This window comes from Mytilus edulis, chromosome 6 (assembly GCF_963676685.1).
Source record: "Mytilus edulis chromosome 6, xbMytEdul2.2, whole genome shotgun sequence".
NCBI classification, from domain to species: Eukaryota; Metazoa; Mollusca; class Bivalvia; order Mytilida; family Mytilidae; genus Mytilus; species Mytilus edulis.
In genome coordinates, this window is record NC_092349.1 from 34,816,017 (window position 1) to 34,888,105 (window position 72,089).

General features: G+C 32.1%; 2 protein-coding genes across 2 annotated transcripts; both read left to right on the forward strand.

Annotated features, from left to right (window-relative positions):
- The first annotated feature begins 5,982 nt into the window (after positions 1-5,982).
- On the forward strand, positions 5,983-15,683 carry LOC139526367 (E3 ubiquitin-protein ligase TRIM34-like). The gene is made up of 2 exons (XM_071321504.1): positions 5,983-6,064; positions 14,153-15,683. Exon 2 carries the CDS (start codon positions 14,178-14,180, stop codon positions 15,681-15,683), a length of 1,506 nt encoding a protein of 501 aa, XP_071177605.1. The 5' UTR covers positions 5,983-6,064; positions 14,153-14,177.
- Positions 15,684-52,951: 37,268 nt separating this feature from the next.
- Positions 52,952-57,485, forward strand: LOC139527568 (uncharacterized). The gene is made up of 2 exons (XM_071323077.1): positions 52,952-53,054; positions 55,440-57,485. The coding sequence occupies exon 2, from the start codon at positions 55,451-55,453 to the stop codon at positions 57,149-57,151; it is 1,701 nt and encodes a 566-aa protein (XP_071179178.1). The 5' UTR covers positions 52,952-53,054; positions 55,440-55,450; the 3' UTR covers positions 57,152-57,485.
- Positions 57,486-72,089: the final 14,604 nt, after the last annotated feature.

The following is a 72,089-nucleotide window of genomic DNA, read 5'->3' on the forward strand; positions in this document are numbered from 1 at the left end:
GTAGTAACTATGGGTAATACAATATATCTATACTCATACCTTATCTCCATATGTCTTAATTTATTGACTATGGAAAATTCATCGAAGCAATTTATTACAGTTATTAAAAATGAAAAATATGTCATGAATTTACCTTATAACACGGTTGGATAAGTTTATGTGTTTACGTAAAGATACAACCTTGCATACACTTTATTCACAGTGTGGGAACGGAACTGTACGGTTTTCTAATAATTTGGTCATTCGGGAGACTGTCAAGCGGTGCTCCGACATTTGCAAAATAACAAGTTGCTTGATGGAAACTTTGACGAACTCTTATGTTCCTATATAACGTTTCTGCTTCAAGTTTTGATAGCTAAAACATTCTTTATGTAAATATGAACCAATAAAATAATAAGAAAGATATATGCATCCAAACGTTTTCCTTAGAATGGTGGAGCTCCGTGTAAAACGATCAAAAATGTCAAATAAACATCGAAAAATCAAAGTTTGCTACCTGAATTTTCACATGTACCTTTTCTGATATATAGTCTTATCTGTCTGAAAGTTTCAAAGTCATTGTCCCCGTAGAAATCTAAATATATTGATTTTCTCCATGTCGGCTATTTTTATTGACTGTACAATCGCTTGCAAGTTTACTGTAATATCACTCAGAGCCTTCCTGTACAATCGCTTGGAGCTTTCCTGTAGAATTGCTTGGCCAAATTTATTAAATACATTGTATATGCATTGCATTGGTTGTTTCTTGCTGTCCTATTAAATTCATCTATGGTATTTGAAGTGAAAATAAGCATAAAACCGGTCATTTTGACTATTAAGATTCTATCAAGGAACCCTTTAAAGGTGACTATATCAGAGACAAAAACAAAATGTGTACAATAGATATACAAATGAAAGTGTGGTATGATTGCCAAAGAGACAACTCTCCACAAGAGACCAAAATGACACAGAAATTACCAACTATAAGTCACCGTACGGTCGTCAACAATGAACAAAGCCCATACCGCATAGTCAGCTATAAAATGCCCCGAAACAACAATGTAAAACGAGAAAACTAACGGCTTATTTATGTACAAAAAATTAACGAAAACAAATATGTAACACATTAACACAAAACCACTGGATAAATATACAGAGCAAAACGAAAAGGACAGTACAAAATATGTTAAGAATCCAATCTAAAAAAAAATGAAAATAATCCTGTTACAAAATAAATATTTATATATACCGAAAAGGTGACTAGATTCTCCTGAAGGGTAATTAGCATATTTTGAATTTTATTTAATATATTATTTACCAGCAATTTAAAAAATAATAATAAATACATATTTAAACAATACAACAAAATATCTTTTATCACAGGATCGGGATATTGTAACTTGATATGTACCATAGTTTGTCTGATTTTCCATTGAAAAAGTGTTAGGGTATCGACACATAAACCACAGTTCCATATCGACCCTCTAATTGGTTTACCAGAAGATTGAAAATGGTCATGTGGTGTATGTTAGATACCTCACACTTTTAGCCAGAAACTACAATGTAACACATTTTCTTTCCTGTGATATCAGTTGTTAACTTTGACACATGTAATTTACCAAATAAAAAAGTGATTGGCTATGTGTAGATACACCATAGGATGAACTAATTTTCACGAGAAAGCTTTGTTAAACTTTTTACTTGTTTGGCTTAATAAATATTTTGATATGAGCGTCACTGATGAGTCTTATGTAGACGAAACGCGCGTCTGACGTACTAAATTATAATCCTGGTACCTTTGATAACTATGGTGTATCTACACATACCCAACACTTTTTAATTTGGTAACTATAACAAGGAATTCGAATGTGGAATGGTGGTAGCTAACCACTTTTCCAAGAAAAGACACGTATATGTCAATAAACATGATATTAAAATAAGAAGATGTGGTATAATTTTTATCAAGGATGGGAGAGAACTTGTTATCTGAAAGACAGAGAAAACACAAAATCCTTCAACATGATTTTTTTTTATCAATGTCACGATTCAGCAACTTTTCAATATTCCCCACTATAGCATCCGACAAACGAACGAAACAGTTGTTTTTTTGTTTTTTTTGTAAGAACAACATTTCTACCAAACCACATTTATATCTTCAATATAAAAATAAGGAGATGTGATATGATTGTTAAAGTTCAAAAAATAAATAGATTTAAGCAATTATTATAGTCGGCTATAAAAGGTCCCGACATGAAAAATAAGAATCAATGCCTTTCGAATTTAACTGACGGCCTAATTCATAATAAAACAGTTTACGAAAAGTAATTATATATGACAGACATCAACCAACAACAACCACTGAACTACGTGCTCTTGACTTGAAACAGGTACATAAAGAATTTGGCAGGGTTAAAAATGTCTGTGTGCGCTCATTTCTCCCCAAAACTAGCACAGCACAAGACCAAACTATAAAAAATCAGATGAATGATCGGATCATCATACTATTATTGACGATATCAGACCTGGTGCGGATCCTGCCTTTCTGCAAAAGGGGATCCAAACCACGGAACACACTGAAACGTCCACAAAATAAAAAAATAATCGAAAAAAAAATGGGGTTTCAACCACCAAAACTCCCTCTCCCCGCATACCGGATCCGCTAATGCAGGCTGCATCCATTCAAATAAAAGCTACAAACATCATTAACACTTTTAAGTGTGAAATTTAGTTTTTAAAAAAAAGAAAAAAACAACACCAAATAAGTAACTGTTAAATCGTAACAGAAAAAGGAGAGAAAAATCATGCCAGACATATATTGTATTGGATTGCAGTAGTTTTAATAAATATTTATATGACAAAAGTATCATGGAAAACATAAACTGATCATGAATGTGTCAGAAGAGATAGTAGTAAGCATTATCTACTTCAGAGTTATAATTAGTCATATGCCACTAGAAACTATTACAGCAAAATGCAATGAGTGTGTAGGGAAAAGTAATACCTTTGACTAGCTTCCTTGCTAGCTGGACCGTGAAGTCATAACAAGGAAAAGTAGGTTACCCTCCTTTCGGAGTAGTCTAGTTGGCCAAACGACGAAACGAAAAGCTCCAAGCGATTGTACAGGAAGGCTCCGAGTGATATTACAGTAAACTTGCAAGCGATTGTACAGTCAATGAAAATATCCGACATGAAGAAAATTAATATATTTAGATTTCTACCGGGACAATGGCTTTGAAACTTTCAGATAGGTAAGACTATATATCAGAAAAGGTACATGTGAAAATTCAGGTGGCAAACATTGATTTTTTTATGTTTATTTGACATTTTTGATCGCTGTTGTGTGACAATTTTGATCATTTTACACAGAGCTCCACCATTCTAAGGAAAACGCTTGAATGCATATATCTTTCTTATTATTTTATTGGTTCATATTTACATAAAGAATGTTTTAGCTATCAAAACATGAAGCAGAAATGTTATATAGCAACATAAAAGTTCATAAAAGTTTCCATCAAGCAACTTGTTATTTTGCAAATGTCGGAGCACCGCTTGACAGTCTCCCGAATGACCAAATTAGTAGATAACCGTACAGTTCCGTTCCCACACTGTGTTATTTGTGTTTTGTGTTCAGCTGTTGAGAGACTGACATGCAGGTAAATATATACGAAATAAGGAGATGTGGTTCCGTTATTTACAGTTACGTTATCAAGTTAAAAATAATAAAAATAGAGCAATTTAAAAGGTATATGTACTTTAAACTTTCTTCAAGTGACTGCGATTATTCGTATTGTTATCAATTACTATTGTGTGGGTCGTTAATTACATAATAGTCCTTGAATTACTGGTCATTATCGCGATATATGGACTGACCACAGGACAGTGGTATTAACTAAGATAGTGATAATGACTGAGCCGAAGGCGAAGTCATTATCGCTGTCATAGTCAATACCACTGTCCTACGGGCAGTCCATATATCACGATAATGACCAGTTATTCAAGAACTATTATGTTTATTTCATTGAGGAACCACGTTTTTGAAAATTCTCATAAATTCAAAATGTCCAAAGCAAACTCGAGTAGTTGCACGATTTCTATATTAAACAAAGAGTGAACGCCAGTCGTAGTAATACTGCCATTCATTTTATTTCAATTTTTCAGTATATGAATACTAAATCAAGTTCTCTATAATTTTATAATATACCAAAACATATGGTAAACATGTCTCTGTTTAATGCAAACTTTTGAGTATACAAATTTCGGAGGTGTTAATCCTTTAATTAGTTTACGTGATTGCCAATTATCAAACAAAATTACAATTATTAACGTAAACAGTGGCGGATCCAGAAATTTTCATAAGTGGGGGCCCACTGATTGACCTAAGAGGGGGCCCGCTCCAGTCACGCTTCAGTGATTCCCTATATAAGCAACCAAAATTTTTCCCAAAAAGGGGGGGCCCGGGCCCCCTGCATGGGTCCCCCCCCCTAAATCCGCCTCTGGTAAAGATGTATGCTGTATGGTTTATATGTTTGTTACATATTTTTGTTTATTTGTATGACTGGATAAATAAATAAAATATATTAAACAAAACCTTTTCATGTTTCTTATACTATATTGGTATGATTGTCCATAAGCTTCAGACATTCCATAATATATGTTTCCATCAACAAATTCACAAATATGGGAACATTTAAATTGTCAACAAACAGTATTCAACCGTGACAATGAACAAAGCAATGAGAACATTCCTAAATGATGATTTGTCATGTTATCAGGGTGAAAATTTGATTCGTGAGATACATTTGTAAGGGGTTAGTTTGTTTTGGTGTCCTTGTTATGGAAAATTCTACAGTAGTCTCTGTCTTGGAAAGATGTTCTGCAAAAGGAATGACTCTAAACTATAAGAAAGAAGAAAAATACAGAATTATTAAACTATATAATTATATGATGATCATGACTAATATAACTCGAATTGCCTTCCGTAGAACCTTTACCATGTTTAACATGTTTAATACAGTGAGTACTGTTTTAAATTTCACCAAGACTGATTTTCTCTACAAATCTTTTGACTCGTAGAAGTAGACTATAAAATCATAAAAGATTTGTTTAGAACAAGGATTTGTATACTATACAAATCCTTGTTTAGAATAATATATTTTTTACAGATATAATGAAAAGATCAGTAACATATATATGTGCTAGTAATTTGTATTTATATATCATGTTAATCGTCATTGACAGCGACAGTCAACATTCCTATAGTTTCAACTTCATATAAAATAATTAAGATGCCTTAAATTTATATCACATTACGATAAAAATAATTCTTCAGAAATAGTTTATAACTGATAATGAAGAAATAATCAGTGGCGCACACACTTAAGTTTTACCAGAGACATATATACGTATATATGTCACAGGCACTTGTTTCAATCCATAGCAAGGTCGACTATCCATATGGATAGTCGACCTTGCTATGGATAGAAACAAGTGCCTGTGATATATGTCTCTGGTTCTACTCAGCAATTATATTTTAATTCATTTCCAGTATTGTCACGTACGGATACAGACAAAGATACACGTATATTGTTTTGTTGTTTTTTGTTTATATCTGTTTTGAAAGAAAGTTTTTTAATAGTAAAATTTACAGGGTAATGATCTGATTCTCCCGGACAATACGCAAGGCCATTAAATCTGTAATTTCCCCCGGGCAATTTCATCAAGATTTGTAGAATACATACAAATCCAACCATAAATGCCTTCAAAATATTTTTTAAAACAAAAGCGTTTTTAGAATATATAGAAAAAAATGCAGGTGACAAATACTTTTGGCCACTGTAGGCCCCTACTTATAATAAAAAAAATATTGGATAATTCAACTGGAATTTGAATAAAAATTGAGTGCGAACGTATAGGGTGCGAACAGACCTAGGGGGCGAACGTGTATTGGGCACAAACATGACAAACGTGTTGGAGACCACTCCCTTCAAGGTGCAAAACATATAATTGTGTTGTAAGGATAAGACGAAAAAGTAATTAGACACACAAACAACCAAATGAGGGACAATTTAAACCACGGCTTGTGCAGGTAGGTCGAATCCCCATGATCCATCATCCTGATCATCCAGATGCGGATTTTTGGATTTTTAAAAAGGGGGAGGGGAATCTAGAACGAAGAACCAGTCTATGCATGCTATAGGCAACATTAGGCAGGAGGGATCCATCCATTTTTTTTACAGGGGGTTAACTATATGTCCCCAATAAAATGTATGATCGTCCAAACCATGGACACTCCTCCCCATGGTTCTTCATTGCACAGTTAGGGGACTTACTGAAATAAGTGATTTTTAAATCACTTATTTGAGTAGCAAATTCGAAGTTTTGTCACAAATTGTGATTTTGTAGTTTTACCAAAATTTTAAACACATAGGTTTAAAAAATATCTTTTCATTAGTAAAATTGAAAAAAATGAATTGTTTGATTCTTTTAAGTATCAAGGTTTATGCCTTTGATGCTATCATTCCTGCAAATTCTATTTTAGTTGAAAAAATGCTATAATAATGGCTTTACATAATGAACTGATACTTTCGTAACAGATTTTTCCCAACAGTGGGAGTATTTTTCCTGTAAAGTTCAAGGTTTTATCTTTCAGATTATATAATAAAATTCTACTGTTCGCGATAAAAATTTCACTGCTCGGGGGTGTTGAAATTAGTGGGGGTTATTAAAATAATGATACTTAAAGAAGTGATTTTTGGGAAGGAAATTGAGGTATGATACTTAAACAAGTGATTTTTATGTCATTATCCTAGGCCAGAATTTTTTAATTTGTTGGTTTACGGATCCGCCGACCCGATTTTGCCGATTTCCAGAATAAAAATAAAATTGACCTTCATGATTTTTTATTCCCGCCGACCTTAACAAATGCATTATCCCTGGAAAATAATTAAACAATCTGGTTTTTTTTTATGAAATGAAATGCATTATATAACCTTGTTCTTGATTCAGGATATTCCCCTGAAACATGGCAATATTCTCTATTAGTGCCAATATTTAAGTCGGGAGATTCCAAAGACCCAAATAACTACAGAGGAATATCTCTTATAAATGGTATTGCCAAAATATTTAGCTAAATTTTAAATAACAGAATAATTAAATATATGGAAAACAAATTTAGCCAGGAACAATTTGGATTTCTTCCTAGATTAAGAACTACAGATAGTCTATTTGTATTTAAAACTTTGATTAATAAATATTTAAATTTAAAAAAGAAACCATTATATATTTGTTTTGTTGACTTACGTAAAGCATTTGACTCCATTTGGAGAACAGCTTTATTATATAAAATTTTGTCCCAGGGTATCGGCAGTAAAATGTATCAAGTAATAAAAAATATGTATTCAACCACTAAATCTTCAATAAAGATTAATAATAAAATCACTAACTGGTTTGAAGTAACTAGAGGGGTAAAACAAGGGGATTCTTTAAGTCCAACCCTATTCAATATTTTCATAAATGATCTACCTCAAATTTTTAAACAGGATGACTGTGATCCCCTGAAAATAGAACAGACAAATATTGGAAGCCTCCTATTTGCTGATGATATTTTGATAATGTCTGAAACTAAAGAGGGTCTTCAGTCAAGTTTAAACCATTTGTCTCAATACTGTGATAAATGGCAGTTAACTGTAAATTGTAAAAAAAACTAAAACTATGATTTTAAGCACAAGTAACAATAGGAAAAATCTTAACCATTCTTTTAATTATAATGGTGATAAATTAGAGCAAATGGAAAAGTTTAAATTTCTTGGTAATATCATTAGTCAGAATGGAAATCTTATTCATTCAGCACAAGAATTAGCCAAAAAATCTATGAAAGTAATGTATTCTATAAAAACATATTGTAATTCGATTCATCAGACTCCTGTAAATTTGTCAAACCATTTATTTAACTCACTCGTCAGACCAATATTAACTTATAACAGTGAAATATGGTATATGGATGCATACTCATCCTTTTATAAAGCTTCAATGAAAGGAGATAAAAATAACAAAAAAGTAGATACTCTTAATTTCATTGACAAAAGTCCACCTGATAAAGTACTAAATAAATTTAATAAGTTAACTTTAGGAGTAAAAAAATGCTTTTGCAATATAGCTGCTCGATCTGAATTAGGCAGCTACCCTATTGATTGCTTTATAAAAAGACAAACTCTTCTTTTTCATGATAGACTATTAAGGGAAGAAACTAGTCCCTTACTAAAAGAGACACTAAATTTGGCAAAAACTTTACATAGTGCAGGTATTTATTCTTGGTACTCCTATGTAAATCATGTCAGAAGTCAAAATGATTTAGAAATTGTTAACCAAAATAAAGATAAAAATAATAGGCTAATATACAAACAAAATCTAGAAAACTCCTATGAAAATTTATATAATGATAAAATATTAAATTTACAAGAGAATAGCAAACTCCAACTTTTAAAAAAAATAAAGAAAAGCTATAACTTTGAACCATACCTATTTTCTCAAAACTTTGAATATAGACAACTAATTTCTAAATTTCGAATAAGTGACCACTGCTTATTAATAGAAACTGGCAGATACAGGAATATTCCCAGAGATTTAAGACTATGTACACATTGTGATGTACTAGATGATGAGTTTCATTTCTTTTTTAAATGTAAAATAAATGAACAATTAAGAAAAGAATTTTTAAATGAAAATAAATATAATAACTTAAATGATATAGATAAATTAAAACATATCCTCAATCCTGAAACAAAACAGGACACTTGCAAATTAGGCTCCTTTTTAAAAAAAGGCACTAAGACTGAGGGCAGGGAGTCCTTGATATAATTTGAATCTCTTATATATTGATTTAAAAAAAAAAGACAAATTATAGTTCAAAGTGTCTCCATTGTTTATTTTCATTGTTTTATGTAAACTGTATATTATGTATAATGTTTTAAGCCATTGGTCCATATGGGCGTAAAGTGCTTTTCAATAAAGAATTTAATCACTAACAAAATTGATAACACTTTCTGTAGTGAAAAAATAAAACTTCCAGTTTACGTTTCTAAAAATTGACAAATCAATTATAAATGACCTTGAAATGTCGTTTGCGCAAATAATTTTGCGAAACGAAACCTGTGTTTAAAACCAACTACACAATGAGTTCGTTTCCCGTATTTGTAATCAGTCCGTAAGATGCATCATCTGATAGAAATAGACTTGTCCAAATGTACACAGGTGGAAGACATCAAGTTAAAGTACTGAATATTAAATAATCATTTTGAATTTTCTTGTTTTATAGATAATAAAAAAATATCGTCCATTTGGATAAAAAAAACGGGAATGCATGACAACAGATTAACCCGATATTCTCGTTTTTCCAGTGGACGAGTCTATTTCGTTTTTGACACGTGTGTTGAAACTTATTTTCGTACGACGTTTTTACATTTTTTTTCTTTATCAGTTTTCGTGCTTGAAGATCATACTTCAACAAGTTTTCTGGAGTTGATAAAGAGCTACGCGAATCTGTTTTTCTTGTTTGTGAAATGACGATTTAATTTCGTCTTTTCCGTGCATCCCCCCTTTTTTGTACGGAAAATTATTAGAATGTCATGCGATGTTTATGACAGCTGAGCAATACAATTTCATCTAACTAAAATCTAAGAAATTATGACAAAATAGCATAACAAACATATTGTCAGAAAGGTGAAATATATATTTATTTGCATATTTTTCTGTCTTGAAAGATATTTTTTTTCTTTTTTTTCCCGACCGACCGACCCGACTTTTTCATGGGGAAAATCCGTAAACCAACAAATTAAAAAACCCTGGCCCTAGATTCAGTACAAGGTCATCACCTGAAATGACCTGGTCATCCTAGACAACACAGATGTTGGTTCTGATAAGTTTAGAAACATAATTAGTCCCTGGATCATTAGTATTCTATATTTAAAGCTACAGTAAAATTAAATCACTTCTTCTAGTGATTATTTTGTACTACTTAAATAGGTGATTATTAAAGAAAGACAACTCTTTCTTTCAACCTTTATGGAAATAATGTTACTTGAATCAGTGATTTAGAAAATCACTCATTTAAGTAAGTCCCCTGACTGTTGCATGCAAAACGTTAGCTGCCGAACCGTAGCTCTTAGGTCCTTATATTATTTTGTGAGTATTTGCGGACCATACTATTTGCGGACTATGGTCTGCAAATTGTCAAAAAATAACATAAGGACCTAAGAGCGACGGTTCCGCAGCTAGCAAAACTTCTGTAGATGTATTTATACCAGATTAACGTAGGAAGGCGGCGTCACAGAAAAAAAAGTAGACTTGCCAGACGTCATAATTATTTTGACTATTAGTATTACTACATATGTACATATGAAGCTTTTATGAATAAGAGTTATACAGGCACAAGCCAATCCTGCTCCAAAAGTGGCACCTGTCATGTTGCTCTGACATGTTAGTACAAAGTCAATTATTATTCAAAATGGTATCACCGTATGTCACAATATAGAAAAAGATAACCTGATTGTGGTTATGTCCCAGGTCCCCTTATCATGCTTATGGAGCTCTTTATAAGGGTAATAATGAGGATACTTTCATGACCAATAACAGTAAAAAATTCTTGCCAAATGATGTTAACGCTAACCTGGGAACAGTTTATCTAACGGGAAATGAATCTGATAGGCTTTTCAGTATGAAATTGATAAAATCTCGGACTTTCCGAGACTTCCTAAGACATGGATTTTGATAGCGTCTGACCATTGCTGACTGAAATATTGTAGGAACTGGTCCATAAATTACCACATAACTCTAATCGTAAATAAATACAAGTTTTATCATTTAGTAGATCATTTGTAGATAAAGGTAGTTAAAGACAATGTTGATCGGTGCGTGTCATTGTATAATCAGACGAGTGTACAAAGTTGTAGGTGATAATTGGATGTTATTGTAGCAACAAGGGACACACTGCCTTTATTCCAACCATGATTTTACTTTGTTCATCATTAAGCGTCTTCATGCTTCTATGAAAAGAAGTAATTCTTACAAGAAAAGAATTTGGAAACCATTAATAAAGCAATAGCAGAATACATAGGTCATGTAGGTACCTATCCTAATATATCCTAAATAACAAATGTTTAATTTCTTCATCCATTAATACATTAAAAAAAACACTTTATACTACCGTATATATTAAAATAAAAACTGACGCGATTGGAAGCAGTACCTCTGGCGAATGGAAGCCAGTCGAAATGGTACGGATTTGCAGGTAAAATATTGTCTATTTTGGGGAAGAAAGTTAAATGAACACTTAGACCACACAACCTATACACAGCCTGACAACTTATTGTATTATTCTTTCCAAGGTGCAAGAGGACAAACACATTTTGGCAGAATAATTTTAACAAACATTTTCACATCAAAAACATTTTATTTTATAAAATTTCTTTTTATAGTTTACTTACATACTTACAATGAACTTTCACTTTCACTTTCAGTGGCTATTAATAACGTTACTTACATTTTACCATTGTAACATTGTGACGTTAAAAATTTTACAACCCGTTTTTGTACTTCAGCATGATTTTATGTATTGTTTTTATCCTGATGACGGTGCCCTAGTCACCGAAACATGTCCATCAATAAATTTCTTCAGCAGTCCCTAAAGTGTTGTTGTTATAAGACTCTCTACATTTTATGTTTTTTATCATAATGACCCTTCATACCCGAGGTATCTACTTTATGGACTCTGCTGTACTACAGATTCACCAGGTGTTGGTTCACTTTTGTTTGTAATTAAAATAAAAATGTCAATGCATATTTTTTGATATATTTATCTTAATAAATTTTTTTTTAATTTTCTTGTCGCTTCTTGTTGCTTAATTTATTCTTTTTGACGCTAATTAATAGTGAGACAGAAAAAAATAGTCTGATTTTGACATCTGGACATACATGTATCATGCCAAATTTTTTCCAAAAATGACGCTAACAATAATTATTTGAGACATCTGAAGCAACATGGTAAAGATATTAAGACGAATCACAGTAAAATTTTAACCAATTTGAAGCTAACAGTACTAGTAAAAAATTACCATTTCATGCCTGACGGTAAACAAATGGTAAGGGGCGTTTATTTTTACTTACCTGATATGTTCAATTCAGTTACATATTTATTGGAAAGAGCACAATTATTAATAGAGGCATGATCCAAATACATCTACAATAATAATATTAAAACAACATATAAATGAAATAAAGATGCATATAACAATTAAGTCATAAGTAAATTTTATAAATACCGTAACATTCTAAGTTCTATGAATACAATTGCATTCAAAACACATAATGATACCATATATACAAATACAGCACATTAATTCTAAATTTTCATAATTTTACTTAAAACACACTATCACCTTTCATGTCTTTATAAAATAGATGTGTATATGGTACATGTATATGCACAAATTGCTATGAGGGATTATTATTTGATGAAACAGTATGGTGGTCTCTCAAATCAAGAGCTTCTTATCTTTATTATACATGTACATACAAATAGATTTTAGTTCTTTTTCAGACGTAGGATTTAATATTTTGGTAAAATTTTCATCCAAATTATTTGAATTAATATCGTTGATTTTATATTTAGATCTAATTTTGTTTTATTGAGGACATTCACTTGCGAAATGTATCTCATTTTAAGCTCACTTAGCCAAAAATGCCCAAATGAGCTTTTCTCATCACTTGGCGTCCCTTGTCAGTCATCCGTTAACTTTTAGGAAAATCTTCTCCTCTAAAACTGCTGGGCCAAATGAAACCAAACGTGGCCTAAATCATATCTGGTTTAAAAAGAAATGTTTCCAATGTCCCTGCCCGTCCACCGAAATGGCCACCATGGCCAACATGGGGGTAAAATGCAGTTTTTCGCTTATAGCTTTGAAACTAAAGCATTTAGAGCAAATCTGACAAGGAGTAACAACATTGAGAACAAGATGTCCCTGCCCTGAAGTTTGCAGATGCATTATTAGACAACTTGTTGTTGGGTTGTTACCCCTTAATTGGTAATTTTAAGGAAATTTAGCAGTTTTTATACGCCCATTTACAGGACATATTTTGGTATACCATTGATGGTCCGTCTGTCCATCTGTCCGTCCATTGTCAACATGTTGGACATTTACTCAATAACACTTCAACCAATATGCATGAAACTTTAATGAATTGTTTATATCTATTGACATGGGCTCTCTTTCGTTTTTTATAAATAACAGTTTCCAAGTTTTGTGGTTTTATTCATTAAAAAAGGGGGTATGTTTCAGTTTTCGGACAATAACTCAAAAACAATTTCACCAATTTGCAAGAAACTTTGGTGAATTGTTTATTTACATGTATATCGACATGAGCTCCCTTTTGATTTTTATACATTTTAGACTATACGTTTCTGAATTATTTGGTTTAATTCATTACAAACACAGGGATTTTCCAGTTTCTGGACAATAACTCAAAAACTGCTGAATTGTGATTTTTTTTTAAATTGTTTATATTTATTGTTGTAACCTCCTCTTAGTTTTTTTTTATCAATCTATGATATTACATTGCGAAGGTATTGTTTATTTATAGTCTGTCACTGACAACAGATTAAGATGTTAAGTATTGCGCAACAGAACAGTGTATTGCACATGTTGCACAACAGCAAAAAATCTTTAATCATGTTAATAATAAATATAAATTTAATTTATATAACCAATTTCAAGTTCTTTAAGTACATTTATTGAGAAACCTATATATGTCAAATATTTGATTACAATCCAAATTCAGACCTGTATCAAGCTTGAATATCAATGAATATTGTGTCCATTTTTGCCCAAACTGTTCAGGGTTGGACCTCTGGGGTCGTATCCAGCTTCGCTCAGTGAATCAGTTTATTTGTTATTATTTGAATATTATAGTAGATAGAGATAAACTGTAAACAGCAAAATTATTCAGCAAAGTCTACAAAATGGTCAATTGACCCCATAAAGAGTTATTGCCCTTTAACATGTTTAAAGTTTCCAGCACTTTTTGTTAATTTTTTAAAGACATATGTATATCAGTGTTGATTTATCATGTTTATAGCATTCTGCTTCATACCATCTTTTTACATTTCAATTTTTGTTTTCAGTTTTGAGTAATTCTGCAATATTGTTATGGCTACAAGTGAACGACACCTCTGTGACATCTGCATGACCCAACATTTAACAGAGAATGCCATAGTACGCTGTCCTGAATGTGAAGAGAGTTTTTGTGAAAAGTGTAAAATTCACCATGAAGTTGCAAAAGCAACTAAGAAACATGAAATTATTTCAATTGAAAATGTTCTCAAGCTCCCAAAGTTTGTTCAAGATATTAAAATGAACTGTTCTGAACATGATGAAAGATTTGTTTTATATTGTGAAGCCCATGAAGTACCTTGTTGTACTCAATGCCTACATAATGGCCATGCGGGATGTCGAAATTTAACCTCATTTCAAAAAGTAATTCTTAATGTGAAGGAGTCGCCTTTGCTTTTAGATCTTGAAACAACACTCTCAGATTTAATGACAAATATTAAAAACACAATTGAAGATCGTACAGCAAATCTTCAAGGTCTTGCTGTACAAAAAAAGATATGTAAAAGGGACATAAAGACAGCTAGAGGAAAAATAAAAGCGTATTTCGATGAGTTAGAGACAAACCTTCTAGATGATTTACAGAAAGCCTTCAATGAAAAGGAATCGGAGATACAAAATATGTTGGGAGAATTTGAAATGCGGAAGTCCAATGTTTGTGAAATGCAAGAACATGTTACTATTGTTAAAAGTATTGCTTCAGAATTTCAGTCTTTCATGGCCATTCGTGAATTAATCAAAACAGCAAATACTGCTGAAACAGAATTACAGCATTTGTTTGAAAGCGGATTGTCTAACTGGATTGAAATTTTCTATGCCCCAATAGATTGGAATTCGGTGAAAGATAAATTACCGGTACCATCGATAGGAAAATTTTATGTCAGAGATGATGTTTCCAGAATAAAGTTGAAAGTAAGAAAGACTCTTGGAGCACAACTAATAGGAACAGCTAAAAGTTCTGGAAATATTGAGAGCGTTCAGTTAAAAGAAAAGGTTAAGAGTAAACTTCCAAGAGGAAAGTATGAATTTGAAGTATTAGACTGTGGATTTCTACTGGACGGTAATTTAGTATTTTCTGACAAAAAAAATGACCATTTAGTTATTCTTGATCCTAACGGCCTCTTTGTCAGAAGTCTGAATTTATGTTTTCATCCAATACGATTTGCAGTCATAGACGAAGAAAAAATTGCGATAACAACAACAGACCAAGTTAACATTGTAGAATTGAAAAAAGGCTTCACTTTGAGAACATTAGTTCCAGGTACAAAGGCAAGGTCAATAGCATTAACAGATGACAAACTTTTAATGGTGGAAAACTTGCATGCAGGATTTACATTAATAGATCTTAAAGGCAATATTATAAGATACATTCCCATTGCGTTCAAGTCAGATACTTGCTATCATTACCCTGTGTGTATTAAAGAAAAACTATATTGCGTGGATAGTCCGAGTAAGATGCTTTATTGCTATGATTTTGATGGAAAACAAGTATCCAAATATGAAAATGAACTTTTTGAAGGACATTTAGCTTTAAAGGAGCACTAGCTACGATATATATAAAAAAATAAAGTATGATTTTTTTTAGATCAATCATTAATCAAAATGGAATAATCAAATAATAATTTGCTTTTAGCAATCAATTTCCTTTAATTTTGTTGAAATAAGCGATTAAACATAATTTTTGACTGATTCACTTGCAAGTGAAAACGTCATCATCATTCTGAACCGGTATTCATGTGAACTTCAAGTTAACCCCTAGCTAGAGATTGACAACGCATGCATTGTACGTGTACTGGTTATTTAAAGAAAAAGAATGTCAACAATGAAAGTGAAACTACGGTACATCATTTGATTACTAATTCGATGCACATAAAATCATTCGTATATGGTTAAAAACAATGAGAAACATCTATTTTTAATCTATAAAATAAAATCAAACAGACCTATAAAAATCCACTTGCACGTGTTGGTTTAATCTATTCGTATCTCTATTTTTGTTTACATCGCTTATATGGTCATCTGAGGTCAAATCGATAGTTAATTAGATGGCGTCTGGACTAAAATACACACGAAACGAACCTATATATTATCTACCCCATGCTCTGTAAACTGTTTATTTTTGACTTTTGATAGTTTGGATAAATGTTTTACCTTGTTATAAACCAAATATGAGAATTTGAGTCAAATCGGTTACAATGAATTTGACAGCTAGTGCCCCTTTAACATCGGACAAATCAAACATGCTTTTTTGTAGTAGCTGGAATTCCAAAAATGTTTTTGTCATCTCAACAGATGGAAAATCGTCCAAGGAAATTATTAAATCAAACTTGTACCTTAACCAAGCAGTAGCAGCTCAATACAATGTAGACAAAAAAGAATTGCTTATTGTAACAATGAGTGGAAATTTCATTCTTTACGATGTCATATGAAATTTGAGCATCACATTTTATTCTTTCGTGTCATGCAAAATCATTTTCTGAACCACTTAACAGTCGAAAGACTTTGAATAATTTAAACATAAATTCATGTAAATAAGCTTTCAACTTGTACCATGTGTACTGAAAATTTTATTCTGTTAGACATGTTAGATAGTTCTGTTATTCTTGGAAGGACAATTGAAGATTTTTAAGAATTCATCATTTGTAGATAAATTTTGTACATTAAATACTGATGGTCAACAATGACTGTTTAATTAAGTTGACATGACTGTAATATTTTTTTCTGTCTTTGAATAATTCATTATTAAAATTAATCAGTGATTATGTACAAATACACCAATGTATAATAAAGCTTTTTAGTCACCTACCGACTAAGTCGAAGGGGACTTTAGGTTTGCTTTCTGTCTGTCAGTCCAGCAAATCAGTTTTCCACGCTTTTTATGCCCCCGCCGTAGGGGAGGGGGCATTAAGTTTTATCCTTGTCCCTCTGTACGTACATGTACGTTACGTACGTCCAAAAATTGGTTTCCGTTCTCTAACTTGAGTTTGCCTCAACCAAATGTTATGAAACTTATACACAATGCTTAATTCCACAAAATACAGATAAAGTTTGAATTTTGGTGGTCACTTTAACCGTTCTAGAGTTATGCCCCTTTATTAATGGAAAAATTGCAAAATTTTTAGTTTCTGTTCTCTAACTTAAGTTTGCCTAAACCAAATGTTATGAAACTTATACACAATGCTTATTACCACATAATACAGATCAAGTTTGAATTTTGGTGGTGTCACTTTAACCGTTCTAGAGTTATGCCCCTTTATTAAATGAAAAATTGCAAAATTTTTAGTTTCCGTTCTCTAACTTAAGTTTGCCTAAACCAAATGTTATGAAACTTATACACAATGCTTATTACCACATAATACAGATCAAGTTTGAATTTTGGTAGCATCACTTTAACCGTTCTAGAGTAATGCTCCTTTATAAATGGAAAAAAAAGGCAAAATTTTTAATTTCCGTTCTCTAACTTATGTTGCCTCAACCAAATGTTATGAAACTTATACACAATGCTCATTACCACAAAAACACAGATCAAGTTGAATTTTGGTGGCGTCACTTTAACCATTATCGAGTTGTGCCCCTTTATAAATTGAAAAATTGCAAAATTTTTAGTTTCCGTTCTGTAATAAAATTAACGGTACCAATTTTGTTTGCACCAGATGCGCATTTCGACAATACATGTCTCTTCAGTGATGCTCGTGGCCAAAATATTTGAAATCCAAAGCTTATATAAAAGATGAAGAGCTATAATCCAAAAGGTCCAAAAAGTATAGCCAAATCCGTGAAAGAAATCAGAGCTTTGCATGAGGGAGATACATTCCTTAATTTATAATAACTTCCATCATTTTGTAACAGCAAATTTTAATAACACAAAAAATCCGTATTTTCATGCCAGTACCGAAGTACTGGCTACTGGGCTGGTGATACCCTCGGGGACTAATAGTCCACCAGCAGAGGCATCGACCCAGTGGTAGTAATAAAATTAACGGTACCAATTTTGTTTGCACCAGATGCGCATTTCGACAATACATGTCTCTTCAGTGATGCTCGTGGCCAAAATATTTGAAATCCAAAGCTTATATAAAAGATGAAGAGCTATAATCCAAAAGGTCCAAAAAGTATAGCCAAATCCGTGAAAGAAATCAGAGCTTTGCATGAGGGAGATACATTCCTTAATTTATAATAACTTCCATCATTTTGTAACAGCAAATTTTAATAACACAAAAAATCCGTATTTTCATGCCAGTACCGAAGTACTGGCTACTGGGCTGGTGATACCCTCGGGGACTAATAGTCCACCAGCAGAGGCATCGACCCAGTGGTAGTAATAAAATTAACGGTACCAATTTTGTTTGCACCAGATGCGCATTTCGACAATACATGTCTCTTCAGTGATGCTCGTGGCCAAAATATTTGAAATCCAAAGCTTATATAAAAGATGAAGAGCTATAATCCAAAAGGTCCAAAAAGTATAGCCAAATCCGTGAAAGAAATCAGAGCTTTGCATGAGGGAGATACATTCCTTAATTTATAATAACTTCCATCATTTTGTAACAGCAAATTTTAATAACACAAAAAATCCGTATTTTCATGCCAGTACCGAAGTACTGGCTACTGGGCTGGTGATACCCTCGGGGACTAATAGTCCACCAGCAGAGGCATCGACCCAGTGGTAGTAATAAAATTAACGGTACCAATTTTGTTTGCACCAGATGCGCATTTCGACAATACATGTCTCTTCAGTGATGCTCGTGGCCAAAATATTTGAAATCCAAAGCTTATATAAAAGATGAAGAGCTATAATCCAAAAGGTCCAAAAAGTATAGCCAAATCCGTGAAAGAAATCAGAGCTTTGCATGAGGGAGATACATTCCTTAATTTATAATAACTTCCATCATTTTGTAACAGCAAATTTTAATAACACAAAAAATCCGTATTTTCATGCCAGTACCGAAGTACTGGCTACTGGGCTGGTGATACCCTCGGGGACTAATAGTCCACCAGCAGAGGCATCGACCCAGTGGTAGTAATAAAATTAACGGTACCAATTTTGTTTGCACCAGATGCGCATTTCGACAATACATGTCTCTTCAGTGATGCTCGTGGCCAAAATATTTGAAATCCAAAGCTTATATAAAAGATGAAGAGCTATAATCCAAAAGGTCCAAAAAGTATAGCCAAATCCGTGAAAGAAATCAGAGCTTTGCATGAGGGAGATACATTCCTTAATTTATAATAACTTCCATCATTTTGTAACAGCAAATTTTAATAACACAAAAAATCCGTATTTTCATGCCAGTACCGAAGTACTGGCTACTGGGCTGGTGATACCCTCGGGGACTAATAGTCCACCAGCAGAGGCATCGACCCAGTGGTAGTAATAAAATTAACGGTACCAATTTTGTTTGCACCAGATGTAACTTAAGTTTGCCCCAACCAAACATTATGAAACCTATACATAATACTTATTACCACAAAACTCAGATCAAGTACAAATTTAGGTAGCGTCACTTTTATTGTTTTTTCTTCATGCTTGAAGATATTGACTTGATATTTTGTTTTATCATGACAAGTTACGGATCAAGTTTGAATTTTGTTCCGGTCTGATGATTATGTGCAGAGTTATGGTCCATTGACTTAGAAAATTCACTCATATAATCAGTTGTCCGCACTTTTGTTTGTCATGCTTAAAGATATTGATTTGATAATTAGTATATAGTTTCATCATGACAAGTTACAGATCAAGTTCGAATGTTGTTCTATTCTGATGATTTTGTGCAGAGTTATGGTCCATTGACTTAGAAAATTCACTCATATAATCAGTTGTCCGCACTTTTGTTTGTCATGCTTAAAGATATTGATTTGATAATTAGTATATAGTTTCATCATGACAAGTTACAGATCAAGTTCGAATGTTGTTCTATTCTGATGATTTTGTGCAGAGTTATGGTCCATTGACTTAGAAAATTCACTCAAATAATCAGTTTTCTGCATTTTTTTATGTCATGCTTAAAGATATTGATTTGAAAATAAGTATATAGTTTTATCATGACAAGTTACAGATCCAGTTGAATTTTGTTCATGTTGTTCTGGTTTCATAATTTTGTACAGAAATATGGCCCTTGGACTTAGAAAATGCTTGAAGTTATTGACTTGATATTTGTTATAATTGTTTACTCCATGACAAGTTATAGATCAAGTTAGAATTATGTTTCAAATACAATGAATTTTTAACCGGTAGGGGACTATGTATTGCCATGCAATACTCACAGAATGCTTGGTTTTTGTACAAAGGTAATTTGTAACTGTCCTTCAGCATGTTCAGTAGCTGAAGTCTGTATATAAATTGTACATATTATACAAGTTTCGTTGTACCTACTTTTGCATCTTACGCTTATCTCAACAGTAGAAATCAGTCTTCTTTAAACATTTTAAAAAAGAATTACAAGTGAAAAAATAAGACAATAATTCATAAATAAACTATAATCAACAAAACATATGTACATGATGTATGTTTTTATTAAAACCAAGATGAAACCAAATATGTTCACATTGAGAAATTCTTTTTAAAATCTCTTTTTTTTTCCATGTTAGCACAATGCATCAGGTTGAAGGTCCCCATTTCGACAGCACACTGCATATGTATAATACATCACACATAGCCTAAAACAGATGATGGCCCTTTTTAGGGACGACATCAAAAGTTCAATGAAGGATAAAAAAACTTAATTGACATAGTTTTTTCACTGACCCCCACACCCCCCTCTTTACTTAATTTGGGAAAAATTGATTGACCAATAGGGATATATGTAAAATCGATTTTAGATTAACAAAACTTGCAGCAATGTTGACCCCCCACCCCCAAACTATTTGATTTAAGTTTTTTATCCTACATCGATCTTTTGATGTCGTCCCTTACCGGTCAATTGAAAAGAATATTTTGTTAAATTAAAGTAATAAGATGTGGTATAATTACAAATAAGACAACTATCTACCAAAATTCCATTGAAATGATTGTTAGCAATTATAGACAAGCATATATACGGACTTAAACAATTTTGGAAAAAAAACATACCGTATAGTGCTATAATAGGCATGATAGGCCCCAACATGAAAAATATGAAAAAAATCAATTGAGAAAACTTACGGCCATATTTATAACAAAACAATTAACGAAATCAATATGGCAGACATGAACCAACGACAACCACTGAACTACAGGCTCCTAACTACGGACAGGCACAGAATGAATGGGTCAGTTTCATAGAACTTTTTGTAAAAAATCTGTGTTTAGATGATTTACAAAGTAAATTTTCTGTACAAATAAGTAGATGATGTAAAATCGCCAATGAGACAACTATCCACCTACCAGTGTTCAAGTGGTGTAGATATACGCAAATGTAGCAGCCTTCAAGAATGAGCAAATAAAATTGAGAATGGAAATGGGGAATGTGCCAAAAACGTTATGCACGCTGTTCCTACAACTTCCAGAATTTAAAACAGCATCTTCGAAATTTCCTCCGCAAAACAAAATAAAAATGTTAGCAAACACGAACCATTTTTTTAAAACAAATTCAATATATGTTTTAGATTATGTTTTTACAGCTCTTGATCATATACTAAATATTATCTAGTATATTTGAGGATACAAATAACAAAGCCATGTGAAAAAAACGGATGTCCAACGTTACATTTAAGAAAAACTGTTTTAACTCTTTATGTATAGTGATCCTATTTCTTATTCTCTGATCTTCCTGAAACTTGGAAGGAACGACGACATGTATCGATTCTTTGTGGCGTTAAAGCCGTTATTTTGCCAAATTTCAATTGACTCGGTGGCTGCATATTAAGCTGGAATAAGAAAAATGTCCAACGACGTTTTTCGTTAACTCCATGACTGAAAGTGAATTTTATAAGTAGTTATAGCAGAAAATGAATAAAAAGAGTAAGACAATAATAACATCTACCAAAAGTACAAATATTTGCCTCATTGTTCGTGAGTTCAAATATTGCAGATTCTATCAAATCTTTTCTACACAGTCGTTTTTCAAGCGGTAGCCATTTTTTCCAACTTGATATTTCATTTTTCAAAGCAGTTAACGCGTATTATTTAACTATTATTTCAATAAGTTATTGATCAAAACAAAAGTTAGATACACGAAGAGTACAAAATGCCAAGATTCTTTTCTTATTATAAACTACATATTTGGGTCTTAAAGGAATAAAATGTTCCACACATTACAAAACGTCTGAAAACGTCAAAAAATCCGAAAAACGCTAATTTCCGACGTTACATGTTTCAAAAGAGGGACGAAAGATACCAAAGGGACAGTCAAACTCATAAATCCAAAACAAACTGACAACGCCATGGCTAAAAATGAAAAAGACAAACAGAAAAACAATAGTACACACGACACAACATAGAAAACTAAAGAATAAACAACACGAACCCCACCAAAAACTAGGGGTGATCTCAGGTGCTCCGGAAGGGTAAGCAGATCCTGCTCCACATGTGGCACCCGTCGTGTTGCTTATGTGATTACAAATCCGGTAAATAGTCTAATTCGGTAGGTCATATTCATGAAAGGGAAGGGTATTGTAGTTACGACGTAAGGAACATATCCGATATCATTTGTGAAACGGTTATTCCATAACGGTCAACCAACTCGTGATGGCGTCCGTAAAATTTACGAAGGGATGATTTCAACTTCACCATTTGGAACTCTTGGTTTAATAGCTTCCTTGTGAGCAGCAAACCTCTATCAAGAAAATCATGATAGGAAATGCAAGCACGGGAATATCGTATCAATTGGGAGATATATACCCCGTATGCAGGTGCTGCTGGAATGTTGCTACTTAGAAATGGAAAGTTCACAATTGGAAAGCTGAAATCATCTCTTTTGTCGTAAAGTTTTGTTTTCAACCGACCCTCATTGTCAATTTCTAGATGTAAGTCAAGATATGAAGCCGACTTAACTGTATCTGTAGTATCCTTTATCTCTAGTTCGATTGGATAGATGCGTTCCACATAGTCACCAAATTTTGAATTGTTTAGTGAAAGAACATCATCTATATAGCGGAAAGTAGAGTTAAAGGATATTGCTAACTTCTTATCTTTCTTCCTAAGAAGTTCCTGCATGAAGTCAGCCTCATATAATAAAGAAACAAGTCGGCGAGTAGAGGGGCACAGTTTGTTCCCATTGGAATGCCGACAGTCTGTTGAAAAACACGTCCTCCGAACGTAACAAATATGTTGTCAGTCAAGAAATCAAGCATCTTGATAATATCAGTTTCAGAGAATTTTTTGTTTGAATCAGAGTGATTCTTTACAAAGTAGGATTTATCCCTCCCTAAGACAAGATACTTGTATCTACGTTGGCCATTCTTTTTTATGAAGCAAAGTAATACCAACTCTTTCAATTTGTCTTTTAGTTTGGAATGTGGAATACTTGTGTACAGAGTAGAAAAGTCAAATGTTTTAATACTGTTACAAGATGAAAGAGAGTTAGATTGTATGTACTCTAAAAGATCTTTTGAATTTTTAAGTATCCAATTTAGGGTTCATGATTATCAAAACAAATCGTGTGGTGAAATTTGGAAAAAGATGTTGATGGCTGTCGAAAAAAAAGAAGAATAGTGCATGTTGCTATAGCCTGTGACTCCGCGGGCCGGGGACATGGTTAAAGTTTGCAATGTTTATTAATCGTTTATAGCTTTTAACGATTTATTTAAAAGAATGGTGAAATGGAAAAAAAAATCTCATTACATAAACTTCGATTAACTTTTGCAAAGACAGATTGGAGAGACTAAGACAGTCCTCTAAATGTAAAATGCGAATTTTAATTTATGTTGCGGAAGTACTCCGAAATAGTTCATTTAAAGTCACTTCAGTAAGGTGCATTCATCAATATTAAAAGACTTAATACATGTACAAGTCCAAGGAATGGTTTACTTCGCGATTTGCCCTGCTATTCGTGTTATAACTGTCGTGATGAAAGTAATTCCTGTACTAGCGAAGCCGGAATTTTTTCGTCAATATAAACTTGTGCATGAAATGGAGGTAATTGAAAGACTAATCCCAAACAGCCACGAAAACCGTTTCATTGAATAAATAAAACCCGGGATTATGTTAGCCGTTTTTACGGACGATCCAGAAGTAGATTAATGTATTTTAAAATGTATATCAGAAGTAAAACAATTTAAGCAAGCAATTTTAGATGACTTGGGAGATAATTCTCAAGCCAAGGTTCAAGTAATTGAAGGGGTGTATTTCGAAAAACTATGTGCCAGGGAAAATACAATTCTATTTTAATTAACCAAGGTTAAAAATGTTTCGATTTACTTGCAGCGTCAGATATATTTGTATTGGGGTTGAATTAAGATATAGAAATTTTACAATGACGAATAATATGCACCATGAAAGTTAAAAATTGTTAAACATCCTATGATAAAAGTTTTGTACAGCTAAACAAAATATTTATTTATGGAAAACCGTACACATGTACTTCCGTGTCATTTTCCTTCCTATATTACTTGCGACACTACTGCATTTTAGGTTGAATAACTTAAAGGGCAAACATTATTAAATTAATTTCCACAACTTGAGGTACATCACAAAAGTAAAAGAACCAGAATAAACCAATAAAAACCCGAATAAAACATGCAAACATTAATCGAAGTCAAAATCCCTCTTTGACGCTGTATTTTTAGTGTAACGTCGTGTTGTAGGAACATCGTGCACGTTGATAAAGAGACAACAACCCGACCATAGAAAAAAACAACAGCAGAAGGTCACCAACAGGTCTTCAATGTAGCGAGAAATTCCCGCACCCGGAGGCGTCCTTCAGCTGGCCCCTAAACAAATATATACTAGTTCAGTGATAATGAACGCCATACTAATTTCCAAATTGTACACAAGAAACTAAAATTAAAATAATACAAGACTTACAAAGGCCAGAGGCTCCTGACTTGGGACAGGCGCAAAAATGCGGCGGGGTTAAACATGTTTGTGACCACTATAAAAGTCCTTAATTATAATTATGCAAAATGTCAAACAATTCAAACGAGGAAAACCAACTCAGCAACTGCCTGATTTATAAGAAAACACTAAACGAAATACAAATATGACAGACAGCAATGAACAACAATAACTGAATCCAAGGCCTGACAGGAAAACAAAGCATGAGGCAGGACTAAAATTTGTTTAGAGCACAACCCAACCATAACTTTGGACAGTGGTGCAACAGTACAACAAAAAAAACAAAAAAATAAAATTCAGTTTAGATTGGTACCACGCACAAAAAGTAATCATTGCTCCTTTATGTATCCAATTTAAACAGACAACGCCATGGCTAACAAAGGAAAAAATACAAACAGACAAATAATAGTACACAAGACACAACATAGAAAACTAAAGACTAAGCAACACGAACGGCACCAAAAACTGGGGGACAACCAGGTGCTCCGGAAGGGTAAGCAGATCCTGCTCCACATTGGCATCCGTCGTGTTGCTCATGTTATTACAAACCCGGTAAATAGTATAATTCGGTAGGTCATATTCGTGAAAAGGGAAGGGGATTGTAGTTACGACATAAGGAACATATCCGATATCATCTGTGAAACGGTCAACTCGTGATGGCGTCCGTAAAATTAACAAAGGGATGATTCAACTTCGCCATTTGGAACTCTTGGTTAAATAGCTTCATTGTGAGCAGCAACCCTCTCTCAAGGAAATCATGATAGGAAATACAAGCCCGGGAATATCGTATCAATTGGAAGATAAATACTCCGTATGCAGGCGCTGCTGGAATGTTGCTATACATAGAAATGGAAAGTTCGCAACTGGGAAGCTGTAATCATCTCTTATGACCTAAAGTTTTGTTTTCAACCGACCCTCATTGTCAATTTCTAGATGTAAGTCAAGATATGAAGCAGACTTAACTGTATCTGTTGTATCCTTTATCTCTAGTTCAATGGGACAGATGCGTTCAACATAGCCACCTAATTTTGAATTATTTAATGAGAAAACGCATGAGACCTCAATGAACTTAGACTACTGTTTTATCTCATGATCGGAATGCCTTTCATTTCTTCTTGGAATGCAATTGATATACCGATAGGAACAATCTATAAAATAGCATTCATTATTTTCGAATTACTAGCAAAAATTAAATGAAGGAGGATAACTTTGAAATATTTAAAGAATTTTTGTAATTCATCGAAAAATCGAAAAGATTATTTGGTGATTTAAAATAGTTTGGACAAATTAATTAACTAGCCATTGGTGCGTCAGGAATGTTCATGGGCTAGAAGACAATCTGAAAGATGACTCTTAAAGTTTGTTTTATCTCTACTGATATGATACCAATACCTTACTGGAAACCTGCTGGAAAGGGTCAGACTCAACTTGATTTTCCTGAATTTTAAACTTTGAAATAATGTCAAGAAAAATGAAGAAGCGTTCTAGAAGATTAATTGGTTGGATACTTTTTTTCTTCTATAAATCAAGGTTTTATTATGGTATTGCTGTACTAGAAATTACTTCATCCGAAAAAAAAACCATTAGGGATTAAAACTTGACAAAGATTTCTTTGGATTAAAAAGACAAGTGTATATGTGTGCATAATATATCCACCAATTAAGCGAGTTCGCCTTATTTTGATAATGATGTTTGGAAACTAGAGGGGAGAATCTTTAATTTAAAAGGCAATGGAAACATTTTAATTATTAAGGGAGTTTTTATAAGACTTTTACAAATGGCTTATCATTATACATGTAAAAAATTTACAAAAAGAACATGGGGGTTACCGGGAACAGTTTTTCAAGGCATTGAAATGGATAAAACCAGAGGATTCCGAAAATCTGACAAAAACTCCAAAACAGGATAAGCCAGCTTCCTTAAGGATTTAAATGCAAGATTTTCTTATAATGCAAATTTCATTGAAAATGAAACCAAGATATGTGAGTTTGTACAAAAATGAATTACCAAATGACTACAGTCAATACATTTATTTACTCAGAAATTCGGCAGATAGTGTCAAATTGACATTTGTGTTGCCTCCCAGCTCCAGTTGCTACATGGTCGCTTTGTTGTAGACCTCTTTAGACATTTTACATATATATCATAAAACATATTAGACAATTACAGCAGATGCTTTTGTTGACTTGGATCTCATTAATTCAGGCAATAAACTTCCAAGATGGTGTCTTAATATATTTATCAGATCACTCACTACTCTCAGTAGAATTTAGATGTAAAGTACCAGTAAAACATGTTTTTGGGAATAAAGCCGACTTATAGAATGGAAACTAATTTAAAATCTAGATGTTTCGGAACGACATGAATCGCTTCGTCTCAAAAAGTGAAAAAATCTGCAATTTCAACAAGACATATGGACACAAACATGCATTGATAGTATCCATCTCGCAAGACCAATACTAGTAGTTTGATGAAAAATGTCCTTGATTAATGAAAAGTTAAATTTCAAACTATCAGCAAATAGGAAGTGGATGTACAGCAGATCTAACAAGATGTGTTGAAACGACATAAAAATCAGCATACATGTAGTCCTAAGTCCGTAATTTCGCCAAAAACTAGCAGAGCGGAAGGAAACTTACACTTGATCTGTAACTCATCATGGTTAACTTACAAGCCAAAAATCAGCCCAATATCTGAAGGCGTTTAGAAAAAAAGTCCGTATAACTGTGATTTTCAACAATTTACCATAGTCCAAAGTCGGTAATTTTGGCAAAAATTAGCAGAGCAGAACGGAACTTTAACATGATCTATAACTCATCATGGTTAACTCACATACCAAAAATCAGCCCAATATCTGAAGGGGTTCAAAAAATTAGCGTAAAATGTTTTTTTTGCGGAATGACGGACAAGGGTAAAAAATATATGGCCCAGACAACTTTGTTGCGGGGCCATTAAAAATAGATTTCTTCTTCTTTTAGCATGTTTAGTGAAACGGATAATTTTAATCGTTTGAAAAATTAACTAACATTTTAGAAACTTTCGCTAAAAAATTCTGTAAACATGTAAGATATAAAAAATATAATGTAAAAAAGAAAAGCTGTTCGTCAGATCAACTTACAAGACCTACAAAACCGGTAGATGGTCTAGGACTAAAACTAAGACAGCAACTATATGATATCAATCATGTCAATATTAAACGAAGCTTTTTAACCACTGTAAAATTTATTATAAGAATGGTAGAAAGAATAAAATATTTTCATTGAAAGGTAATTTCTTTTAAACTTCTGAATCGAAGAAAATCTATTCCTAAATAGTTCCTACTTGATTTATTGATAACGAAAAGATTCTGACTATATAACAATTATGTAGACATCCCAATACACTTTCATATATTAGAAAAAAACATTTCCAGTCTCAAGGAAATCCAGATAATGCATGTGAAGTACAAACAACGTGTAAAAAAATTAAATTTCTTAAAAAGCATTGGACGAGACCCTATCTCATGAAATTATTCAGTATAGCTGTGTCGCAACTAGAAGATCTCTTACCAAACATTTTAATGTTATACCTTAATCAGGGAAATATCCTACTCATATGGAGAAGTTTATATTCAAATCAGGAAACAACACGGATCTGAATAACATGAATAACTATTAGAAGAATCTTCCTTCAACCTGTGTTGCTAAGTTGTTTAGTTCACTCTATATAACATTATGAAAAGGTATTTGAAAATCAACCAGTCGGGCTTGGAATAAACCATAAACAACAGACAGCATATTTATATTGATATCAGTCATATCTAAATAGACGGTCCTGGGACACAGTTATCGTCCTTTGATTTTCGATGTCTATACAAATAGAGTCCCTAGTGTGGGCAGTGTAAAAATTGCAAATGTTTTTTGTATAACTTCCAAATTTATTTCTTCATATTTTATGCAAAAAAATGTAAGTAGGGGGATGAAATTTCATATTAAAAAAAAATTGGGGCATGTATTTTTAGGTAAAGTACAAATGTAGTGATTTGGTCCAGTTTGAAATGGTCAAAAATTAGTATGCCTGAAACTGTCAAACTGAAATACAAACCCCTTAACATAAAATTGTCCATATTTTGAGTTGAGCCGATAGACTTTTCTCTAATTTTGATATAATTGTCCCAGAAGTAGTACACTACACCGTAAAAATCTTTTTTGGATAGAACAGGTGCAATTTTTTTAATTTGCATTTTTTGTGTGAAAAAAATGCAACACGAAATAACTGTGTTTTCCTGTCAGACAGTAAACAGTTGATACTGAAAAAAACAACAAATGTCGAATTAACAAAACTGCATAATTATTTTATAAAGATCAATTACTGTATTTGACCAAAGAATATATCTACTTCTGAATATTATCAATTTGAAAGGTTGCATGAATCAGAACAATTCAGATTATCCAGAAACTTAAAGTTTGAACGTTGAACTTGAAGCTCCTCATACGTTTCGATTCCTATATATCCTTAGATAGAAATAAAATCGGCTTTGGGCGTTCCTGGTGAAGGTAAATCCATAAAAGCATGACATTTATAAACTGCTGTTTTCATTTTTACAGCACTGGGTCGATATCATAAGTGGTAGACTATCAGTTCCAGATGGTATCATCAGTTCCATAGTCAACACTTCGGTACTGACTGCCATGATTTACAACAAAATTTCTTAAATTGTCCGTAATTTTTCTCAACACTCTCCCTTTTAATCTCGTTCAGTGTGCTAAAAAAATGTACATTAAAGAAAACACAAATCAATCAGAAGAGGAAAATCAAATTAAATAAAACAATATGATATATAGGGTTATATTTACCCACCCCTCCAAAAAAACAACAACAGAAGTATAAACTAAAAGCAAATAAAATGCTGGTGGACATTTATTTGTATTATTTAATTAATTAATTAGTATTTATTCGTATTTCCTATAATTACAATTATTGTTTTATCATTTTTATTATTTTTACATAATTTTTTTTCTTATTATTGTCTAGATGTTTTATTGTCGTTTATAATATTCAAATGAGTGTCAAAATAAATGTTGATTACATGAAAAAATAAAATCTAATCAAAAAATAAAATCCCTGTTAACACGCTAATGCACAATTGATCCTATAAATAAAAAGTGTCCTTGTATTGCATGTTCAAATAGGCAGCAAATCGTGAAAAAAAATCATTCAACTTGTGTCACCAATTTTGGACGGTAAGCTACGATTGGATCATATTGTGATCGACATGTGTTTAATCCTGATCAACCCTATTAGAGACATACAAACCTATAAGCATTATTTTTTCTTAAATCAAAAATATATACATTTCCAACTATGATAACAAGACACAATCCATTTTTCATAACCTATTATTCACTAGTTCATTCTTTTTATACATTTATATTGTTATTGAAGTCATATATACATATTGAATTTATATATTTTGGAGCAAACGTATGATTCTTTTAAGGGGGAATGGAGGGAATGGAATGGCAGATCCTGCAAATAAAGGATCAATAGTTATCAAAGGAACCAGGATTATAATTTAGTACGCCAGACGCGCATTTCGTCTACATAAGACTCACCAGTGACGCTCATATCAAAATATTTATAAAGCCAAACAAGTACAAAGTTGTAGAGCATTGAGGATCCAAAATTCCAAAAAGTTGTGCCAAATACGGCTAAGGTAATTTATGCCTGGGATAAGAAAATCCTTAGTTTTTCGAAATAATCAAAGTTGTGTAAACAGGAAATTTATAAAAATGACCACATTATTGATATTCATGTCAACACCGAAGTGTTGACTACTGGGCTGGTGATACCCTCGGGGACGAATCGTCCACCAACAGTGGCATCGACCCAGTGGTTTAAATAGTTATCAAAGGTACCAGGATTATAATTTAGTACGCCAGACGCGCGTTTCGTCTACATAAGACTCATCAGTGACGCTAATATCAAAACATTTCAATAGCCAAAGACTGTTATTTGAAATTCATCTTATTCATCCCCCTTTTTCCGTTTTTTCCAAAATAAAAATCCAATTTTAGCTTGCTTACCTGAGAAATATTTTGCATACATTCCTTACTTGCGAAGTTTCTCGGCTGAATGGAAGTGAAAAAAAAGATCGTTATAACTGTAGCTTACATTAATTGGTAAATGGCCATTTATGTTTCTAATCTGTTTAATTTTGCTACTTCTTCTAAATGCAAAATGTACTACTTCTTTCTTGAGACGTCGTACAAGTCAGATACAAAACAAAGGTAACAAAAACAGGCCGGGAACAACCTCCCGGATAGTTCTTCTGCACTTGTAGTCAGGTGAAGGTCATTGGCTATCGCCTTGAACCTTCATCTGACTACTCGTGCAGAAAAACTATCCGGCAACGGTTGTTACCGGCCTGTGTCTTCGTTACCTTTGTATTGTATCTAATACTTACCTGCATTTTAGTAATTTTTCCAAGTAAACATTGAACATGTTTTTATGCTTTCAATTTAGTCATGGAAGTCATAAGCTTTAGATTCACGTGCAAAAAACTAATTTTGGTTAGACTAGATTTGGTTGGTGCATTTGTCAAATAAATGTAGCAACTTATTGAAAGAATGTGGAAATACATGACAACAAAATTGTATTGGACATGGACAAGGCGCCATACTTTTCCAAAAATAACATAATGAAATAATAATTTTGTGATGATGGAGTTTTAGGCGTCAAATATATTTAGCTAAATATTTGGGAATACAGGAAATATGATCATTACCAAAAACGTATACATATATATTTATCTAATTCCCCTTATTATTCGATAAGAATTTGTAAATAAACTTCGTACATTTAAGCCTTCAGAATTACTTAACATGTTTACAACCAGGAAAAAAAACGAGTCATATGAGCTCACTTTGCAAAGGTTTACTGTTTGCCTAAACATTTCATATTGCAAATTTTATGTCAACCTGTTGGCCATTGTGCCCGTAACTTGTAAAGTCCAGTATATTTATATATTTTACTTATAAATGTTGATAATATCACGAAACGTTTTATTTGACAACACCAACTCTGATAGAAGTGTTTTTATCTATTTAAGAAGCATATAAATACTGTTCTCTTCAAAGATTTTTTGTCTCGCGTCGACGAAGTAAAGAAGACTTAGATATGCGGTTTCCGACGGCGGCGTCAACAATGTATTAGTTTGTGTGAGGAATGACTAGTAGTTGGCCAATGATATTTGGTATGAAGAAGTTTGGAATTTACACAACTCATTTTGATGGAGATTATTCAGCGCCGCCCACCCAGTCATGGTCTATCGACTATTTCAACTGATCGGGCGGAGCTTATGTTTTAATTTGCATGAGGACAGTCGATTTTAAAATGTGTGTGATTACGATGATTGCCGTTATAGTTATTACTGATTTCTAATCACCTATCAGTGACCTCAAAGGAATTTACAAAAGAATGACTGGACAGTGCATTGATGAGTGTATCCTAAAACACCTATCTATAGATGGACTGGTTTATTGTGAGCGAACTGGATAAACTCCGCCCAGTCAAGTGAAATAAATTGAGTAATACTAGTAGTTTAAATGTTTTAGTTTATGGTTAAGCCATTTTAAGTGAAACCATTTGTGGTAGGTCAATACTATTTGGTTTACGGACGTGTTAGCATTATCCCATCTTATTTCCATGAAGAATTTTTGGTTCTGCCCCTTCATTCATGGTCTATAAACTTTGAACGTTTGCTTCTTTTACATGTTTTATTTTGTGTTTAGGTCAGTATAAGGGAAAACGTTATTGGTAGATCAATGATATTTTGTATGCAAATGTATAAGCATTTGGTACATCTCATTTCCATAAAAATTATTTGATCCCGCCCCCGCGCCTCATCTTGGTCTTTTGACTTTGAATGTTTTGCAAAGTTAAAGCTTTCTTGTTATTAGATGAATTGAAGATGTACCACCGATATTAAGTCAATGATATTTAGTAAACCGATATTTTTAGCATTTGTTAGTCTTGTTTCGATGGGTTTATATGACTCAACCCCCTGTTTATTGACTTTCAATGATTGACATATTACATGTTTGAATGTTGTCATTTTAATTTCAATATTTGCATTAAACTGTCAAAATTCCAAACTCGAGACAAATCTCTGTGTTAACAGTTGTCTGTCTTTATTGTGTCTTTTTTTTATTTATTGATTTTATCATGTTTATGTTTTTCAGTTAATAATATACTTATTTTAATTGTTTTAAATGTTTGGCAGAAAACTGGCAACTTGTTATTAGAGATCCAATTGTATGTTGCGCAAATCTTATTTAAATCAATGAGAAAATGCACATTACGTCCACTTCGCGGACCATTGCATACTTTATGTTGATACAAAAAGACAATACCATAGCCAAATAAAAAAACAGACATTTAGGCAACAAACAGCCCTGAAAGCTATGAACATCAAACTGAAGGTGAAACATGAAAAGTTGCAGTAGTAAATATCGGTCATAAAATCTACCTGTGCTCATATCACATCTCTTTATCTTTTAAGCTTTGGACTATGGAAAACTCATCGAAGCAAATACATTGCAGTTATATAAAATGTATGTCATGAACATATCTTATGAAACGGTTGTATAAGTTTATGTGTTTACGTAGTCTATCATGTGATGTGAATATGCTTGTTGTTGTATTGATAGATGAAAAAATACCTAACAATTCCTTTTAATATTTTACTCATTTGAAGTGTTTCGGATCCATAACTGACCATTAGTGCATGCACTTTCATGTATCCATAGTCATTCAACCGTATCTCAATATAAAAATTAAAAAAATATATATATATATATATATATATATGAACACAGTTTCGAGAAAATTAGTTTCATATTAGTATTAAACAATATATAATGTACAATTAAAATTCCCCAGAGAAATCCGAGTGCGTTCACCTTGCCAAAAAATATTCTTTCTTGAACAAAATCAAAATTGAAATTTGAGTATTTCTAATAAAGATATGGTAATGAAAGCATATCTCAGGGGTCACACAAAGGCTAGTCATTGAGTACATGTATTTGTATAACCTTATCATTTTCAAAACGGGTGTGTCCAAAGATGCATCAAGATTGTCAAATATTGTAATAACTGAGCATACATATCATCAATTTATGAGAAAAAAAATCAAAATTTGATATCATTTCCTTACTCTTTTTGTCATGGGGATTAAAATGATAATTTATATAAGAAAAAAAACTTTCATCTACTCAATGTTGGACTTACCATGGCAAATACTTATGACATAACATCTTGTTTTTGCCTTCAAAAGTTCTAAATTAGAACCTTGATTTTAGATGCACCAAATGCATAAAGTGTTATTTTTTCAATATAGTAGATTATACATGTTATTTGACAGGTATCCTAATCCATCACAATATATTGATAAGTACAGGAGATTCGTACTGGTACCTTACTAGATAACTCATTTGCTAACTAGTCACTATATTTCTCCTGTGATGATTGTTTTATGTTTCTATTTTATCTTTAAAATTCAAAGGATAAATATACATAAATATTAGCTTAATATGCAATATAATGAGTCTGGATTAATTCTTTATAACAGTCAAGTTGTCAGTAACTGCAAGTACTCTCAGATCTGTTCTTAATGTCTTTTTTGTATTGTGGTAATGTATAAATACCCTGCCACGTTTTGTCTGTACTTTTGTTAAATGTTTTTCTGCTTTGTACCTATCTGATGATTTTAGACCTTTTCAACTGATTTATTTAGAGTTTTCTATTGTTGTACTGTTACACCACCATCTCTGGTTAAGCTCAGGGTTGACGCCTTCAAATTATTTTAACACTGCTACAATCTGTATGTGCATGTCTAAAGTCAGCAGCCTGTAATTCAGTGGTTGTCGTTTGTTGGTTTTATCATTTCTGTTTTTCGTTCATTGTTTTGTACGATAATCAGGCCGTTGGTTTTCTCGTTTGAACAATTATATTGTTGTCATTTCGGGAACTTTTTCATTTATATTACAAAAAAGAAATTTACAATTAAACCTTATGTCAACTTAATTCATCAAAAACCGTTCTTGGCAAATCATCCTCTTCATGTCCCTTCGAAGTTATACTTACGTAATATGAACCTCAATGCCATAAATATAACTACCGTTTTCTTAAAGATTGTTTATCTCGCGTCGATGATGAACAGAAGACTCAGATATGCTGTTTCTGACGGCGGCGTCAACGATGAATTAGTTTGTGTGAGGAATAACTAGCAGTTAGAGATTGATATTTGGTATGTAGAAGTTTGGTATTGACACATCTCATTTTGATGGAGATTATTCAGCGCCGCCTCCTCAGTCATAGTCTATTTGCTATGAACCTTTTGCTTACTTGTATTTTACATGTTTAAGTTTATGGTTTAGTCATTTTTAGTTAATCTTGACTTACATCTAGAAAATGACAATGAGGGTAGGTTGAAAACAACACTTTACGACAAGAGATATGATTTCAGCTTTCCATTGTCAACTTTCGTTTTCTAAGTAGCAACATTCCAGCAGCACCTGCATACGGAGTATATATCTCCCAATTGATACGATATTCCCGTGCTTGCATTTCCTATTATGATTTTCTTGATAGAGGGTTGCTGCTCACAAGGAAGCTATTTAACCAAGAGTTCCAACTGGTGAAGTTGAAATCATCCCTTCGTACGTTTTTCGGACGCCAACACGAGTTGGTTGACCGTTATGGAATAACCGTTTCACAAATGATATCGGATATGTTCCTTACGTCGTAACTACAATCCCATTCCCTTTCATGAATATGGCTTACCGGATTTGTTCCTTTTAGTTGAAACTATTGGTGGTAGGCAAATACTTTTTGGTTTTGTTAAATGTTTTTTTACTTTTTATCTATCTGATGATTTTAGACCTTTTCAACTGATTTATTTAGAGTTTTCTATTGTTGTACTGTTATACCACCATCTCCGGTTAAGCGGATGATTGACGCCTTCAAATTATTTTAACACTGCTACATTCTGTATGTGCATGTCTAAAGTCAGGAGCCTGTAATTCAGTGGTTGTCGTTTGTTGGATTTATCATTTCTGTTTTTCGTTCATTGTTTTGTACGTAAATCAGGCCGTTGGTTTTCTCGTTTGAATAATTATACTGTTGTCATTTCGGGAACTTTTTCATTTATATTACAAAGAGAAAATTACAATTAAACCTTATGTCAACTAAAAGAGGAACAAAAGATACCAGAGGGACAGTCAAACTCACAAATCGAAAATAAACTGAAAACGCCATGGCTAAAAATGAAAAGGGCAAACAGACAAACAATAGTACACATGACACAACATAGAAAACTAAAGAATGAACAAATAAATTCATCGAAAACCGTTCTTGGCAAATCATCCTCTTCATGTCCCTTCGAAGTTATACTTGTGTAATATGAACCTCAATGTCATTGTCACATCTCTTGAAAGGAACCAACTTTTCACCAACAACAGCTTCTATTGGTTGACTATAGATTTAACAAATAGACCGAATTCTCTTGCAATATGATCAGTTTTAAATCGGCTCATTTTTGAAAGGTCAACTAAATCATGAGTTTAGAACGAGTCTTAGATGTTTATGTCAGACGGAAAGCTTTATCTAACATTGACTCAAATGTCATGGTTCACTTGTCAATAAGTTATTTACATAATAGTTCTTGAACTTTTATTTACATAATATTTACTGAATTCTAAAAAATAACATGGTTCCTCAATGAAATAAACATAATCTTTATTGAAGAACTGGTAGTTATCGTGATATATGGACTGCCTATAGTGATATTGACTTAGACAGCAATGATGACTCTTTGTTTATTTCATAAAGGAACCATGCTTTTAAAAATTCTCATAAATCTTAATTTTTCAATAAAAACTCGAGTTATCGTACGAGTTCTATACGAAAGAGTGGTAACTATAAGTCATTGCCATTTATTTAAGTGCCATTTTTCAGTATACGAAAACAAAATGAAGTTTTCTATAATTTAATAATTAACGAAAACATAGTGTAAACAATTCAACAGGTTCAATATAAAATTGAAAAAAGGAAAGGTTTTATTAAATGGACATCTCTATTAACAGAGAAATCACGCCCCATAGGTCATGAACATATAAAATGTAAAATCACAAAAATACTGAACTCCGAAGAAAATTAAATCGGAAAGTCCATAATCACATTGCAAAATCAAATGACAAAACACATAAAAACGAATGGACAACAACTATCATATTCCTGACTTGGTACATGCATTTTCAAATGTAGAAAATGGTGGATTGAACCTGTTTTTAAACGTCCGTTGACGACCGGTTTTCTGGTCCGGTTTTTTTTCTCTTAATAACCGATGACAACTATTAATGAAGAATAAAGAATGTTATGTGACCCCTTGTTATTCAATTAGAGAAGTTCATTCTTTACCGATATGAAATAAATCTAATTATCTCATTTCTATTTGTACTTAGTCAATAACATTCCGTTTGTTTTTTCAGGGTTCGTCTGACTTTAGTCCTTTATGTACACACTACGTTTATACAAAAGTGAAAAAGTCTGAAATATTTAAAAAAAATCTGAACATAGATTGAATTTGTCTAATAATGTTATTTAGTTTTCTTAACAAGTGTCTTTACAGATTAACATTGTCTGAAAATATTCGACACTTTCTGTATCATCTGATAAGAGTCTTAATTAGTTTTGACCAATTCTTGACTGTCTTCAATTAGTCTCGATCAGTCTTGAAATATTCTTGACATTTTTAATAATGTCTGAATATGTCTTGACCATTCTCGGCAGTCTTAAAGCTTTCTGAATATATCTCGACACATTCTTGACGGTCTTAAAGATGTCTTGACACTATCTCAACAGTATAAGTTTCACCTGAATTGTGTATAGACACATTTTTCATTGTTTAAACACTTCATTTTGCTGTTATATGCTCATTTTTATTATCGCTAAACTAAACTTAGAAGAATCAAGGATTTGTATAGTGGTGCACCTAAGTGAGAACACCCCGAATGACCCCGTGTAGTTTAATTATGATTTATTCTTCATTTGATGTTTTATTAAATTGTTTTCACTTGGAATATATGTCGAAGTTACTGACAAAGCATTTGAGACTTTTGCCGGTCGTAAAACCGCCAGTCAAACTTGCTTTACTAAAATGGTGATTTGATACAGTTACAAATTTGTAATCATTTGTCTCTTTTAAACCTCACCATTCATCGTGTGCGTTTATATGGCTAACAGGAGGGGCGCTTTCGTTTGGGACATTCCCATCCTGATCATGTTGAATCAAAAACTTTATCCTTTTTTTTTTAACTACCAAACACTTTCTTTATTCAAATTGAGTATTGAATTTTATAATTTTATATCAAAACTAAATATTTGTTTTACTTCCCTCCTGAATTTTTTTCTTAAGAAATAATAGAACAAATAAAATGTTTAGATTTTATTTATGCATGTCTGTTTGAGATCCATTTCATAAGACCAATGACTTCTATAGAAATCATAGATGGGACCCTTTATAAATACAGTTTTCTATTATTTCCTGAGTAGATAATAGTTTTCATCTAATCATTGGGAAATTATCCAATTTGTTTTTATGTTAAATTAGTTTACTTCGTAATTTTGATGAAGAGAATTCATTTTAGTTCTTAAAATTTTAATTCAAATGATATTTTCATTTTGATCTTGCAACAAACTTTTTGAATTGTAGTGGCATTGTCAGTCAACTGATAAGTTGCATGGCTGATTACAGGTAAAGCAGTAGTTTTCCATATGACAGTCGCGGGTACCCTGGGGTGTGTTTAACTTATTTGGAATACCTTAATTTTATTGGGAACATCCTGTCCACGTGTAATAATTAAAACATATTGCAGCAGATGACATTACACAAATTATCTTCTGTTTAATCAAGGATTTGTTTAGTAAAACTATACAAATCCTTGGAAGAATAAGGCTACAATAATACTTTGCTATTTATTAAAAAAAAACACATTTTGGTACAATAATTGTTTATTTACCATATTAACATTGACAATTATGCATGTATATTGAACATGTCAACAGTATAATCATATAGCAATTATCTATAAGATTTAGGAATCACACTGTGAGTATTTACAAAACCACATTTGTATTGTTAATACTTTAAATTTCATAGACATATTTGTATTTATGAAAATATTTATATACCCACATTTTCAATGATTTTATATTCACATGCCCAACTTTTTTGTAGTAACAAGCCTACTTTAAACAACAGTATATTATATATGAAGAGAAATAAAAATAAACTCATGTATATTGGTCATGATAAAACTCAGAATTGTCAAGTAAATTTAAGATATAATTCAAATTGTTCAGAATATGTCAAGCCATACTGATAAAAAAAATAATATTGTCGAGAATTTGTCAAGAAATTTTAAGACCATATTCAGAAGGTCGAGAATTGGTCGTATAACTTTCATACAAATTTAATATATATATCCGAATTTGTCAATAAAAATTAAGACACAATTCATACGTTTGGAGATTTAAAATTGTTCATGCAAGTTAAGAAAAAACAAGAATGTGTCCATAGTACACGGATGCCCCACTCGCACTATCATTTTCTATGTTCAGTGGACCGTGAAATTGGGGTCAAATTCAATTTGGAATTAAAATTAGAAAGATCATATCATATGGAACATGTGTACTAAGTTTCAAGTTGATGTAACTTTGACTTCATCAAAAACTACCTTGACCAAAAACTTTAACCTGAACTCGCACTATCATTTTCTGTGTTCAGTGGACCATGAAATTGGGGTAAAAACTATAATTTGGCATTAAAATTAGAAAGATCATATCATGGGGAACACTAAGTTTCAAGTTGATTGAACTTCAACTTCATCAAAATCTACCTTGACCAAAATCTTTAACTTAAAGCGAACGGACGAACGGTAGCACGGACGGACGGACGGAGACACAGACCAGAAAACATAATGCCCCTCTACTATCGTAGGTGGGGCATAAAAATATGGTCTTTTCAAATTTTTTTGACTTTTGTAGTGAGAGTCCATTATAATTCATTTAGTTTTTTTAATTGTACCAATTTAACTGATACTAGCTATATGTAAGTAAGGTATGTATATCCCTTAAACCTGGTTCATCTAACATTGACTTTATGTTTATGGCTCATTGATAAACGTTACATATTCTCAATTGTTTATGAGCATTAGATAAACTGTAATTTGCTCATTTCTGTTGACAATGTTCAGCTGACCTTGATCTTATATTCATGAATTATTGATTAATATTTAGACTTTATGGCGCCTGTAATAACCTTGATATCAAATATTTATTGACCAAAGTAAGCAGGCAATACATTATTATTTGATACCTTAACATCTAAAGATTGCACTTTGTGAATACATCTGTTTCTCAAACCACACATATAATATTCAAAGACAATTTGATTTGTTGACATACTGGTTCCCAGATATGATCTCTATGTTTCATATTATACATACATAACTTGGGACTGTCATCAGTATAAAAACATACTTTTGCGGTAAAAAAATGAATTCTGAAGTAGGCAAAAAGTAAAGATATGGGTAGTACATAATTTTAGTATACGTTAAAAACTCTCACATGTTCAGGGCATATATATGTGGAAAACATGCGGCACAACCCTGTTTTGACCTTTGAATAAAATAGTAGTGCATATCAACTTTTCATTCTAGGATATAATTTTTCTCCAAATTTCATAGTTAAAGTGTCACAGTTTTAGCCACAAAGAGAGTTCCTATGGGAAAGTGCTTTGTCTATATTAACAAAAATGCAACCTATAGATGAATAATCAACGACTCCTGTATTCATGTTTCATAATTATATTTGTTGAAAGGCAATATTTTCCGGATTTGCATATTGTACATATCAGTATACTAATAAACTCAACATAGATACCAGGACTAAATTTTGTACATACGCCAGACGCGCGTTTCGTCTACAACAGACTCATCAGTGACGCTCGAATCCAAAAAAGTTTTTAAAAAAAAGCCAAATAAAGTACGAAATTCAAGAGCATTGAGGACCAAAATTCCTAAAAGTTTTGCCAAATATAGCTAAGGTATTCTATGCCTGAGGTAGAAAAGCATTAGTATTTCAAAAAATTCAAAATTTTGTAAACAGTTAATTTATTAAAATAACCGTATCAATGATAATTCATGTCAGCACAAAAAGTGCTGACTACTGGGCTGGTGATACCCCAAGGGAAATAAATCTCCACCAGCAGTGGCATCGACCCAGTGGTTGTAAATAAACTCATCATAGATACCAGGACTAAATTTTGTACATACGCCAGACGCGCGTTTCGTCTACAAAAGACTCATCAGTGATAAAACATTGTTCATTTCTTATAATTTACTAATACTTAAAGCAGAGTGTTTTTCATTCGATTTTCTTTTTATAAAATTCTGCTTCACAAAATTTAGTTCACATTTTGTATAACTTTTATTTTTTTTATTTTTAGGCTTCTAATATACAACAACAGCTCTGTGATATATGCATTAATCAACACATAACACAGGTGAATGTGAAGAGTATTATTGTGACAAATGTAAAATTCACCGTGGAATCGCAAAAGCATTTAACGAACATGAAATTATTTCAATCAAAAATGATCTCAAACTACCAAAATTCGTCCAAGATATAAAAAATAGCTAACCAGAACATGATGAAAGATTTGTTTTATATTGTGACGCCATAGCTAATCCTTCGAAAATAAAATTGAATGTACAAAGAACTCGGGCAGCACAACTTAAAGGACAAGTGAACATTTTGATTACTAAGAAAAATATATTTCTTATATGTATTTAGAAAAAAAAGCAACTGTTTTTTTCCTTTACGAGTTTTAATAATAGACGAAGAAAACATTGCAATAAAAAAAATGCAATCTTTGACCTAAAAAGCGGCGTTGTAGTAAAACATTTATTCGTTGTAAATTGACAGGATGACAGGATGACATGATGAATAGAACTAACAAAGGAAAAACATTTAGAACTTCAAATTAAATTTGCAAAATTCACTATACCAGATTTGAATAACATTAAATCAAATTAAAATGTACACACCTTCCTTGTTTTTAATCAAAAGGCTACATTACGTGGATAGTATTAAAATTATATGATATACTTAACTGAATTGATTATGATGACAATCAAATATGCTAATTTGATTATAAACTTTATAATCATAGATAATGATAATCATTTATAATCATGTATATCATTGAAATTGGACAAATCTCCTACTGATTAATTTCATATACCGCATATGGTTTGAGTTACTGTATTAAGATTAATTACATATTATGAATTCATTATTTTTTAACAAAGAAAAGATTTGAATATTATGATCATGCTGTTGGGATGGTGATCAAATGTATTGCCAAGAGATAACACTTACAAATGAATCACAAGTAAAAGCTACCTGATAAAAATTACACAGTTTGATAATCTCTTGAGGATTATCTGTCTCGATTTAAAAAAAAATAGATTGAGAAGGTTTATTTATTCGTTAACCCCTGTTGTCAAAATTTCCATTCAAGTTTGCAATTTTTTTACAACATTAGGCTTGAAGATCTTTGTTTTCGTTGTTAGTTCTCATAAATTTTGCTTTTGAAAAAGAAAGTTACACTTAATATCAGTTTAAATTTCTGGAAAATGAAATGAAAATATTTACTATGAAAAATAAGTATCAAATAGTTATCAAAGGTAACTTGCTTATAATTTGATACGCGAGACGCGCGTTTCGTCTTCAAAAGACTCATCAGTGACGCTCAGTTCAAAATAGTTATAAAGCCAAACAAGTACAAACTTGAAGATCATTGTGGACCTTAAATTCCAAAAGGTCGTGTCAAATACGGCTGAGGTAATATAAAAGTATATAAAAAATATCGAAGTGCTGACTACTGGGCTGGTGATACCCTCAGGTACGAAACGTCCACCAGCAGTGGCTTCGATCCAGTGGTGTAAATAGTTATCAACGGTACCAGGCTTATAATTTAGTACGACAGACGCACATTTCAAAGATAAGATTAAAAAGATAAACCATATTTAAAAAAGAACTAAATCATGTATTTGACTTGCGTCTAACATGGCGATATTTCCTTTGTGAAGGGATGTTGACAATTTTTCTCATCAGTTTAGTGTATACATGTTAGAGTCATTTCACCATACTATTGCATGTTTGTATATACATTAAAAAATTTATAGGTGATAAACAAAATTACTTTACTTTAAAAATGGATTTGGAGACGCTCACGCTGAAACTCAATATAGATATTTATTAGTTTCCTATATTCTAGTATAACCTTTGTAAATAAACGGAAAATATCATTTTCTCATGAGACATTGAATTACTTCACATTCAAGCAAAATACACAAACAGACCTTTGTAACTCCAAAGGTATACTGTTATATGCAGGGAGAAATGCAGATATCAGCTGTTCTGATCCCACTTCTGTTCATTACATGTTGAATATGTTTATCACATTGTACATAATAAGTATTTAACGACTAGATGACCGATGAATATGTCTCGAAACGTTTTAGTTGTCGGCATTGACATTGTGATTTTTTTTGTGTTTTTTTCGCAAAATTAGACGGATTAGTTAAATTGTAAATACAAGTCAGATCTATATGTTCAAGTACAAACACTATAATATGTGACTTATTTCTGAGGATAAAGTGATGCACAATATTTACGTCTTTGGAATTTCGCTTTCTTCAAATAAGTTCGATATCAAAACTTATCAAGAACGTATGTGCATCGAATATAATACGATATGCCTATAACTGTATACATTTAGAGCGTCGGAAGCGCTTGTTTCTTTTTTTATGTCAATAAAAATTATTCGAACCACAAATTGTAAAGCTATTTACATGACATATGACATAAGGTGACCTGATAAGTAAGTTACCTTTCTCCAGTATCACGTGCAATGTTATATCAGTGATATCAGAAGGCACTCACTAGTAGCACGATTTTAGTCTGAAACGGTCATTTTGGTCTGATCATATCTTAGTTGACTGGATTTACCGCTTGAGAAAAACGTCGAGACTTTTTAGACCGTTAAGACTCCGTTACGATCGATAGTCTCATCAGGTAAATCAGACCGTTAAGGCATGTCAAGATTAACCAGACTGGATCTCCTAGCGAGCTGTTAAGATCCGTTACGACGGTGTCAGACCAAAACAGACCATGGATACAAAATTACGTTAAGAGGCTGTCAGACCGTGTTCAGTCGTGTTCCGATTTTATTAATTTGGACACAAAACGGGTAAAACTTTCCCAGTGTTTATCAGGGGTTGCTCCCCTTTTAAGAATAAAATTAAAATTAAAAAGAAGACGGTTTATGTTAACTGAAAGTCTACCATGTCCACTTAATTAAGTAAAGAAAATAATCAATTCTAATTCATACCTCTTCCTATTTAATTATTTAACATTTTCTATATTAAAAAAAAACATAAGTGGTTCAAAGTCATACTGCTGCGCAAACCGCGGCGAATTGAGTTTAAAATCAACCGATTGCCGAAATAATATTTTTTCATTTAATAGTAAACATCAAAACTTTATATTTTAAAATGGTTTACAAGTGATTGTATATAAATATTTATGCAACTATAGACTAGTGCCGTGGTGAAAAATTTGTCAACTTGACGTTACAGATAATTTTCATACCCAGAAAAATTACGGATGTCGGGATTAACACTTGAAAACGTAATCTAAATATGTTTAATTAAATTGTTGATGTTACTTTTTTTTAATATTGTAAATAATATGCATTATCATTTAACTTTTCATGTTTTCTATATAAATTTCATTTAAGTTATTCTAAACTTGAGACAAGGAAAAACTATAACAGTACTATGTATGTCTTTTGTCGTTTTCTGTTTATTGTCATAGTATTGTCCGTATGTATGTCTTTTGTCGTTTTCTGTTTATTGTCATAGCATTGTCCGTTCATTTTTGCCAGACTTGTGCGTTTGATTTTCCATATTTGTTTTTATTGTGTCTATAATCCAAAAGCCATTTATAACTTTCTTACAAACCAGATTAAGAAGCATTCGTTAAAAAATAAAGGTTTAATATTACTGCAAAAGTCTTTGAATTATTGAAAATAGGACGTTCCGGAAAACACAAGTCGCTATATTAAATGCTTGTAAATCTCTGTTACATGTTGTGCGCTTCTATTTAAATACCTTTCTGTTAAATAAGAAAGTGTAAAAACAGTTATTGAAATCCGGCTGAAAAAAAAGGGAAAACGAATAGTGACTATGTAACTTATTTTTCAAATATCGAATACACAAATAAATCTCTAACCATCCACGCTTGTAATTTGTTTTTACTGAAAGGTGTCTGCTGGCATTCGATTGGATATCAGTTTTATGTAGGCGTTACAATTCATCCCATTTATCCAATCAGCTGTCTTGTGTGCGATCTCATACGGTTCACATAGTCTAGTTTTTTATAATGATAGCGATAAAAAATATTCGTGCAGAATATACATACACTATAAAACAAAAATATCCTGTCCAAAAATGACCTACGGGACACCATATTAACCAAATAACTATTTAAAAACTAAGACAGCATACATATAAAATATTATCATTCATAACAATTACTATTTAAAAGGGAAATATTATACTATTAGTATCATGGTCCAGCATTTTAACAAATTTATTAAAAAAGGACGTTCTTGCAATGGTGTGACAGGGACTTTACGGTGCGTCTAAAAATAACCTAGACCGCCTCGGTGCACTATAAGCTCTCGAAACTGCACTAAGACCATGATGGAACACCATAGCGAACGTTCTATACTAATGAAATGTCCATGTGTGGAAAAGAGATCTTACTATACACTGTACGGACATTTAGACTAATTCACTAGCTGTGATATACAGTAAAAGATTTAGCAAGGATAGCAAGGATACGAAAATTACGATATTAATAACGCTAAAAATTAAAAGGAAAGTGTACGCTATGTCGCCCGGAATCCGACACTGACCTAGCAAATTACGACATAATTAAACCATTAGCAACTTTGTAAAAAAATATGTAGAAAAAATGTCTTTTCTTTTCCTTAAACTGGGAATATTATGATAATCAGATAAAGGTAATTTCTGTCAAAAAAAGTATGTTACGAAATAATTGAAATCGGATTTAGATTAGATTTGTGATCGTTAGAATTTAATTAATCTTTCTCTTTATAATTACCTTTTTTAATCAAACGGAACACATACTACAGGAGATGTTGGATATATTTCAATTTGACAGCAACCAAACGACAAAAAATCATAAATGAATCAAGAGCGCATGTTTAGTCTTCAAAAAGAAACAGGTGTCTACACAAAAGGTCAAGGTCTGAATCGTCATAAGTATGTATAAAATTTGTAAATAAAATAAATAAAAAACAATTATATGAATGAGTTTTAACAACTAAATATTCATTATTTACACAAGTTCGAATGATCTAAATAATCTACCTTTTTTATCGTTAGAGACACGTTTGTAAAGCTCATTTTCTGTTCTCTTAAACAATTTGACTTCTCTTTTTTCATTTATTACCTACAAAAATTGTTCAACCTTTCATTCTGACAGCGTGAAAGACCAAAACCAAGGTAACACACTATTATAAGTCATGGTATTCGAAAGCAGGAGATTAGTACTCTATCAGACAAAACTGCAATCACGTTTACCAAATATTTAACCAACGCACCACAAACTAATGCCTGCACCAAGTTAACGTATAATTGTGATATGAAGAATGAAGAATTCTTATGAAAAAATGACACCAATTACTGAGCCGTTTATTATCCAACCAAGCAGGAAAGTCCCTGAATCAACAAAATTGATCGGATTATCTTATTTTTGTTTATGAATTGTGTTGTTAGTACTGGTCCGGGAACACAATTATCCCCCTTCAATTTTCGTTGTCAATTTTCGTTCACAAATATAGTTCCCTTTAATTTCAGTATATTTTTTTTTTATTTTTTTTTGCCTTTCCTTTGAATTTTCCCCCATTTTTTGCTATAATGTGAATGTAAGGTCATCTAAGAGAATTTCTGTAAAATTTCTTTTTGATATTTTGAGCAGAAATGAGTGATTTGGTTAGGTAAATATAGGTGGGATTTCCCCTTTTCGGAAGCTCTCTGGCTTAACCCATACTGGTGTCCTTGTGTTTAGAATTAGAATTTAGAATATTTAGAATTTAACCTTAATAAGACAGATCAGTATCTAAAAAAGAATACTTTAATGAACGCATGAACTTTATTACCTTAGAACTACATTTCATAGTAACAGAGAAAATATATATTTACAATTATTAATACCATGCACATTGGTTGAAAAAAACACTTCATTTAACGTGCATGTAGCTTGCAGGACCGATTTACCTGTAACATTTGTTGAAATTTAGATTATTTTTATGTAAGATGACCGATAGTGTTGTCTCAATTCAGAGTTTGAACTTTAAAAAACATGATTCAGTGTGTATTACTATAGTACAGAATAGTATAGAATGTGAAAGCGATTCCTTTGATATAAAATTTGCAGCAATATTCCAGTATAAAATGTCTGTCTATCTGTAGCTACATCCAACACTTAACATGTCATGATGTAATGATATTCGTCACAGGTATCTCTTGAGACGCAGAAATAACAAAGTCTGTCTTGAAAGGGATTAGTTATTATAACTTTATGAAGTTAATCTCTTTTCATGCTTTTGGAGAGTTGTCTCATTGGCAATCAATACCACATCTCGATCTTTTTTTATTTTTTAACTATAAAGTTAGACTTCAATGCCCCCCCAACCACCATTTTTCTTGAAACTCCTCGTAGATTTATAATAGATAGCTTACCTGTAACATATGCTTTGATAGCTAATAACAAAGATCTTATTTTAGTTTATAAACTTTACGAATACTCAGCAAAGATTAAGCGTGTTGCATTCGAAGTGATCAGACTACCGCTAGGCCATTTCAACTCAAAATATATAAAATATCGTTGCATCGGTAAAACTTTGAATCATTTTTGACAAAACTATTAGAATTTAAGACTGCTCTGCTTTTACAATAACTGTTTACTTGTTATCATTTCAATGAATATCGAGTAATATTTGTCGATGGACGGTTGTTGAGTTAATGCACGATATTGTGATTTTCTTCACAATTGAATTTATAGAACCTTTTGTTAAGATTCATTGTCATATGTATCAAATTAAAATAGCTTTCTATTACCAGTTCTTTGGCGTTGCAACACCACTGCATGGTCATCCAATCAAAAAAGGAAAGTTATAATATTTATTTTATTAATAATATAATCTTTTATTCGTAAGCAATACAACTAACAGAAAATAATTATTACAAATATTCAATTATATCTATTCAGTGAAATATATTTACATTTAAACAATAAGTCAAATAATCATGTATTAAGTAAGTATACCATTATAACAGTACAGCAGAATAGGATCAAATGGATTTTTAGCATTACTGAATGAATTTAATTTCGTGCCTTCTCAGTCAGAAATAAAAAAAAAAGTTCCTTTACATTATGAACAGATACTGGTGAGAACCCAACCACTTTAAAAGGGAGGTCCCAACCGAGCACAAAAAAAGGGGCGAGTTCAAACTGTATATATATACCCCCCTTCAAATGCATTGATCGTCTAAAAAGTTTAGCAGGGTTCAAATTTTGAGTTGGAGCCGTTAGACTGCTCTATAATTTGATATAATGTGTCTCGAAAGCAGAATTACACTGCACTGTGAGTATTTGTTAGATAATCAAGCGCGATTTTGTTATTTAAAGGAAATGCTTTACGAAATAACTAAGATCAGTGTATGTGTACTCGTAACAAAAAGGGGAAAAGATTGGGCTGCCTCTCTTCAATTTTGTCCAGTTACCAAAGTAAAATCAAAATTAAATTCTCCGACAATGCACATGGTGATATATTGTATATGTCATTCCAACACTTACACTTGTTCTTTTATTTGTGTGGCAATTTTAATGACCATTTTAATTCAAAGGTTGGATTTGCATCCTTTATTCTCCAGTACGTTTGAATCTCTACATACATCACAGTCAGTAATTAAAGTTGTGTGTTAAACGTCAATACGAAAGCAAACAATCCATAGTAAAAAAGATATTTAGAGGGCACATAATTATGTATCTTTCGTCCGACTGCACGTATACACCACAGTTATCGTAAATTATATAAACATATAAAAAAAAATCGAAAAAAAACCCATTATTTTTTTAAGACAAAACAGAGAAAAGAACTGATAAGTGCGGGTAATCCATGCGCCTTGTCTCCTTTATGTTTCGATATCTTAAAAATTATTTATTCTTTTATCTATTATAACACGTGAAAACTAGACCGGTGAATTCCATACATGTCATAAACTTACAGCTGGTCCTGAACATGCATGAAGTATTTGCCACTGGACTTTAAACCACAATCAATCACACTACAACTTATAGTATATATAGTTGTGAAATCCAAAATGTATATTATAATGATACATTTAGATAAATAAATAGAATACAAATACACACTACTTTATATAACTGACACGATTTAAAGGAATACTCTCTAGACTATATAAGTAGAGAAGCGAATACTAAACAAACTTCCTAACAGTACATGTTTTTTAAGGGTTTTCCATGCGGCGCTCAAATATTTTGCATGGTCTTTTGGTATAGTGTTTAGACATATATGATATTATAAGAACCTTTATTCATGTATTTGGTTTTGATGTTATATTTGTTATTCTCGTGGTGTTTTGTCTGTTGCTTGGTCCGTTTCTGTGTGTGTTGCGTTTCGGTGTTGTGTCGTTGTTCTCCTCTTATATTTAATGCGTTTCCCTCGGTTTTAGTTTGTAACCCCGATTTTGTTTTTTGTCCATGGATTTATGAGTTTTGAACAGCGGTATACTACTGTTGCCTTTATTTAACGTATACTAGATTCACATTCGTTATTTTGCTCAATATAAAAAAAAAACATAAGCATTAATTTATATTAAAAACTGAAGGTCAGACATCACTAATACGTGTATACACAAATTCATTCATTCTTTATTAACGTTTAGACCTTTTTATCAAGAATGATGATGAGAGTAATTGTAAAATATAATAGGCATGTACTTTCTTACGTTATGGATCATTGATTTTGTTACCTGTTGACCCGGCTGATTACTAGCACGTGCCATTGAACTCGACCATTTTAACTAAAACAGATTTTATTTTAAATTAACGCCATATATATATATATACAAAGTATATACAAAGTATATACAAAGTACTATATACATAGTACTATATACATATTATATGGATAAGAAAATAAATATTATAAGGATATATTGTTTGAATGAACATTTTTATACGGTGATACTTTAACACCGTCCCGACAGAGACTGAATGCAGTATATGATCAGGTTTCGGGATCCGGGAAGTCTTTTTTCGAATTTCCGGATGTCGGGAATATTTTTGTTCCAACTTTAATAGAGTAGCTCGCACGAAAAAAAAATAAACATACAAAAAAAGCAACAGCTTCAACGGTAAACTAGGACATATATCAACAGAAAACGAATTAAAGAAACTGTCTTGCATAAAACAAAAATATGCATGACTGTGTTAATTTGCCTCTGCTGCATTTCTGTGGATTGTCTCATTGGCAATCATACAACATCTCCTTAACTTTTTTAGGTTACGTTTAGGATTTTCCGTTACTAATCTTCAAATACAAAAAACATTTTCACCGGTGTTCACAACATTTCAAGGTTAAATTTATGGCATACATTCTGGTGTGTATACAATTAACATACGTCCTTGCATTTAATTATCAATATATATTTATATAAACTAACATTTATTAAAAAATAAACAACATATATAGACGAATAATTTATTAGTTCCTCAACAAAACAAGAAAAGAAATAAAGAATCAACACAAGATTTAACCTTTTTTTTTAATTAATCAAAATATACTTCAAATTCTAATATTAAAATACATATATACATGTATTAATCTAAAATGCATTATCGAGTAGAAGGGGCGCAACTCGTGGTATCAAACCGGTATACTGAACGGATCTAAACAGGGTCTGTAAATTTTGAATGTTCTTTTGTATCCATGGTCTGTTTTGGTCAGACACGGTCTTAACGGGTCTAAACAACCCGCTAGACGATTCAGTCTTTTCCGTCTTGACATGCCTTAACGAACTGATTTACCTGATGAGGCTATCGATCTGAACGGCGACTTAACGATCTTAAATATCTTGACGATTTTTTCTAGCGGTAAATCCAGTCAATCAAGATGTGATCAGACCAAAATGACCGTTTCAGACTGAAATCGTGCTACTAGTGACTGCAAGATCTGAAGAGCATCAACAGTAGTTTGATTAAATTATCAATCTTACTTAAACATGTGATAAATATTACTACTGTATATTCTCTATACATTTTACATGAATATAAAATGTTTGCTCCATCCACAAAATACGATTCAGAAATGCAAAAACATACTGAAAATTGTGTGGTCGTTTTTTTTTTATCTAGGACAGGCGCAAAAGATACCAGAGGGACACTCAACCTCATAAATAAACTGACAACGCCATAGCTAAAAAAAAGAAAAAAAACAAATAGTCAAACGATAATGCACAACCACAATATAGAAAACGAAAGGCAGGAACCCCACCAACAACAGGGTTTTATTTCATGTGCTCCAGAAGGGTCAACAGATTCTGCTCCACATATGGCATCCGTCGTGTTGCTAATGAGTATAAATCCGGTAGCAAGTCGGTAAATTCATTCATAAATAGGGAACGGGATTATAGTTACGACATAGGAACATATTCGCTATCATCTGTGAATTGATTTATTTTTTAAGTCATATCTTTTTAATTGCTTTTGATTTTTTATTTCATTTGTCACAGATAATTATAGGAAGAAGAAAAAGAACAACACGATGACCAAATGAAAAACGACGAACAGACAGCAACAGTCCATAAACATTGCTCTGATTTAAAGGATAAATCAACAAAAAGCCAGGGTATTTCATTCAATTTTCCCTGCTATTATCACTGATAAATGGGTTTTTGCATACCTTCCTCATCAGGTACGTCCAAGAGTGACCAACATCATAGGGAATAAAAATCAAGAGAGATGAGTCAGCTAATACGTAAAAGAGGTATAGCCAAATTTCCTATAAATTATTTCACCCCAGGGAATTTTATAATGTCATTCAATCTTTTCTAAAGTTCATAGTATCATAGATTCATATATTAAGGTCTTAGTTCAAACATCTGTTAGTTAGTTAGAATGTGACTAAATTTATACATTTGTCTATTGGAAGTAATCATATATATTGTCTTTCTAATATAGAATTATGAACTTTAATAAAAGTGTCCATCGATGACTAATTAAAAAACATCAACAATTTGCAATACTGTCTTCATGTAGCGTTGGAGCACATTTTTTTTTACGAACATATTCAGGAATTTACAATTGTGTCACTTCCTCTTTGGTTCAGGTAGTTGAAACCTTAAGTAAAGTAACAAATATAAATTATTAAGTGGAAATGTTAAGATAAAAATGAACTACTGATGGCTGTGACCTATTTTAGGTAAATGATTGAAATCCTACAACGCTTTATTTATAATTATCTGCTAAATTTAGAAGATGCAAATTCTATTTATAACTCAAACAACCATTCATGTAATGTATGACAACGTATAGTGTTTACGTAATCAATCATGTGATTTAACGATATAACTTCCTTTTTTATGTTCCTTGGAAACTATGTGTTCAAGTCTGACAGTTTGTGTGTCTCTAGGATCAATGTAGAGGCTGACATGCAGGTAATTAAATGCACAAAGACATAATATTAGTAAGAAGATCCACAGTTTATTATGTAACTGAAAAACTAGGCATATCACATATATAAGGTGGATATCAGAGATTACGTACTTTGAACTTTCGTTCAGAGATACCGTTATCATTGTTTCTTTTCGGTTTATTAGTATTGTAGAACTCTGTAATTTGGTCTGTGTCTCATGAATGTAAACCGTATAGCCTCTTTTTTTTTTATTCAAATTACTGATGTTTATTCTATGCCCTGTGTGGACCATTTGTATAGTATACCCAATATCTCATTTTATAAATATATACAAGAATGGGGGAGGGGCAATACCTTTTTATGTAACCTGTTTTGAACCTTTTCAAGGTGTTGTTAACTTTATTTGTGATGAATTAAAGCTGTTAACTGTTATTTCTGATAAATTAAAGCTGTTAACTGTTTTTAACTTACTTTGTTAACTGTTATCAGTAATTTTGCATTTTTGTTAACTGTTTTTGCCAAAATCGAGATGTTGTTAACATGTAAACGGACCCCCTATTGCCCCTCCTCAAGAATTAAATACTACAAATAATCTATGAATAAAGAAAAAAAACATCATTTGGTTCTAATACAACAGGTTACACATTATAGCAATATGTATTTTCTACCTATACAAGTAGGACAGGAATGTGTTTTACTGATTTTTGTTATGCAATCATTATGTAATCAGTTATTATTCAATGAATGGCAAAATCTTGGTCAGTTCACTTGAATGAATTTAGCTCACTCACTTCTATAACTATACAGGAAAAATAAACGAAATCTTAATCAACACAGCAGGAGCGACAAACGGGTATCTCAAATTATCTCTATCGTATTCTATTATCTCATAAATCTGTAAATAGTGTAAACATCCTTACCACATAACAATAGATAATGTTTGATTAGGTGTAAAATTTGATCTATACAAATACTACCGGAAATCTGAGACACCCTTTCATAGAAAATGGCTTTCGCAAGAACATATAGTAATAAAATCAATCCTCTCGCGGTATCCATGAAAGGTTAATTTCAATTGAAAGTGGAAATTTCTTGTTAAATTTTGTTGACACAGGATTACATAATTGTTGTATAATACTAACATTGCATTAACTTGAAATAGTAATCTGTTAGCTGTCCAAAAATACTACTTTTATTAATTTTCTAGCATTATAAAGAAAGTTACAGCATTTTAAAACTGGGGAATTGGACGCTTAAAATCTTTGTATTGTGCTACTTTAAAGTATAAATTGTTAGAGGATACAGTCTGTCCATTTATTTTCTAAATATATTTGTTATCTTTATGGTATCAAAGTCTTCTCTTCTTGCAACTGTACAGAAAGAAACTCGTTATAATCGTGATCATAAAACAGTCTTGGGATTTATTTATTTAACTTTATAAACATATTGTTAAATCATTTTACATACTTCAAAAATATTGTATGAAATACACTCCTTTTCCCACCATTGACAAAATTGTAAAAGATTTATTTCATTTAAAAAAAATACTCGTTTGTGTTCAGGATGGAGTGGCATCGTTATAACGATAAATAGCGATGTGCTTACATCCATTTCATTTGAACTTTGTTGGATAATTGTCTTATTTTTCTATTATTAATGTCTTCATTGTTCATAACTATCTGTAGTTTGTTTTTTTTATTTACCTGCTACATATCTGTCTGATTAGATGAAAATTTTCACATGTATATTTGAATTTAAAATTCAAGGCATATTTCAATCATTTCATTCAGTTTGTCGATGCGCGTGATTTCTATTTAAACAAAAGACTCGACATGTGGGTCTAATTTATTTATCGGTGTTTACGAAAGATTGTTCAAACATGTTAAAGCCAATGTTTCCATCAAATTACAGCTTGTTTTAAATCTTCGTGCAACACAAATGTATTTGTGCATTCAAAAAGGTTGTAAGATATCTAGATGCATCTGTTTATTTTGCATGTAATGCTCTATTTAGTAACGGTTAAAGTCATATGTATCTGAAGTTCTGACGTGCCATTTATCAAAGCTATTAATAGTTGCGAAGCACACTGGTTGTTTCTGATATTTCGAATCAGCTGTAATTGTTACATTCTATTGTTACGTGTATTTTACGATTATTTGTTATTCCATGCGCAAAGCATTAAAAATAGAAAAAAAAGTATACTCTTAATATATATTTTGATTTGCAGATGTGATTTTTGTGCGATAGATAACAATTATTTTTCGAACGCTCTTGCTGATGTAAGCACTTCACCACTTATAAATTGAACAAGGAAAAGATATTGTTTTTGTATAGTATTCATACATAAGAGAAGGAAAAGGACAAATTAAACAATTTATTGGTTAATAATTCTGTACTTATTTTTCAGGTGTTTTAAATATGGCTACAGCATCTACAAGCGGACAAAGATTTTGTGACATTTGTAATAATCGACACGTTACCAATAACGCTATTTTCTGGTGTCCAGAATGTGACGAGAACTATTGCGAGAAATGCAAATCCCATCATGATGTTGCAAAAGCAACAAAGAAACATGAAATGATTTCTATTGAAAATGCTTTAAAGATTCCAAAATGTGTCCAAGATATAAAAATAAACTGCACAGAGCACGACGAACGGTTTGTCTATTTTTGTAGAGACCATGATTTACCCTGTTGCATTGCATGCCTGAACGATCGTCACACTGGATGTCGCAATTTAGGTCCCGTCGAAACAGTGATTCACGATGTAAAACATTCCCCTGCATTTTTGGATCTTGAATCAACACTCTCTGATTTACAATCAAATATATCTAGTATAATTGAAGATCGAACAGCCAATCTTCAAGAGTTAGCAAAACAAAAAGTAACTTGCGCAGAAAAAATCAGAATCTACAGAGCATCTCTTAATTCTTATTTGGATGAACTAGAAATTAGTTTAACCAACAAACTGCAAGTAACTTATAAATCGAAAGAACTTGAGATACAAAATTCGCTGGCAGATCTTGAATTACGTAAAGCCAGGGTTAAAGAAATGCAAGAGCATGTAAATCTTCTAAGAAGTAGTGCATCAAACTTTCAAATTTTTATGTCGATTCCCGAATACACACAAAGCGCTCATTCTTACGAAACTGAGCTGCAGGGGTTATGCGAGAATGACTCATTCAACTGGACTAATATTGCACTAACCCTAACCACTCTACAGTCAATAAAAGATTATCTTACCTCTTTTGGAAAAATAAGCGCGAAAAGAAAAGTGTCCAATACACCACTAAATTTGCAAAAGACTCGACAAGCACAACTTACAGGTTTGAGAAGTGTTAGTAGGGCAATCAATACGATGCAATTTGAGGAGAATAATCAATTTCATATTCCAGATGGAGGGAGACAACATGAAATCGTAGATTGTAGCATTTTACCAAATGATGAATTTCTGTTTTCTGATTGGGGCAACAATTGCTTGTACAAGTATAGTTATGGTACAGTTAATAGGATTGGTTTATCATTTTCTCCTATACGGTTTGCAATTGTTGATAAGAATAAAATAGCTGTGACGACCGACACCAAATTTCATGTATTAGATTTGAAAAGCTTTAAAGTAATGAAAACATTTCTTCAAGAAGACGATTTTCAACCTAGATCTATTGTATTCCAAAATAATAACTATATTTTGGAGGACAAAGATAAAGGATACATAGTAGTGGATATACATGGAAGGGTGGTTAAACACATTCCTATTGATTATACAAATTCGTGCCGTTGTGCCACCGTTTGCCTTGACGAAAAACTATATTTCGTGGACTACAAGAAAGATACGCTTTTTTGCTATGATTTTAATGGCAAGAAGGTATGGGAATTGCAGAATGAAAAAATGAAATTTCCTTACGGCCTGTCATCGAACAGTTCCAACATTCTTTTTGTCTCTGGATTTAAATCAGATAATGTATGTGCGGTTTCCACAGACGGTAAAACATTAAAGGAGATAGTTGGACCGAAAACGGGCCTACAAAATCCCATGGCAGTTCATTATTGCACGAAAAAGAAGACTTTGCTCGTTGTCAGGAAGAATGGAGATGTATTCACATATAATGACATTTCATAATTATTATGCAATGCTTGTTTTAGCGGGGACATCATATTTATAAATATTAGATCAGATTATAAAGCGATATCATTTAACTTTCCTGTTCTCACCAAACTGCATGCAAAGATTAATGGTGGAAAACATGTCCAAATAATGTTTTAATTACTTATCAAGCTTGTTTTAAAAAAAAAGGCATCAATTACCTGAAAAACCAGAATTGACATGCCACTGATCATATGGTCCGTATTAACTTTAAATTGTTTACAGACACTACCTTATAATTTATATATCGCTATTTTTATTGGTATTCCTATGCACATTTTTTTTTATAAATATATAACTATTTAATCAACGTTTTGCAGTTAAATTTCTCATGGGATATTTGATCAAACCTTCAAAACCATCACAAATATGATACCTGTTATTTAAGATTGCAAAATGTTTTAAAAGTTGAATGATTTTTGTTATTTTTGTAACCATAAACTTAATATATGGAAAATTTCTAACATGCATTTGTTTCGGGTATGTCTCAACCACTTAAGCAAAACGTACTACGTTACTAAAATAATCAGGATGCCTTAAACTATTTGTGTAATTGCACTATATTTGTTTTATTTGATAGACGTGCTTTTGAACAGCCAGTCCTTTACACTATCAGTAGAATTCCTAATCCCAAATTTATTTGAAAACTGATTGTAAGAATTACTTCTTCTTCGGGTTATTAAAAGAATGTTAACAAAGTAACAATATTTAATAATTCAAAACAAATATCAGTGACCTTATTAATGACAACCTTACTGTGCTCCTCATCTTGTCGACTCCTTTCTTTATTCATACGCGGTAACACACATCCAGGGCAGAATAATAATACGCTAGCAGTATTCATTAACTTCATGTTCTTCTTAATGACAACTCATTTGAGAAAATAAAAATAAGAAGACGCAATATGGTTTCCAATGAGACAACTTTCCTACGAAAAGGAACGCTTTGCTGATCGTCTCGAAGAATGGAGATGTAAATACATATACATTTTAAATGTAGACGAGATGAAGCATATAGAAAAGAGATGGAACGTTATTTCATAACAACGTTCCGATCGTAATTAAATCCAGAAAACTGTTAATAACGAACAATGGCGGAACGTCATAAACCTCCTTAACGACGTCGCCCATAGCGACACTACATCAGTTATCCTGAAGAGTCCCAATGGAAGGAAGAAATTGATAGAATGGAACTGTTAACTTTTTACTTATTTTATTATTTTATTTAATGAATATATATATCTGCACATGTGAAAATTATTTTTTACGCCTATATCTTTGAAATCTTTGCGCCGTGTTTGGAAATTTTAAAATTGTATCAGCGTCTCTGGTGTTCGCTTAAATTGTATAAATGTAAAGATTTAGAAAAGGTTTCTCAGTTTGAATATATTGACATGATTCATTTGACATCGTGCTATTATTGAAGAAGGATATCTGTTATCCGAAATATCTAATATTTGTTTATTTTATAGTTATTTAATGGTGATGTTGTACCCTTTTTGACTTGTTATATATTATATTTTGAAGTGTACAGAATCATATTACATGATCTATCGCCCTGTAAGATTGATCGTTGACTATTTATTCAGTCATTTAATATATATATATATATATATATATATATATATATATTATGACATGTCATGATCATAATAATTGTTAATTTTACCGAACAGATCATATATGTTAAATAAATTTTAGATCAGATTCGATAGCGATATGGTTACATATCTCGATTCTCACTAAATGATATCAATCAATGCATAAAATGAATCTAAAAGTATCATTATACTTCAGAGATGCTGTTTCCTGTTTACTTGTTATGCTTATCGTATTTATTCCATTAATGTTTCTCAGTTCAATTTCTCAGAAAATATTCGACCATACCATTTTAAATATCACACATGTGATACCGGTCATTTAGCTTACAAAAAGCTTTAAAAGTTGAATGACCACTGCTACTTTGAATAGCGTAAACATATAGAAAACTTGTAATACGTTCATATGCTAGAGGGTGTCTAAACCATTTGAATATCGTAAACATATATGATTTATGATACGTTCATATCCGGAGTGTGTATCAACCATTCCAACAAAAAGTACTTCCTAACTGAAATAATCTGGATGATCGATTTTGCATATTTATTAGGCGTGTTTTTTTACTGACAATAAGCAATTCTTAATGATCCATGTATGACTTCTTCTCGTCAGCCTGTTTCTTATAGTATACAACAAGTCACCTGTAAGTCAAGAGCCATGTTATGCAGAGGTTTTCGTTTATTGCTGTGTAGCATATTTGTATTTCGTTCTTTATTTTGTACATAAATAAGGACGTTAGTTTTCTCGTTTGAATTGCTTTAATTTTGATGTTTTGGAGCATTGTGTATCTGACTATGCGGTATATATTTGATACAAAATGCAGGATTCCGATTGATATCATGATATCCACGAGCATAGATGACTTAATACGCAATTGAAAAGTACGGACACTTTCGCGAATCTGCATCCTTAACACTAGTATTTCCCATTCATAAATTAAATGCAGATCGAAGGATTTGTTTTTAATCTTTTTAGGACATTTGTTTTTTTCAACAATTTACTTTCTTGTGGGAAATAACTGTACTTTCCGACTTGTTCCTTTTAATATTCACAAGCGGTAGATTGGATTACATACGTGTGCTTATGAGAAAGATAATAAGAGAGAGAGGAAAGATAACAGAGAGACAGTCAATAAGAATGATAAGAATCAAGTAATGTCTTTTAACTTAGAGTTCCTCTTTATAAATCATTTGCTCGCACAAATGATAAAAATATAAAAATATAAGACGTGGAATGGTTGACAGCTATGTAACAGAATCAATACGAAATGCTTGTACATTACTTCATGTCATCAAATTGTGACCGGTTGATTGTACCTATTCCATTAAAAGTAAAACTCTAGCACAGATACAATGCAGTTTTGGTCATATCTCGAATTACACCCTAAATTAGAAAATAGTGTATAGAAAAGATCTGATATGATTTCCAACGAGGCAACTCTCCAGAAGAGACAAAGTGAAACAAAAATTAACAACTATAGGTCATCGTATGGCCTTCAACAATGGGCAAAGCCATACCGCATAGTCAGCTATAAAAGGCCCCGAAATAACAATGTCAAACAACAGGCTCCAGAATTGGGACAGGCACACACATACAGAATGTGGCGGGTTTAAACATATTAGCGGGATCCCAACCCTCCCCTGACCTAGGACAGTGGTTAAACAGTACAACATAAGAACGAACTATACAAATGAGTAGAAAAAGTTGAAAACTCATTAGATGGATACAAATACATTGTACTACACAGAGTTGACGTTACCAGGTTTGGTCGATTGAAAACATAATTTTACGAGAAAAAATATAAATTCATCTGTCCAATTAAGTATTTTTCGTTTATAATTAGCAACATTTCAACAGCGAATGCATATAGTATATATATATATATCATGGAAAAATTTCAAGTGTGGTACAAATCGATAATTAACTTCAAAATAATCTAAAACAAAAATGGACCTCAAAACACATCACCCAAAGATTTCCGAAAACGTATTATATAACTTTTAAGTTAAATACACAGTGTCACGAAACATATTTCCGTAACCAACAAAATCATTATGTACATTTCAACAGTATTAAAATCATATAAATGACTCGTGCAATCTTTTTATAAAAGATATCTTTTTGTTTCAGTGATTTAATACCATTCACATAATGAATCACACGATTGGCAACATATAATGTTTATAAGTTATGTAGTCAATCATGTGACTTAAAAAAGACCTTTCTTGATGCACAAGTTAACATATATTTGTTCTATTTAGCAGCTATGTATATCTGTATATTAGAAATATAGAGACTGACGCGCTATGTAAATATGTGTGTTTATTAAGTATATCAGTATATTTGTTAAAGAAATTTGTCGTTGCGTCCGTTTATTATGTCCTTCTTATAATCTTGTCATTAGCTTCCATCAGGCGGTAATAGTAACGTTTTCTTCTGTAGCTCAGTCCATGAAGTAAACGTGTACATGTGTGATGGCTCGTTTTGAAGCTGAGACATTTTCACATGTGTGATTGAACTTTCCGTAAATTAGCATACCATGACAATCATTGAGGCGGCTCATTTTTTCACACAATTAATTCCTTTAATATATTTTATAGCTCCATAGTCTTTACATATGTATGGTCCTTTCCTTTCCAAAGCAAAACAAATGGTTAGGCTCAGTCACATGTTACAAATAGTAACATGTCCAATATAACCACACACAGATTTCTTTGTTTACACGTGACTTTTGAGTTCATCAATTTGAGGCGCATTATGGATATGTACCCATCTTTAATAGGTTTTCGAGAACATCAGCCTGATCTCGTGTCATGAACTTTCAATATAGAAAAATAACACTTTCGTGTTTATAAATATTTAAAATACATGTCACAGTCTGTGCAGATTAAAAGGTTAAAGATAAATATTTTATAGATAGATATAGGAAGATGTAATATGAGTGCCAATGAGACAGACAACTCTCCATCCAAATAACAATTTATAAAAGTAAACCATTATAGGTCAAGGTATGGCCTTCAACACAGAGCATTGGCTCACACCGAACAGCAAGCTATTAAAGGCCCCAAAAATTAGTAATGTAAAACCGTTCAGACGGGAAAACCAACGGTCTATACTATATATAAAAAAGTATGTCATCCGTTTAAGATTTTTACTTTTATATACAAAAAGTGTCGTCTCGATTTCTCTGCATGTATATTTGTGGTCTTCTAGATCTGTATGCATTCACTGTTTTCATCGGGAGAATGTTCTTTTATATTTGCAGAGTAACTTAATTGAAAAGTGTTAGTCTTTGCAGCATATCAATCGATTTCATTTGATTTTTTCCTAGAACATCTCTGATCTAATATAGATTCATGCATATAGGTATAAATGACGTGTTCAAGAGATATTTACCGCCAGTAAAAAAAAGTGGTACTCTAATCATTCATTCGCATAGTAGCACTTTAAACCAATTTTACACAAATCTGATATAACCTTGCTATTTAAGGAGGGAAATGGTTAAATTATTTCTAAGTATTGTTTTTAATTCAATTTATCTTTTTGTTTCTATTTAACTGTTTGTTTGTGAACTCATAATTAAGAATGTCCTTGCTTAAATGAGTTAAAAATTGAAAGGATAAAGATTTCTTAGTTTACAAAAAATATTTTATTCAATGAAAGTTTTGTTTGGTTATTATCTTTCGTGTTGTGTTATCGAAGTTTACCAAATGTGGCCTTAATAAAATTCAACAAAGAAACATGAGGAACGTGAAAAATACGCAAAATCATAGACATTTTCCATTCATTTCTAGTTATTATTTACGCTTTGTCGTAACAGTTGTTAAATGATTTGGTATTTTGAAATTTTCTTTCTGAATCAAATACCACTATATACCCTCATAAAATTGAGAATGGAAATGGGGAATGTGTCAAAGGGACAACAACCCCGACCATAGATCAGACGACAGCCGAAGGCCACCAATGGGTCTTCAATGTTGCGAGAAAGTCCCGCACCCGGAGGCGTCCTTCAGCTGGATCCTAAACAAATATGTATACTAGTTCAGTGATAATAGACGTCATACTAAATTCCGAATTATACACAATAAACTAAAATTAAAAATCTTACAAGACTAACAAAGGTCAGAGGCTCCTGACTTGGGATAGGCGCAAATTTTTTTACCATTTCCTTTCGTCACGGTTTTTGTTCTATTTGAATTTACTGAAGTACTTTTGAAAGGTTGAGTCAACTATCGTCAAAAGGGAGTATAGGAAAACAGCAATTCGATAGCAATTCATTTCTGAAGATTACGATGAAAAAAATGATTTTCTGTTTGATGTAAAGGAAAGTCCACAAAAACGTGTTTCATAGTAAAAATTAGACACTCAAGTACATAAAACAATTATTTTATTTTATTTGAAGTATCATATGACTTGACAAAATGCAGTTCCTTTTTCAGTAAAAATTAAGGACGTTGGAATTTTTCATGATTAAAAATGATTGACGGATTACGTGTATTGCTTAGTATCCTATGATATTTTTGGCTATAAAATTAATTCTATTCAAAGTTAGACTAACATAATTCACTATATGTCGATCTTATCGCAAAAAAGTGTTCCTTATTTTCTTGAAATATACGGTCTTAGTGATTAAATTACGTTCCAACAAAAACTAAGTGTGTATCGCTCGTATCGCAGATATTTTTCATTTTTTTCTTTCTTAAATAACAAATACCAACAAGATTTTAATTCCGATTGGGACTTACGGTAAAGCACTACTTGCAAATTCAAATCTTATTTTTGTAATAAATCTTCTGAATAATGCCGTGATGGGTACTGACTATGTTGCTCTTGACGCAGATGTATTTCGTATTTGTCTTCACTGGGTTTCTTTTCATTAAAACTTAACACTAAGTTATTCGTGTTTCAGGTTAAAATAATAAAGACGTTTTTTTTCTCCAGAGCTTCCATTTGAGATAACACGCAGTCACACTGGATAACTGTCTTGCCTACGTAATTGGAAACTACAATTTTTGATAGCTATGGGCTACATTCAATTAATTAGGGTAGACGAACTTGATAGCTCTACATCTTTTATATAAGCTTTGGATTTTACATATTTTGGCCACGAGCATCACTGAAGAGACATTATTTGTCGAAATGCGCATCTGGTGCAGAAAAATTAGTACCGTTAATGTTATTATTATCAAATAGTAACTGTTCTGATGTTGTATATATCATTTTATGATGGATGAGTTTATAGATATAGGAAGATATGGTATGAGTGCCAATGAGACAACTCTCCATCCAAGTAATAATTTATAAAAGTCTATATTAGGTTTAAGTCCTTCAACACGGAGCCTTGTTATTAATTGTTGTGTTTACTATTATCTTATTACCACTTTGCATATGTTTTAGGCATGGCTTTGTATGGAAGTAGGTTATGTGAAATTTGCTACTATAGTAACGTTTTCACAGATGCTACTCAGTGTTGTCCGGGATGTGACAAGGAATGTTGTACAAAATGTAAAACACATCATGATGTTGCATATGCACCAAGGAAACATAAAACAATTTTGATTGAAAATGTTCTAAAGGTTCCAGAAAGTGTCCAAGATATCAAAGATATCTGCGAAGATCACAATGAACGATGTGTTTGCTTCTGTAGAGAACATGAGCTGCCATGTTGCATCAAATGAATGAAAGCCGACTTGCACAACGGATGTCTCAATTTCATCAATGTGGAAACAGCAATTAAGAATGTAAAACAGTCCCCTTCGTTTTTGGATCTTCAAACAACACTGTCAGACTTGCTGCTAAATATTTCAAACATAGTTGATGACCAAACAGCAAATTTAGATGAGTTAACAAGACAAAAAAAAGCTTGTGAAGACGAAATCAGATCATCGAGAAAAGCTACAAATTCGCATTAAGATGAGTTAGAAAAAACGTTTAACGAAAAAATTGAAAAAATCTTTACCAAGAAAGAAGTAGAGAGCGGAACCGTTCTGGTGCAACTTGGAATGTGTAGTGAAAGGGTTGAAAATTTCAGGAAAACGTTAATCTTATAAGAGACGGTGCATCAGATTTTCAAACATTCCTGGCGATTCCAAAATACGTAAAATCGCCTTACACTGACGAAACAATGTAACATAGTTTATGTGAAAATTAATCCCTCAACTGGAATAGTATCACAGTCATCCCCACAAATATTTAGTAAGTAATAGATAACTTACCCTCTTCTGGGACAATAAGCATCAAATGAAAAGCTGCTAATTTAGATTTGAAAGTTCGAAGGACTCGGCAACTGCAATACACAGGGACCAGTATGTTCTCTAAAAAAATTGATACGATTCGATTTGAAGAAAGATTTCGACATCAATTCCCAGCTGCAAAAAAATACACATGAAATATTGGATCGTGGCATTTTACCAAATGGTGATCTTTTGTTTTCTAATAGAAGGAACAAATGCTTGTTTAAGTTTGATACCAAAATTGTGTTTGTACAAATGGAATAACCATTTACTCCTGTGCATTTTTCTATTGCCGACTTGAATAATATTGTAGCTACGTCAGGTAACCAAATGTATGCTGTAAATTTAGAAACCGAGGCTAGAATTCTGAAATCTTACTCTTTTGGATGGCAATCAAAACTTGGATCCGTCATAATCTACGACAGTAACTATATTATAGAAGTTTTAACAATATTTATAATTACAGATTCTGTCGGCAGATTGTTAAAAGATATTCGAATTGACTTTGACGATATCACATATCGTGCCCCCGTTTGCATTGACAAAAAAATATACTTTGTGGACATCAAAACTAATATGGTCTTTTGTTATGATTTTCAAGGTAATAAGATATGGGAATTTCAAAATGAAAAACTAATGTCGCCTTACGGACTAACCATGCTAACTTCCAATAGTTTCAACATTCTTTTCGTATGTGGACAAACATTAGATAATGTGTGTGCGCTGTCAGCAGATGGTAAAAAAATTAAGGAAATAATCAGACCAAATATGGAATTGAAAGATGCTACGGCAGTGTATTACTGTGTTAAAAGATAAACGTTGCTTGTCGTTAACAAAACTGGCAAGGCGATCGTGTTCGAAATTTTAATGTGGGCTATTTTGACGGTGAAGAGAGGATAAGTTTTAACAAAATTTTATTTATTCAGTTGTTTCACTTTCTTTCCATATTTTGGCATATATATTTTTTTAAATCAATCTGAACTTTGTCGCACACTGAACAAAGGACTTGAATTGTTTTATTACATTTCTTTAATTTCGTTGCACTTTGGCAGTTTGAACAAAATAAAATTGAGAATGGAAATGGGGAATGTGTCAAAGAGACAACAACCGGACTATAGAACAGACAACAGTAGAAGGTCACCAACAGGTCTTCAATGCAGCGAGAAATTCCAGCAGCGGGAGGCGTCCTTCAGCTGGCCCATAAACAAATATATATACCAGTTCAATGATAATGAACGCCATACTAAACTCCAAATTGTACACAAGAAACTAAAATTAAAAATAATACAAGACTAACAAAGGCCAGAGGCTCCTGACTTGGGACAGGCGCCAAAATGCAGCGGGGTTAAACATGTTTATGAGATCTCAAACCCTTCCCTATACCTCTAGCCAATGTAGAAAAGCACAACAATACACACATTAAGATTCAGTTCAAGAGAAGTCCGAGTCTGATGTTAGAAGATGTAACTAAAGAAAATAAACAAAATGACAATAATACATAAATAACAACAGACTACTAGCAGTTAACTGAAATGACAGCTCCAGACTTCAATTAAACACTGATTGAAAGATTATTTCTTCATCATATGAATCTCAGGCACAATTCTTCCCGTTTTTGTTTTTATATACAATACACACCAGTAACATTGTTATATGCCAGGCAATATCTGTACTGGACTGTACTGATTGATACTCTGAATTGGTATAAAATAACTCGTTTTACTAGACTACATTCTTAATCATAAATAACTTTATAGTCTGAATCATCTTAAACATCCTTCACGTTTCCAAGAATCCGAATCATAATCTTCCTAAGTCTGATTCATAAACGATTTATCTAGTCTGAACCACACAAGACATGGTTTGAATCATAATGAACATATTCTTAATTCTTTTCCATTGTTTCTTCTTTTTAGAGTCCATTGCTAGAAATTTGACCAAGAAGTTTAAGAATGGTATTTGTTAGATAATAAAAATCAATGTATAATTAAGCGGTTTATTGTTGAATAAATTATAGTTGTGCTTTTAACATTGATTGAATAACGTTCAGACCTTTGTCGAAATTGGTTCGGATTTTGTTTGAGTATTGGTCAAACCTTAAAATCCTTTGGCCTAGAATTGGAAAGCAGTTGAGAACTGATAAAATACATTTTGAGTTCTGGTCGAGAATGGTGGAAGACTGTTGCAAGAGAGGGACGAAAGATACCAAAGGGACAGTCATAGATTGAAAATAAAATGACGACGCGATGGCTAAAAATAAAAAGACAAACAGACAAATAATAGTACAGAAGACACAGCATAGAAAACTAAAGACTATAAAGCAACACGACCCCCACCAAATACAGGGGGTGATCCCATGTGCTCCGGAAGGGTTAGCAGATCCTGCTCTACATGTGGTACCCGTCGTGTTGCTCATGTTATTACAAAGCCGGTAAATAGTATAATTCGGTAGGTCACATTCATGAAAAGGGAAGATGATTGTAGTTACGGCGTGAGGAACATATCCGACACTATCTGTGAAACGGATATTCCATAACGGTCAACTAACTCGTGATGGCGTCGTTAAATTTTCGAAGGAATGATTTCAACTTGGTTTCATTGTTTCCTTGTGAGCAGCAACCCTCTGTCAAGGACATCATGATAGGAAATACAAGCACGGGAATATCGTATCAATTGCGAGATATATATTCCGATTGCAGGCGCTGTTGGAATGTTGCTACTTAGAAATGAACAGTTTACAATTGGGAAGCTAAAATCATCTCTTTTGTCGTTAAGTTTTTTTTCAACCGACCCTCATTGTCAATTTCTAGATGTAAGTTGCAACCAGATCGAGTATGAGCTAAGATTTTTCAGAATAGTCAGAACGATGGTCTAGTACAAGTTCAGACTGTTTGCTATGGTTCAGACTACAGTCGAGAAATATTGATTCAATTTAGATTAATTCAAAAGAGTCAAATAAAATCAGTTCAATGGAATACAAAAATACCCACTTCAGATTTTTACTGGTTTGTAGTGCATGTAGTGATACTTGTCATAAATAAACTCATCATAGATACTAGGACTAAATTTTGTATATACGCGAGACGCGCGTTTCTTCTACAAAAGACTCAGCAATGACGCTCGAATCAAAAAAAAAGTTAAAAAGGCCAAACAAAATAAGAAGTTGAAGAGCATTGAGGACCACTTGCATTAGACACAAATTACTCTTTTAAAAGTGGGGCAAAATTAAAATACTTAAAGACACTCAAACTCATAGATCTACTTTTTATTTGGCATCTGTTATTCTTTTTTACACTTCTGAGTTGACATAAATTATCATTGATATTGTCATAATTATACATTATCTGTTAACAACAACTTTCAATTGTTCGCAATGCGAATGAGTGGCTTTTCCAGGAATAAAATACCTTAATTGTATTTGGTAAAACCTTTCGGAAATTGGATAATTAGTGTTCTTCAATTTAGTACTTGATATGCCGTTTGGTCTTTTTTATTATTTGAGTGTCACTGGTGAGTCTATTTTAAACGCAACCCTAGCCTGGCGTAAAAAATTATAATGATGATTTGTTTTGAAGAATTCTGATGAAGTAATACAGCCTTACTTTATTTTCGCAGATGAATAACATTATTTTCAAATGTTGACAATGAAATACGAGAGTTTGTCTTCTTTCTATTTGATAAAATTGATAAAACACTTTTTTAAAAGTCAAGAAATTTCAATCTTATTAATGAACAAAATAATGTCAATAATGCAAATGAAGCATGATAACATGCCACTGTGGACATTTAATATAACGAAAGATTAAAAACAAATATGGGTCAAGACATTGATTAATAAATTTATATCACGGATATTTGATATGAACAGAAATGATTAAAGCAATACGTGTATTGCAGGATAATAGAAACGATTATTTTTGATAAGTTGTCACTATTGGAGTAGTATCACTATTGTGCATGTTTTTTAAAGGAGATGTGACATGATTTTTTTTTTTTTTTTTTTTTTAAATAAATATTTATTTATACATAATTACCCCCAAAAAACATCGATAACAATATAATTATCGTTTAAATGGATAAAAAATAAATTTAAATGTATCGATCTGTCGACATACTAATTATGCATATTTCAATCCCGGAAGTCACTCAGAACGAGGCTGTGACGTCAGTGGTTACATCAATAATATTTGACTGACGGGTGTAAAGGCATAATAAGCGCAATTTCATATTCGAATATCTTCCAACAAAACCCATGACAGTGATTAAAAATGGTTCTGTGTTCTGCCAGTAGATGCAACAATAGGCATAAGGACAATTTGATAAAAAAAAAATCCGTTTTCTGAGTAACCCGCAGAAAAGTCCCAGGAAGAGATAGGACTTCCTACCAAGCACTAGTCATATAGACTTTGTTACGCCCAATTTACAAATGCATGTTACGATCGTGAGCCAGAAGTTATGAAGAATCTCGAGGGATGTCCTACCATGAAGCCAAAACTTCTTCCAAATGCGGTACCTGACATTCCATTGACACAACCAACAACAGCTGAGCACCACCTAAGCGGGGAGCTTGTGAGAAGCGGATAATGGCTGAGGGAGAAAAAAAAAATTTCTTCGCAAATATTTTTTGCGTCCCTTATTAATAATTTTTTTAATAGTTTTTTAGTCATATTTGTGTATAATTTTATAGCCAAATATATCTCAATGTTTAAAATTTGGTATTGTGTACCTGCGTGTACCTCACTACCTGTTCACGTGTGCAGGTGTGTACACTGAAATTAGACATAATAAATTAAAAGTCATCAACATCGATCAGAAGTTACAGGTATGCGGCACACTTTCTCTGTAGTGCTGGGTTACCTTTGAAGTTGAAAGCTACAGGTGTCATGCCCCCGGGTGGTGATATATATATGACATCGGCAATACGCACTATTGCGTAACATGCGTCGAATCTGTGTACATCCATGATCACCTGCTGGTCGGCACAGGTGAGGTTGGAAAATATACTAGAGCAATTGTTACATATATAAGTTACGTAATGCATATCTGTTTAACCTGTTTGAATAAACAATAGGCAATACCTTACTGACGGATATGGGGGTTTACAGAATAGAGAAAAGAGGACTGACAGTGCAGCTTAAAAAAGGGGGCGGATACAAAATAATGTGTTTGTGAATTTACTTAGTAAAGAATGGAGTATCTATAATAATATTAGATAAGCAAAATAAATAGAGAATTAAGAAGAAATGCTTCTAAAGTAAAAAATTAATAAAAAAAAAAAAAGCCTGTCAGTCCCCATAACTAATACATAACCTGTAGTGGGTACATAAATTTCCTTCTGAGTTTTCTAATAAAAATTAGGCAGGTATGAAAGGTGTATTGCAATAAGTTATTAGTATTTACCTATTCTATTTATTTATTAAAAATCATTTTATTTCTTAATAAAAAATAAATTGTGAAGAGATATCAAGTGATGCTTTTAAAATGACAGACCATTGATGCAAGGTTGTCGTGGTGAAAAATTATATGCAAAAGGTGACTTGAATGAGAAACAAATATTTTGGCTAGTGAATGTATGCAAGTCTTTATATTGCATAAGACATGGAGATGAATAACATAGTTTCAACTTAAATAATGCAGATAAATCCAATTGATACAGACCTGGGAGTAGTAGATAATGTATAGTATAGACTGAGTTAGTTAAAACATATTTTACTTGCTGAATTAAAGCAAAAAGGATTAGACACAAGTAAATCATACTTATGAAGTCTTCTCCATAATACAATATAAAATTACAATAATAGTATGATATAATGGACATGCATATAAGGAAATCAGTTTATAGAATAATACTAGCTTTCATATGTAAAAAAAAGAGAAAAAGAAAGTTTTGAAAAGTCATATGATTCTGTGACGGTGACGTGTGTACTGATGATGACAATGATGTTCCGTGCCAGTAACAAAAACCTTTATCAAGGCATAAAAAATGTGTTTGACCATTTTATGAAATTTTGAACATGTTTGAAAATTTGAATATTTTGTTCATTCGAAAGTTCCATGTGTCCGCAAATTAATAGTTTTGTATCTAAAACAATGTTTTCGGATAGCCAGTTGAGATTATTGAATAAGGTTTTTCTACATAGTGTGTATTTTGGACAAACAAAGAAGTAATGGTAGACACCATCAATATCTGACTCACAGTGACAAGAAGGATCATTTATAAATTTATAATATTAGCTCTAAATAGATCATTGTTTAAGAATGAAGGGGAACATCTCAATTGCGTTATATGATATTCAATTTCCTTGGACCGTACAAATGAAACGTTTCAATTTTACATATTGGCCTATCGTTTTTTTAATTCTTTCTGTTATGCATTACTACTCTCTGTTTTCTGTCGTGTAGATAATCCTGAAACCCCTTCAATAAGTTTCCGTCAATACCATAAGCTTTCATTTTACATATGAGGCCCCTATGCCAAACTTTGTCGAAGTTGAAGAGAAGTCACAAAATACAAAACAATTTATAGACTGAGGATATACCATACGGAAATAATTAAAAAAAAATAAGCCAGTACTCATAGAACATTTTCAATGGGATTATTATGGAGGAGAAAAAGACAAATGAATATATATTACTGTTTTAAATCTTTAAATCTTACTTATAATACCCCCCCCCCCCCCCTTGTTATGTCATACTTATTACACATTTATTTGGGGCAGCTTTAGTAATTCAAATTTTACTAAATTTTACACCCAACACTCTTGGTAAGGTGATAGGTAATTTATGACGATTATTGAGAATTGTTTTTAAATTATAAGAGAGTGATCTTGAAATATTTTATTTTATTACATTTATTCATTTTCGAGTTTAGGAAATTTTTCATGAAGCTTGATAAATGAAAAAAAAATAAATTTAAATCATGCAAAGGATATAATTCATTCCACAATGAAGCCATTTATAGATACCAAGCCACTTTGACATGTTGCTTTTATAACAATTATTTGATCATTGTTGATATCTATTTTGAATAAATTATAGTAACAAAGTTACTTAATATATAATAGATCAAGAATTTTGTATTTT

Excerpts from the sequence above, each read along its gene's own strand:
- LOC139526367 (XM_071321504.1), top strand. The coding sequence starts at position 14,178 with ATGGCTACAAGTGAACGACACCTCTGTGACATCTGCATGACCCAACAT.
- LOC139527568 (XM_071323077.1), top strand. The coding sequence starts at position 55,451 with ATGGCTACAGCATCTACAAGCGGACAAAGATTTTGTGACATTTGTAAT.